The sequence below is a fragment of the Pleurodeles waltl genome, chromosome 5 (genome assembly GCF_031143425.1).
Source record: "Pleurodeles waltl isolate 20211129_DDA chromosome 5, aPleWal1.hap1.20221129, whole genome shotgun sequence".
Lineage (NCBI taxonomy): Eukaryota > Metazoa > Chordata > Amphibia > Caudata > Salamandridae > Pleurodeles > Pleurodeles waltl.
The window spans coordinates 1,092,368,037-1,092,440,125 of record NC_090444.1 but is presented as its reverse complement, the minus strand read 5'-3'; positions in this window follow the sequence as shown (position 1 = coordinate 1,092,440,125).

The window sequence follows — 72,089 nt, the reverse complement described above, 5'->3', positions numbered from 1 at the left end:
CAGTGAGCATATCCCACAGCCTGTTGGCAACCTCGCTGGCCCAACTTTGGTAGGGCATTTGTTCATACCTCTGCCTTATGACACCAGCGATATCGGCCTGGGACTGCTTCAGTCAACGTAGCCAGGAGTGGGTACATATAATGGCAGCAGAGTTGTCCCTATAGGGACTGACGGACCTTGATACTTCAGCTAGGCTGCCCGCATGGTCTCCATCCCCATCCTCACATTATGTGCCTGCTCCTGCTGGACCCCTACCACTAGACTTTGGAAAACAATGTCTGGGTCCTGGGAGTCAAGGGCTCTGTGTGAAGTAGCAGGTGGTGTGTGTGCTCTGGTGGGTGGGTCATCTGGAGACCCCGCAACACTGTGTGTCCTCCCTACAACCAGAGATGGTGACCGGATGGAGCCCAGGATCTGCAGGATGGTGTCTGGATTGATGATTGGTAGTTGGTCATCAAGACTGTCTTGGAAGTCCAGGACAAGCAGTTGGCCAGGAGGTATTTCTTCAGTCTCTGCAGTGAGATGGAAATATGTCACTTTTGTCCTGTACTCTGTCACCTCTGGGATCAGCATTTTATTTTCCTCCTGACTGAACCTACACTTCCTCTTCCTTTTCCTCTTCTCCTATAATTCTGCATGGGATCCTGGCTGGTACCTGGTTCATTGAATTCTGTCTGGGGTCTCTTCTGTCCAGAATTCTCCATTATTTCTATTTTGAGGCTTCTATTTTGCATTTGGCAGGCTTTTCGTGTACACTTTTAGCCGAAAAGTGACGCTATTATGATTAGCGTTGTGTAAAGGGCCACAAATCAGGTTAGCGCCACTTTTCTGGCAATAGCGCCATTTTATTTTGCAACATGTTGCTACGTTTAGCGCCATTTTTTGTGTCGCTAAACTTTTCTTACCACCATGTTGCGCCATATTGTAAATAGGAAATGTCTTAGTGCGGTGTACGTTTTTTGTGGCGCAAAACTGCGCTAGTCATTTATTGAAAATCTGCGTCTTATCCCCTTCCTAGAGGATTTGAGTGTCCCTACCACTGACCATATACAGGAAAGTAACAGTAGCTAGTCTACTGTATCAAAAGCTATGGAGAGACCTAAAAGGACCAACTAGCTTACTTTATCGTTGTTGGCTGTCTTGAGTAAGGCACAACTTATAACTATTAGAGAGAATTCTATTCCTTGCATAGTGCATGATGACCAGCCAGGAGGGGATAGTAGTCAAGATGATAATGTGAGTGCTTTATCACTACCATTTCTTCTATTTTATTCTAGCCAAGTGTAAGAATTTGCATTACTTGTTGGGATGGGGAGTATAGGGGTGGGGGAGGTGGAGAAACCTACTGATGCAGCAACCATAATCCTTGACACAAATCTAAAAATGCCACTTTTAGAAAGTTGGCATTTTTTCTCCCAACCATTTAGTGCCTACAGCCTCTATCTTGGGTCACCTAACTACGTGTAGCACGCAGTTGGCCTTTGTGTATTGCTCCCAGTCAGTGAGACTAAAAGACCAGATTACAGCCAGGGGGAATAGGTGTTAGCAAGATGAAGCATCTCTGATATGAGCTGTCAATTACCACACTTGCATATCACAAAGACTGTGCCTGAGCACACTCACAAAGGGTTTCACACTAGTCTTTTGTGCTATAAGACAAGCTAACACCAGGGCAGAGTGGGAGGGAATTTCAAAGACCTCTGTAGAGGAGGGGCTCTAGAAACTGTTCCCACTTCAATTTGAGTACCAGATATAAATAATGGACCCTCAGACCCAACTCTTCAATATACCTCTGGACCTGTGGAATGCTCAGAAGAAGGCCATTCGTGCTGTTCTGCTGCAAAAAGTACTTTGAGTCTGTTGCCCTACTGCCTGAGTGAGAAGGGCTGGACAGGCATCATGAACCCAGGACCACCAAAGTGACTCACAGTGCTAGTTGGCTGGCCTCCTGATCAGAGCATCAGGGACAGAAAAGGCTCCAACCACCTTGTACCCTGTCCTTGGACTTTGCTTGCTGTGAGTCCTACCCCCTAAGCAGTGCCATCCCAGTCATGCACCCTTGGAAGTGGGCCTAAAAGTGCTTTTCCAGTCCTACTATGGCCCTAGCAGCATGCATGCAGTGCAACACATCACCTCATAGTGCCACATTGGAACTGCTGCTGCATGATGCATCCTTGATGGAGGACCTAGCATCGCAGCCTGTGGCTCCTCAGAACTACTATTGTGCAACACATACTCAACGTGGGATCTCGCAATGCTCCAAACCAGTACTTAAGATACCTAACTTGGGCCCTCATTACAACCCTGGCGGTAAATCCTGCTTACCGCCGTGCAGAAGACCGCCAACATACCGCTGCGGCCGGGGAATTCCGCTACAGGTATTACGACCCACAGCTCGGAATCCGCCACAATACAGACACCCACACAAGTCCGCCACACCAAAGGTCAGTGATAAACTGGCGATGACAAAACCCACACCGTCATGCCAACAAGAATACGCCCACACTATCACGACCCATGAATCAACGCAGCGGTCTTTCAACCGCGGTAATCCATTGGCAGTACACACCGCCGCGCTCAAAATACACACATACATACAAAACACAACCACATTGGACAAATCGAAATACACACACCTGATACACATACACACACCACACCCAGACACATAATCCAATATAAAGCACACACCCACATCACCCACAAACCCTTACTACCAGAAATTTGAAAGCAGGCCAGAGAGAGACACTACCTAAAACAACACCAGCATCCACAGACACACAACACCATCACTTACACAACATCCATGCACCTCAAACAACACACAACAACACATCCCCACACACATCACAACACACACCATCTCACACATCACCCACACCACATCATGGCACCTCAACGACACCCCAGGTTCTCTGAGGAGGAGCTCAGGGTCATGGTGGAGGAAATCGTCCGGGTAGAGACACAGCTATTCGGATCATAGGTGCAGCAGACATCCATTGCAAGGAAGATGGAGCTATGGCGCAGAGTTGTCGACAGGGTCAACGCAGTGGGACAGCATCCAAGAACACGGGATGACGTCAGGAAGAGGTGGAACGACCTACGGGGGAAGGTGCGTTCCGTGGTCTCCAGACACCAGATCGCTGTACAGAGGACTGGCGGTGGACCCCCACCTCCTACCCCACAACTAATAACATGGGAGGAGCAAGTCTTGGCAATACCGCATCCTGAGGGCCTCACAGGAGTAGCAGGAGGACTGGACTCTGGAAAATCTTTACTACTTTATCCCCCACCCTACCTGCATGCCATCACATACCTCCACCCTTACCCTCACACCCATCACCCCAACAACCCAAAGATACCCCACTAACACAACCCACACATCCCAAAAACAAGCCCTGCATGTAACACCAATGCATGGACACCCATCACCAAAGCATGTCCACTAAAGATACCCACACAGACCCCAAACCAACTATCACACAAGGATCAAGCCAAGAATGCAAGCACTGGAGTACAGGGTCACTCACCCATTGCACACGATGACACACACAGATGCAATAATCATGCCTTTACACCCCTACAGGACCCCTACCCAACTTCACCGGACAGGAGGTGCCAGACATATCCAGTCCCCCCACAGAAGAGACCCACAGTGATGACAGCAGCTCTGCACAACTGGATCAAGATGACCAGCCCGGCCCATCAGGGACCTCGGGAAAGTCGGTTCCCCTGACACAGTCACACGCCAGCACAGAGCCTCCCCCTTCAGAAAACAAAACCACAGCACCCACCCAGCGGGCCCATCCCTCTGTCCCTAGGACACGTCAATCAGCAGTGTGTCCACCACTACAGGGAACCCAGGCAACCCCACTAACTCAGGATGATCAGGGACCTGGGGGCAGGGCAGTGGGCACACGGTTCAGGGACCAGAGGCACAGGACAACAGGGAAGCTGGGAGGACTGCTGAGCGACAGGGGGAGGACAGGCCCAGGGAACCCCCTCTCGACGAGGCACTCTCCAACATCATGGGAGCTTACCATCATTCCCAGGAGACAATGGTTCGGTACTGGCCAAGTTTCAGGAGACCCAGCGGCTGCAGGAGGAACACTACCTTGGGATCAGGGAGGACTTGAAGTCTATTAACAACAGCCTGGTCACCATTGTAGGGGTGCTGCAAGACCTTGTCAACACCAGGAGGGACACAGTGGCACAACAAGGGGCGCCTGACACTAGCCTGCACGATGAACAGCCCTCCACCTCCGCCGGCGCTAGTGGACAGGAGGCACCGCCACAGGGACACAACACCAGCACCCCACCCCCTGCAGATGGAGAACCCCCCGCAAATGGTCCCTGAGATCCAGGAACAAGACAGAGAACATTGCCAAGACCCCCACCAGGAAATGAGACCACCCTGAATGTCACCCTTCTGTCCCACGTTGTCACTCTGTCCATCCTTCAACGGCCATTTCTCCACTTCCTATGCCCCTTTGGACAATGCACCTGTGAAACAAATAGACTGGACTCTGCAATGGACATTCCTCCACCATCCCCCCAGCCCATTTACAACCCCCTCCACTTATTAGCACAGAAGTAAACACACGTCAATCACAAAACAATCTGGAGTCAGTCTGTGCTTTCACAAATGTGTAATTGAAATAACCATGGAACATAGCAATGTCAATTTACTCGTGCACATACCGATGTAACACAGCTGTAGGCCTGGAGGGAATATAGCAGAGGGCACAAAGTGGGACCCACATCTGTGAAATGGAAAGTCAAAGTGACAAGTCAGGGTCAATACACTGAGCGAAAATGAGAGACTTATGCTAGCTCCAAAAATTGTATGAGATGTGGGAGGCAGTGATATCTTCTTACCTGTGTCTCACTGGAAGTATTGCATGATTATGTTGTTTTGGTTGTCGATATCCTCTTCTTCTGCCTCCTCTTCTTCACTGTCCACAGGCTCCACAGCTGCCACAAGACCACCAGCTGGCCCATCCTCCTGCAGAAAAGGCACCTGGCATCGCAAAGCCAGGTTGTGCAGCATACAGCAGGCCACGATTATCTGGCACACCTTCTTTGGTGAGTGGTCAGGAGGCCGAAGGTGCGTTCAATCACCCACCTAGTTCGCCCATGTGCCTCATTGTATCGTTCCTCCGCCCTTGTCCTGGGATTCCTCACTGGGGTCAGTAGCTATGACAGTTTGGGGTAACCAGAGTCACCTGCAAATATCAAGGGACAACTGTTAGACACACACTAACCCTTAGGGACAACCCCATACCCAGACACCTATTCACACTGTATTGGGTCCTTGGCCTCACCTATTAGCCACACACAGTGCCTCTGGAGTTGCCCCATCACATAAGGGATGCTGCTATTCCTCAAAATGTAAGCGTCATGCACTGAGCCTGGAAACTTGGCATTCACATGGGAGATGTACTGGTCTGCCAAACACACCATCTGCACATTCATCGAATGGTAGCTTTTTCTATTTCGGTACACCTGTTCACTCCTGTGGGGGGGTACTAATGCCACATGTGTCCCATCAATGGCACCAATGATGTTGGGGATATGTCCCAGGGCATAGAAGTCACCTTTCACTGTGGGCAAATCCTCCACCTGAGGGAACACGATGTAGCTGTGCATGTGTTTCAGCAGGGCAGACAACACTCTAGACAACACGTTAGAGAACATTGGCTGGGACATCCCTGATGCAATGGCCACTGTTGTTTGAAAGGAACCACTTGCCAGGAAATGGAGTACTGACAGGACCTGCACTAGAGGAGGTATTCCTGTGGGATGGCGGATAGCTGACATCAGGTCTGGCTCCAACTGGGCACACAGTTCCTGGATTGTTGCACAATCAAGTCTGTATGTGACTATTATGTGTCTCTCTTCCATTGTCGACAGGTCCACAAGCGTTCTGTACACCAGAGGATGCCGCCATCTCATCACCTGCCCCAGCAGACGTGCCCTATGGAAGAGAACAGCGAGCAGAGAGTCAGCCAACACTGAGGTATCCCAAAATGTAATTTGCACAAATTTATTAATACGCAATGTGCCTGTAACTGTGTGTATTCCAGGCCTACATAGGTGTGACGCAGTTATTATTAATGCCATGTGGCCCCCTGAAATGGCGGCTGCCTGACCTGTAAGGTGGGACAAGGGGATGTGAGGTAACTGCGCTGGCGTTGTACACCGTCGGGGTGGGTGGTCGAAGACCGCGGCGCAATTCTGCATTGGTTAATATTGGGCCCTATGGGTCCGAGGAGCCAATGATGATGTACGCCGGCGTGACCGCCATTTTCTATCTGTTCACTCACTTAATACCTGACCTTCAACAGGAGAGGACCTACACTGCAAGTGCTGCTGTGACCTGTGTCTGGAAGCGACGATGGCTATAGTGTCTGGGGAAAGGGCCCCTGCCTTCACTTCGGAGGAGTTGGAGAAACCAGTGGATGGGGTCCTCCCCCAGTACACGCAACTGTAAGCATGCTGAATGGGCAATGTCTGCTTTGAGTGGTGTGGATGGAAGATACATGGGGGGGCTGAGGCCTACATGTGCGGATGGGGAGTTTGTGTGTGTCCTGGCATTGGTGGGAACTGGTGGGCAATGAATATGACGGTCCGGACGGGGGAGTAATGTCCTTTCCCCTGTACCATTCCTCTAGGTCAGCGCCCACCAGAAGAAGGCTATTTGGCGTGCCATCGCCAAGGACGTCCGGACCCTGGGGGTCTACCACAGACGGAGCACCCACTGCCATAAAAGATGGGAGGACCTGCGCCGCTGGAGCAAGAAGACGGCAGAGGCCAAGCTGGGGATGGCCTCCCAACGTGGAAGGCGTGCCCGTCGCACCATGACCCCCCTCATGTTCCGGATCCTGGCGGTGGCCTATGCGGAGTTGGAAGGGCACTTGAGGGCATCACAGCAGCCACAAGGGGGTGAGTACACTCTCATTCAGCTGACTTTGCGGGCATTACGGGGTGTCTTGGCTGGGGAGGTGGGCAATGGGTTCCCCTAGGCCAGGGCGATCTTGGTAGGCAAGGTACCTTGTGAGGCAGTCTATGTGGCACCCCAAACCCAACTAGTGGTTAGAGCCATCTACACCTACTCAGGCTCCTGTGACTTCCAGGTGTGCAGCAATTGGGCTTAGGCCTCATACCCCATGGGCATGTGATAAATCTAGGATCTATAAGTGCATGGCGTATTGCAGAGGGCTGCTCACTGACTGTTGTGTCCGCTAACGGTAGTGGTGTTGCATGCACTGAACATGTCATTGTTCTGTTCCCCCCCCCTTTTTTGTGGTCTCCCTGTTCTTGTGTGCAATAGCATCATCAGGTGGAGGAGCATTGGCACCAGAGCAGGAGGGAGCTGCATCCCACTTGGCCCTGGAGGGTGAAGCAACGGAGTCTGAAGGCACCAGTGGGACGGAGGCCGAGGGGAGCTCCACGGCAGGGACAGGAGCAGAGACCAGCGACAGCGACTCCTCCTCTGATGGGAGCTCCCTTGCGGTGGCGGGCCCCTCTGTGCCCACCGCATCAACAGGTACAGATGCCACCCCCCTACCAGCACCGCCCTCGCAGCAGCCCCTCAGTTTTTGTCCCGTGCCCGCTCACCCAGGAGGGTGGGCATCTCCTTCGCCCCAGGCACCTCAAGCCCTGCCCCAGTCAGCCCTGCTGCTCTCAGTGAGGAGGCTATTGACCTCCTGAGATCCCTCACTGTTGGGCAGTCTACCATTCTGAATGCCATCCAGGGTGTGGAGAGGCATTTTCAACAAACAAATGCATACCTGGAGGGCAGTCATTCTGGCCAGGCAGCCCAATAGAGATCCTTTCAGGCTCTGGCCTCAGCACTGATGGCAGCCATTGTCCCTGTGCCCAGCCTCCCCCCTCCAACCTCCTCCACCCAGACCCAATCCCCTGTACCTCAGCCTATCCCAAGCACACCATCAGACCAGCATGCACACATCAACACACAAGAGTGGCTCAGACAAACATAATCACCACACATCCCACAGGCACTCACACAAGCACCATACCCATGCACACATACCAACATCCACTGTGTCCCCCTCCTCCACGTCTCCCTCCTCCCTCCCAGTCTCGTCTCCACTCACACCTGCATGCACTACATCCTCAGCCACTACCTCCATCACCAGCACACCCATCACCACACACCGCTCACGTGCACTCACCACCCCCACTACCATTCACACATCCCCAGTGTCCTCTACCAGTGTGTCTGTGAGCCCTCCTCCCAAAGTACACAAACGCAGGCACACACCCACCCAACAGCCATCCACTTCACAACAGCCTCCAGCCCATGCACCTTCAACCAAATTCAGCAGACGTACACCTCCTACAACCACTACCTCTTCCTCCACTCCCAAACCCCCTCCATCTACCCATCTCAGTGTGTCTAAAAAACCTTTCCTGGCAAACCTTGACCTCTTCCCTTGACCTCCCCCCGTCCTTCCCTTAGGGCCAGGCTTTCCAGGTCCCAGCCCAGCACCTCAGCCACCACATCCCCAGGCACAGTGGTGCCAGCAACTGCGGGGTCATGGAGTGCACCAACAATCAGGGCTGCCAGTGTGCCACGTAGCGAGGGCAAGGACATTCCACGACCTGCCAAGGTGAAAAAGGTGCCCACATCCCGGAGGGAGAAGCTGAAAACCAAGGGGTCAACGAAAACGAAAGGAGATAGTGGCAAGACAACTGCGCCACCATCAAAGGTGGGGAAGGGCCAACAACAGATGGGCAGGTCAGGAGAGGGCATGGTGGCACAGACTGAGGGACCAGTGTCACACCTTTTGTCAACATCCACGCCAACCTGTACGGCAGCGAACACCGCCACCTGCACCGCCACCTGTACCGCCTCCAGCACGTCTACAGCCGCTGCAACAGTCCCCAGCCTCTTCCCCGGTGGGCAGCCTTCCGAGGCTGCAGGAGACATCCTGCTTTCTCCCTCAGCAGGTACTGACACATGCCCCGCAGCCACAGACCCCGCCTCCAGAACCACCGCCACAGACCCCGCCGCCAGCACCGCCACCACAGACCCCGCAGCCAGCACCACCACCATAAACCCCGCAGCCAGCACCGCCGCCACAGACCTCGCCGCCAGCACCGCCGCCACAGACCCCTCAGCCAGCACCGCCGCCAACGACCCCGCAGCCAGCACCGCTGCCACAGACCACGCTGCCAGAACCGCCACGACAGACACCGCCGCCAGCGCTGCCACGACAGACACCGCCGCAACCACCGGCAGCGGTCCTGCGACGTCCTCGGACAGTGGCACCACCGCTGACATGCCTACCATCCCCAGTGGTCAGTCGTCCGAGGCTGATGGTGAGTTCCAGGACCCTGGGCAGCTTCCATGAAGCATTACTGTCATCACTGTTGTCACCTGCAGGTGCAATGCGAAGGCGCAGGAGTGTGGGGTATGTCGCTGCCTCCATGGCGTATCATGCTACCTGTACCTCGGCAATCTCGTGGCACACACACTCATGTGAGGTAACAGTACCGGCCACACTGCACGTGGAGCACCCTGGGCACCAGGCCCCCCTAGAACCAGTGGAGATTGACATCCACTACCTCAGTCCCAGTGGAGATTGACATCCACTACCTCAGTCCTTGGCAGAATGAAGCACTCTGGGCACCAGGCCCCCTCCAGAACCAGTGGAGAGATACATCCACTTGAGAGACTGCAGCTTTGCACTCCCCAGGATAAAGCAGTGGGGAAACCACGCACTGGAGAGACTTGAGAGACTTGAGAGACTGTGGCTTTGCACTCCCCATGATAAAGCAATGGGCAAACCACCCGTTGGAGAGATTTGAGAGACTGTGGCTTTGCACTCCCCAGGATACATCAATGGGCATGGAGCCCCCTCGTGCAGCAGTGGCGTCGTGCGTTCATCTGGCTGAGGTGCCCTCCCTCCCCCTGAGGTGCCTGTTTCATTTCGATCTGATGCCCCTCCAGTGTTCTCTCCGTTTCCAGTCAGGTATCATGTGTGGGCTTCGCCCATGCATTTTGGGCCCAGTGGTCCACGGACAATGATTGGTGCACTATCCAGACTTGTGTAGTTGCTGTACATAATTGTGTTTACTGGATTTTGAACTTTGATAATGAGATTTCACATGATTACATTCGTTCAAATCAATTCCCTTTGTCCTTGCGTTCTTCCAGGGGGTGGGGGCTGTATGTGTACTGTTGCTGCATGTATTTGTGTGTATGGTGTTGTGGGTGTGGGTGTGGGTGTTGCGTGTTGCATGTGTGTGTCACTCTCGTTTCCCTCCCCCCTCCCCTGTGTTGTAGGTGCAGTACTCACCGTGGTCGTCGCCGCCGTCGTTGGTGCTCCTGATAGAAGAGAAGGAAGACCAGCATCGGCAGTATCTGCAATTCGGGCTCCATGGGGTCCTGGTTCCTCGTGGGGTGTGGAGAGGTGGGTGTTTTCCCTTCTGTGTACTGTTTCCGCCGTGTTTTTGTTCGCGTTGGTGCCGCCCCGGAAAAGGTGGCAGATAGGCATCTTGTGATAGGGTGGGCGGTACATTATCTTCCGCCTGTCTGTTGACGGTTACCGCTGCGCTGTTTGTTTGTACTGCCGTGGTGGTCGGAGTGTTAAAGTGGCTGTCTATGTTGGCGGTTTCCGACATGGTCATGATTCCATTTTTTTTTCTGCTGGCCTGTTTGCAGTATTACCGCCGCTTTAACACCGACCGCCAGGGTTGTAATGAGGGCCTTGGTCCCTATATCTGGCTACCGCTCCATCGTGGTCACCCATACACTTGTGACTTTTTCCTGGTCCAGGAGACCAGATAACACCAGTTGGCATTTGGTGCTTTTAAGCATTATTTTTACCTACATTTTTATTATTGCATATCTCCATTTCTACCAATTGGATTTTTATCATGGACTGTTCCCATGGGGAGCAGGGTCAAGACAGATTTGCATATGACTGGGTCTAAACTGGAATGGCATGGTGAGCAAATAAACAATGGATTTAGGCCCAGATCTGTGACTGGGGAGTGAATGTGTGACATTGCTCAGCATTCCGTCCATTATCTGTTCTTTTTGCATTTGTGGCCCTAAGTGGGAAGTGGGGATGGTATTCCCAGACATGGGTACCGTGGTCGCTATGCCACTGGATTCAAGATAGCTTGGGTAATGAATGTGATAACCTGAAACCAGTCCCAGTGCCCTTTTTTCTGGTCCAAGGAGGACCTGACCTGCCAGATCAGGCTGGACTGTTCCCATGGGGAGCAGGGTCAAGACTGATCAGCACATGGCTAGGTCCAAACTGGGAAGAATGGTCAGCAGACTAAATGATGGATTTAACCCAGATATGTGACTCTGGTGAATGTTTGACAATGGTCTGTATTCAGTCCACCATCTTTTTGTGTTTCTATAGTCACTCTGAGAGGGAAGTATGTGCCCATATGTGGGTCAGGAATTCACTGTGCCACTGGATTCAAGCTAGATCCCCAAAACCGGTCCCAAGATTCTTAGTTCTGGTCCAGGGAGAACCTGGCCTGGCAGTTTGGGCTGGACTTTTCCCATGGGGAACAGAATCGAGACTCATTTGTATATGGCTGGGTCCAATCTGGGGTGTCATGGTGAGCAAAAAAAAATGGATTTAACCCAGATTTTTGTCTGGGGGTGAATGTTTGACAATATTCAGCATTCTGTCAATTATCTTTTTGTGATTCTATTGCCGCCCTAAGTGGGAAGGTGGGAAGGGTATGCCCAGATGTGATTCATGTGCTCACTGTGACACTGGATTCATGCTAGCATGTGCTGATGAGCGGTGATACTCTGAAATTAGGTACACACAAGTATGAAAAAATGAATAATTTGCAGCCTTAGATGACCTGCATCAGAATAGGAGAAAGGAGTTTGCAACGCGGTCCTGATTTGTGGTAGCTTGATATATGGTTCCCATGATGAATCTAACATGTCAAACAACCCAACTGGAATTGTCATGTGTGTTGCTTGCTTTCATAACATACAATTCAACACAAAATGGCTAGTTTGTATAACATTTTTCCACTTTTTTGGTACATCTATCATTTACTGCCACTTGTAACACCCAACATCCCTTTCTGTTTCCTCCCCTCACCTGTATACATGTGTATAGCACTAGTTTTTTCTGTCCTAGTCGCTTGTCTTCATTTAAAAAACAAATCTTCTTAACCCCTCATGTATGTATGCATGTGTGTATGTGTATGCTATTTCCATAGCACAAACCCAGCCAAAAGAGAGCAGAGCAATGTACATTGTCAAAGACAAGTGTAAAGTCAACAAGTTATAGGAAAGTAAGCTGGCTTCTGGATGGTTAATGCATTGTGATGTACCCTAAATTGGAGCAGTGTTGAGATAGTCCTGATGGATACAAGGATATTATTCAAAATATTATTTGAGATCCTGGGTGCATAGATGGAAAGGGCCTGCTGTCCTGTTTTTTCTTGTATACATTTCTTTGTAATCCTCACTCCAAATCATTTTGTCTCTCCTTATTTTGCTCAGCATTGCCTTGTTCCACGTTCTTCCCTCCCCTGTCCCTGACTGAAGATTACATTGGGGTAGACTCTGAAGGGTAATATAGTGGGCTCTAAATTCTAGTCCTACAAACTTCTTCCATGCTTGCTATATTTTAAAGATGTTGTTATTCCTGCATGTTTTAATGTTTTAGCACAATTTATTTCAGTTATTCTTTATAGCTTTCTCAACCTACAAATTATTTCCAGATCTGTGCAATTGTTTCACTAATTTATTTATTTTTGAATCTATATTTTGACGAAATGTCAAAGTAACCATCCCTGAACATGACCTCTTGTCAAATATTAGTTTAACTACACTCTCACTGTGACTATTACCAGAATGGCTTAGAGACATCTAACCTAAATAAGGCAGAAATAAAAAGAGACTTGCTGTATCAGTTTTACTAGCTTTACTAACATTTTGTGCTGTGTTGCTTCACACATGTGACATAAAATGATGCAAAGTGTTTATTTGTCATAGGAAAGTTGCTTGAAAGTAATAAAAGGCAGTGCTCCATGCTGCTTTGCTATAATGTATGCCAAGTGGACACCCCATGTTTGGTACATGGGTGGTCCTATTCAACTGCCCATGTTTTTGAGGCAAACCCCTATCTACTAACAAGGACTTTTTGCCAAAAACAAAAGGCCGCTTTGAGGCTTGTGTTAAAAACAAGAAATATTTGTATTTCTCCAGACTATTACTACTTTACATTTGTTAAATTGTGCAGCACACATGCAAAGTGGTAAAAGTTTTGAAGCTTGTCTAAGCATAGTATTTTGTACTGGAAGAGTACTTTTTGAGGAGAAATCTTATTCTAGACATGACGCAGACACCTTTGCACTATGGTAGAAAGCAGGGTTTCTCAAACTGTGGGTCACGGCCCACTGGTGGTAAGGCTAAGAAGCAATAAATAAACATGCCTTAAACATTTGTATTTACCTTGTCACATTTGCTGCGCTTCAAAGACAGATGTCAAATGTCAGGCTATGACTTCCAACACATTGCTGCTTATTTTTTTAATATGGGGATTGGTGTTAACAATCTCATTTCAATTTGCAGATGAAGAAAGAAAATTAAACTGAATTCAGTGGCAATCTTAATGGAGTGCAGGGAGTGTGAAAGGGAAGGCTGTAGCATGACATTATTTTAAAACACACAACAAAATGTAAATACCTGTAAATGAACTGTACATGTTCGGCAGTTGGCAAAGCAAAAATTAAGCACAATTTTTTTGTAACTCTGAAGTGTGATGAAATCAAAGATTTTAATACGGTCAAAGCAAATCAAGACACTTTACTTGGTGATGCACAAATGGTAAATGTTATACATGGCATCCTTGGCGTAGTCTCCCCTGTCTTTTTTGGCTCTGCTTCCCATGTTTTGACTATATGCTGGACTCTGTTTTTGTCACTCTGGGCACTGTACCACTGCTGACCAGTGCTAGAGTGCACGCGCTCCCTGTGTAAAATATGTGTGTGATTAGTTTTTCCATGATTGGGATATTTGGTTTACTAGTAAGTCCCTAGTAAAGTGCACTAGAGATGCCCAAGGCCTGTAAACCAAATGCTACTAGTGGGCCTGCAGCACTGGTTGTGCCACTCACATGAATAGCACTGTAAACATGGCTCAGACCTGCCACTGCAGTGTCTGTGAGTGCAGTTTTAAACTGCCAATTCGACTTGGCAAGTGTACCTACTTGCCATGCCCAAACATTCTCTTTTTATACATCTAAAGCACCCTAAGCTAGGCCCTAGGTAGCACCATGGGCAGGGTGCAGTGTATGTTAAAGGTGGGACATGTACTGATGTGTTTTAGATGTCCTAACAGTGAAATACTGCCAAATTTGGTTTTCACAGTTGGAAGGCCTATTTTTCCCATAGGTTAACATGGGGACTGCCTTTAAATATCTTTTAAGTGCAATTTCCCTTTAGGAGCAGATAGAGACCTGGAGTTTGGGGTCTCTCAACTCACAGTTTAAAAATACATCTTTTGGGAAAGTTGGTTTTCTTGCTTAAACCATTCTGTGACTCTCCCCACTCGAGTATTACATGTTTGGGTCATACTGAGAGTTGGGCTGCTTGTGAATCTCCACTAGACAGTGTCGCAAAGGGAGCTGAGGTGTAGCCTGCATATCCTGATGGGCCATCTGGGCTAGAGTGGAGGGAGGAGTGGTCATTTACACTTGAAAGGCCTGTGCCTGCCCTCCCACAATGTAGTCTCCAACCCCCTGGTGTGTGTCTGGGGCCAGACCTAGGCAAGGCAGGATCCTGTAAACAACAGAGACTTTTTTAAGTTGGGCAACTTCAAAGGCAGAAAGGGGTAAACGTATTGGACCTAAAACCCCAGATTTCAGGTCATTTCAAGGATTCAAGAGGAACCTCTGCCAGGAAAAGAGCTGAAGGAGAAGTGCTGCCCCTGTCTGTGCTTTGTTGGGCTACCCTGCAGTTGCTGCTTCTGCCTGAGAAAGTGGACAAAGACTGGACTTAGTGGTATATACCTGCTTGAGAGGAATCTCTAAGGACTTAGACAGAGCTTGCCCCCTGTTCTGAAGTCTCAGGGCCATCAAAGACTTCCTCTGCCAGCACCTGGGCTCACTGCTGAGGCTCCTGCCTTGCCACATGGTGCTCTATCCACTTCCTGGGCCCTTGAAAGGAGAAGCTGGTGAAAAGCCAAGAAAAACCAAGTGCACCGACTTTGGACGACTACGGACTGACGCTGCTGCCGGATTCCGTGATGCTGCCTTCAACTGAAGCCATGATCCTTGCTGGAGAATGATAATCCAGCAGTCCCGATGCTGCCGCAGCCTCACTGAAGTCCACAAGTGAGTCCCAAAGTGGCATGTCACCAACATCTGTGACACCCGACTTCACTGCACCATGTCGTGACTGCCAGATATCGACCCCACCAAAAGTGTGTGGATCCAACGCTTTGCACCAACACTGCCTCACCTCAATAGCTCTGCAGCAAGGACCCAACACCTCACACTGACGCCTCTGCTCCACAGCACCAGAATCGACACTGCACCGGACCCAGCGACGCCTCGATCCCCATCGGATTGTTGGGAACGACTCTGTCACAATGCTGTGATATCACCAAATCGAAACACTTGTGTTTCTAAGCACTATGTTGAAATTTAATCTTTAAAAATTCATAACTTTGGTTGTGTATGTTAGATTTTTGTCATTTTGATCTTGTTTGATTTAGATCAATATTGGCTATGTTTCTAATCTTGTAGTGTTTCACTGTATTACTGTGTGTGTTGGTACAAATACTTTACACATTGCCTCTGGGTTAAGCCTTTCTGCTCGTGCCAAGCTACCAAGGGGATCAGCGGGGGTTAACCGGGTGTGTTTCTTCTTTACCCTGACTAGAGTTAGGGTCCTTGCTTCGACAGGGGGCTACCTGACTCCCAACGAAATACTCAATTTCTAACAGTAAATATTTAATGAAACTCGATATCCACACATTATGATTTGTGTGAAATATTGTTTTATCAGTAAAACTGTGTGTCTGTGCAAGTTTAATGTCGATTTCAATTGAAGGTGTGCTGTCTGTAAATGACAGTGCAGTACTACATATTGCGTTAGATACATTAAAAAATCACCCACATCATGTCAATTAAAGCTAGGTAGGACGCAAAGGATTGTTGTTCTAAAAATTGAACCGTGGTTCTAAAAAGATTGGGAAGCACTGGTGTATAGGTTTATGCATAATGCGAGGCAGCTTGATTTTGTCCCAGTGCAAAGAAGAGAGCAGCAGCACCATTTGCTAGTAGATAGTGTGCTTTCAGATATTGTACTTTCCTGTTCTTGCCATCTCACACCACAGACTGCAGCTATTTTGGTTGCTGAACTGCGCTGCATGGTGAAAACTCACTCTTGTATCTCTAGCATGGGGTTTGGTTGCAGCAGGACCCCTAGATTAGTTGACATTTTTGATTTGTTCTATTCTACTTTAGTTCTCCTGGCTGAAAGGAATTGTGGGCCTCATTTCCTAGTTTTTGCCAAAGGGCAGCGCAGCACATGCTTTTTATTCAAATTCAGCCAACAAAGTACTTCAAAAAGATTAGACTTAGAGTGTTAAACATGGCACGTAAACTATAGTCTCAAGTTTGAAGGATCCTGGGAATCCCATACCAGAGTAACATGGCCTCAATATGGAACTCCCCCGAACACCACCATACTTACAAGATGCTCTGGTTCCCCCAGTATTGAATGCAGGAATATTAAGATGGGATCAGTTGGTAGAGGACGGTAATTTGATCTCAATGGACTAGGCTTATACATATTAGGCTGACTAGGTTCAAGTGTGTTCAAAAGGGATTTGGCTCAGTGGAAAACCCAAGGAGGGTATCAAAACAGAGTGGGAGAAGGAGTTACAAAATATCCAGCCACTAAAGAAGGAGGTTTCTATATGGTACCAGGACTTAATATAGTCGGAGGACAGTCATTCTACACTGAGAAAGGAAGTTTGGAAAGCGGACCGGCCATCGGTTTATTATGTATAGGGTGTTCTGGTCACAAAAATGTTGGAAAAACTGTGACGGCAGAGGTCGGGGTGCTGCCTGAAATGCACCCTGAAGAACGCAGATGATGTCCATTTATTTTGGCAGTGTTCAAACATCCGACTCTTCTGGCAGGATGTGGGTAAGGTTTTAAGAGCACTAACAAGAAGATATATTTATATGGTTATATTTAGCGCACAAGAAGGTGAAGTTTTGAGAGGGGAAGCAGGGAAATCTAAGTCTCATCTAATTTTGAATTGATCTTAATTGCACGCAGGGAAATCTGCATTAAATGGCTATCTAACTCCCCTTCTACCTGTAGGGTATGGATTAATACAGCAAAGAGTAACAGTAGGTTAGACTGTATCAATGGCTTGGAGAAATGGGTGAAGACGTGGGAGTTTTTTCTATCTCTTTTACAAGTTAGTCTCTGTGAGAAGCTGGACTGGCTTGTAGTGGGTACCAGAGGTACTTACACCTTATTTCAGGTCCAGTGATCCACCTTAGTGAAATGAAGGCAGTGTCAAGCAGCCTAGGCTGTCTAGTGGTAGCTGTAGCAGAGCACACAAGGCTGAACTAAGAGACATGCACAAGTCTTGCAATACCACTGTAGTCACACAGTACTTATACAAAATAAAAGACAAAGCTCAGTGTTACCAAAAATAAAGGTACTTTATTTTAGTGACACAAGGCCAAAAATGTCTTAGAGGCAATATTCATTCTGGAGGTAAATATTATACACAATATATACACTAGTAATCAAAATCAAGTAAGTAAACAGTTGTAGAATAGTTCAAACAGTGAAAAACACAATAGACTGCAATGGTCCAAGGGGCAACACAAACCATATACTAAAATAGTGGAATGTGAAAGTCGGATTCCCCTCTAGGCAGGTGTAGTGTGTAGAGAGGCGCTGGGAGTGTAAGAAAACACCAAAGGTAAGTAAAGTACACTACCCCGGAGCCCAGGAAAACAGGAGTAAAGTACAGCAAGTTTCCTCAGAACACACTAGAAGTCGTGATAAAGGATTATGCAAGAACCAAGCAAGACTGCAAGAAACCAGCAATGGATTCCTGGACCTGAAGACCTGTGGAGAGGGGAGACCAAGTCCATAAGTCGATGAAGAGTCCAGGAAGAACAGGAGTCCCTGCCAACCTGGATGAAGGTGCAAAAGTAGATTCTCCGGTTGGAAGAAAAGTACAGAAATGCAACAAAGAAGATAGTTGCAGGTTCCTGCTTGGTGCAAGAGATGTCCCACATTGAGTCGTTAGATACAGGCTGTTTGTGTTGCTGGATTCCACCAACAAGCCTTGATTCATGCAAGAACGCTTTTTGTGTCAAAGAGGAGCTGCCCAGACCCAGGAGGGACCTGGGGGTCTCAACTCAGGCTGAGGAAACAGAGGGGGCTCTTAGCACTTTAGAGAGCCCTCAGCAGACCAGGCAGTACCCGCAGGTGTCCCAGGACACGGGGACAAAGGAGTTGCAAAGTGTGGTCATCACAGAACTACACAGAGGGATCCCACGCCACCGGAGAACAACTCAGGGAGCTGAGCGTCGCAGGATAGAGTGCTGGTAACCGGAGCTACGCTGTGCATGAAGAACCTTTGGAAGAAGTGCATAGAAGCCAGAGGAGCTGTAGAATACATGATGCACAGAGGTACTGTCTGGCATGGGGTGGCAAGCCCTTACCTCCACCAAATTTTGACAGTTGGGCCTTCGGACAGTCAGGATCATTTTGGCCCACCACCTGTATTCCAGGGATCACGCTTGTCGACAGGAGAGGAGTCCCAGAGTACCGTTCATCATTACAGAGAGGTGCTGTCACTCCACTGGAGATTCCTTTGGTTCATCTGGTGCAGGGTGAAGACAGGCAGTCCTCAGAGCATGCACAACCTGGAAACTTTTGCAGTTGCTGGCTGGAGCTGAAGTTGCAGGTCACAGTAGCCTTCCCAGATACTTTTTTGCAGTTACAGCGGTTCCTGAAGCAATCTGCGGTTGATCCAACAATCAAAAGCTGAAGCAGAGGATGCAGAGGAGTCCTGGTAGAGTCTTGCAAACTGAATCTGAGGAAACACCCAGAGGAGAGACCCTAAATAGCCCTGAGACTGGGATTGGCTCCCTACCCAAGTATGCACCTATCAGGAGGGGTCTCTGACATCACCTGCTGGCACTTTTCACTCAGATGCTCCGAGAGGGTAACACACCTTGGACTCCAAGATGGCTAACGCCAGGGACACTCTGGAGGAGCTTTTGGCACCACCCCTGGGGTGGTGATGGACAGGGGATTAGTCACTCCCTTTTCCTTTGTCCAGTTTTGTGGCAGAGCAGGGACCGGGGGTCCCTGAACTGGTGTAGACTGGGTTATGCAAGGAGGGCATAGTTTGTGCTCTTCAAAGCATTTTCAGAGGATCTGGGAGGAGACCCCACCCATGCCTGAAACACCTATTTCCAAGAGTGTAACAACCCTCTCCTAAAGGAAATGTATTGTTCTGCCTTCCTGGGATTGAGCTGCTCAATCCCCAGGAGGGCACAAACCTGTCTGTGAGGTGTCAGCAGCTGGGGCTGCAGTGGAAACCTCAGAGAGCTGGTTTGGCAGTGCTGAGGGCCTATGGTGGAGCCCCCAGGATGCATGGAATTGCCCCCCCCAATATAATATATAGGTTCAATTTCACAATCTTAGACGCCTCACATGGCCATATTCGGAGTTACCATTGTGAAGCTACATACATGTATTGACCTATATGTAGGGCACACTTTGCTAGTGCAAGGCTGCCCTCACACTTAGTAACTTTGCACCTAGCCTTCAGTAACTGAAGGTTAGACATATAGGTGACTTATAAAGTACCTGGTGCAGTGAAAATGGCTGTGAAATAGTGTATGCACTATTTCACTCAGGCTGCAGTCCTGCAGGAGTGTTTGTGTGAGCTCCTTATGGGTGGCAAAAGAAATGCAAGCCCATAAGGATCTCCTGGAACCCCAAGTCCCTAGGTACCTCGTTACCATATACTAGGGACTTGTAATGGGGGGTCCAGTGTGGCAACATGAATTGGAATATAGAGTCACTAAACTATAGTGACAAATTTTGTAAACAGAGAGAGCATAGGCACTGGAGTTCTGGTTAGCAGAACTCCAGTGACACAGTCAAGCATACTGACAACACATATAGGCCGCACTATGAGCACTGGAGTCTTGACTAGCAGGATCCCGGTGAAACAGTAAAAAGACGCTGACAAACAGGTTAAAAAATGGGGGTAACCATGCTAGAAAAAAGTCACCTTCCGACAGTCTCTCACTTTAATAAATGGTTGTAATCTTTTCGAGGTGGGCAACAATTTTTAGGACTCCTATGATTAACGACAAGCCACAGCAAAGAAAGATGTGTGGGTAAACCCCGCTCTTTTTCCTTCAACTTGTTGAGGGAGGTCAGCCTTAAAAGGCTACTACTCTTAGTGGAATGGGGCTGCGTCTCCCATATGTGTGGTAACTCTTGCCTCTTGTCACCGATGAGGATTAAAAAAAAAAAAAGGAAAGGGCAGGAATGCAGCATATTAATGAAATATGGTGCATTCCTGTCCCTTCTGCGTGTGCCAGCGCACAAATGGGTGCCTAACGCCAAAGGAGACACCCTTGCACCAAGATGAAAGCATGTCTGTGTTACTGGTGCGATTGTTTTTGGGCAGCAAGGGACACCTTTCTGCACAAAAACAATCAAATGAGGCATTTTCCTCTTTCTGTGTGTGATGCAGCACACATAGAAAGAGAGAAAAACAAGGAAAAATAAAGTTATTTCTCCTTGTTACGCTTCCTCTGGAAAGGCGCACAGTTTTGACGCATTCCCAGGTCTATAGATCCTTGTAAATCTGGAAGTGTCTAAACCAGTTGCGTAACAAAGGCCCCCACAGCCGCCACAATGCGGGGGAGCCCCGAGCTCCAGGGGGCCCCCTCAGCACAGCACCTTGCCTGAGAGAGTTTAAAGGGGGCCCCCTTCCATGTTCTTTGCAGGGGGGCCTCCTCCAGTTTCATTACGCTACTAGTCAAAATCCATGGGTGTTGTGTGAAAAACCCATCACAATTCCAATGAAATGCATGCTTGACGTAGAGTAAGGCAAGGCAGCACAAAGCACTGCCTTGCCTTACTCTATATCTCTGAGGCCATGCAAAGCCACGCAGGTTGGCTTTGCGTCGCCTCATTGCGAGTGGTGTGCCACCAGAGCATCATAAAAAATTATTGTAATTGTATTTATATAGTGCGTACTACCCCTGACGGGGTGTAGAAGCGCTTTTCGGCGAGTAGCATGCTACTCTGGAACCCAAGATGAATTAGTGGTGGGTTAGTATAGGGAAATATGAGTATAGTATTACTATTATTATGAGTTAATTTGAGCAGAGGATATGTGAGTTAGTTAGTTGGATTGACTAGAGTAATGGAAGGATAGAGTAGGGAAGAATCCAGAAGTGTTAATTGTAAGGTTATAATAATACAATGAGGATTGGGATGAGTAAAGAAGAGATGGAGTAGGAGGAGTCTGTGGAAAGGGTTAGGAAGATCAAAGTAGCACGAGAGGTTTTGGATGAGTCAAAGGTGAGATAAATGAGGGAGAATTTAGTAGGGTTGCTTGGGAGATCATGGTAGTAAAGTGAGGTTTGGGGTGAGCTAGATGCGGTAGAGGAGGGAAGAGCTTAGGCAGGTTTATTTTGGAGAAGAATGGGTTTGGGATGAGCAGAGTCGGGATGGAGGATAGATTGATAGAGACATCGGGTGATGGGGAAACAGAGTAAAGCTTACAGGAGAGTAAAATTATTATTATTTTTATTTATTTAATATATATATATATATATATATTTCATTTTTCATTTATTTATTTATTTATAATTATTATTATTTTTAACTTAATTAGTTATAATTTGTATTTTATTTATAGATTTTATTTTATTTATTTGTATTTAATTTATCTCTCGAAAAGTAGGAGTAGAGTAATAAACAGATATGTAAATACATAGTAAGGGAATATATGTGCAAGGAATATAATAATGAGTATAATAATATGAGAAGAAAAGTAGTATTGTGTAAACACAGACTTTCAAGATTTTAATATTTGAAGTTACTTAATAAGTTTACTTTTCTAAAATTCATTTAGCTTTCCTCAATTTTTCAATAGGGAAATGCTTATGATAATAAAACATTTGATCACTGTGATATAAAAATGAAAGCAGGGATTCATAAGTATCTAATATAACAACTTATCTAGGAGCTATGCAATGACCTATGAACATGTTTAGCATAGAATAATATACTCATATATATGTATATGTATAACTGCACTGACCTCCTGGTCAGCGTTTTTTGCCCTCCCCAGCTCCTCTGTCTGCTGCTGCCTCTGCCTTCTGCAGGGACGAACTGAGAGTCTCCTGACTCTGAGTTTGAGGTCGTCCTCCCCCGCTGGCTTGTCCATGCGCTTCATCCCTGGTGGTCTAGTGGCCCTCACAAGTAATCATCTCTTTCTCTCTGCCACTCTTTCACTCTTGCTTTTTCTGCCTTATCCTCTTTTTCCTTTATTCCTTTTTCCTTTCTCCCCTCTTTCCTCTGCCCTCTCCCCCTGTGAATCACCTTTCCTGCCCTTCCGCCTCCCAGCTGACCACTCACGCCACCCCCTCCCCTTCTTAATGGCAGCCGCAGTGCATGGACAGCACCCAGTGCCAGGAACCCTGCATCTCCGTTAAACTGCCTCCGTTACGACTCCAAGACCCTTCTCCGCCTTAACACCGGACATCTTAGCAACTGCTGCACCATCTCCCCTAGGGACACCCATGGACCTTTCACCTGCAGGAACTGCAACTTCAGCGCCAGCCTCAACAAGCTGAAAGTACTCTCCGCATACAAAGATACCAACAACCTCCACAACTCCATCAAATGCCTGCTCCTGAACATCCGCTCCCTCCACAAACACCCCACTGAACTCCGGGACTTGATCGACACTTCCCGACCGGACATCGCCTTCTTTACTGAGACCAGGACAAACTCCACCTCGGGTCCAGACATCGCTATCGCCATTCCCAATGGTTACAGCATCCTAAGGAGGGACCGGCCCTCCCGTTGGGCAGAGGACTCGCCATCATACAAGTCCTCACTATGTGTCAAGGCCATCCCAGAATAACACTGTACCACCATGGAACAACTTAATTTCCTGGTCCACTCCAAACACAACTCCTCTATCCGTGGCACCCTGGTGTACAAGCCACCCACCCCCACCCAGCTTTCACAGACAACGTCGTAGACATCGCTATCCCCCAGGCTCTGGTGTCAGTCGACTACCTCCTTCTCGGTGACCTGAATTTCCACCTCGAGGACTGCACCTACCCAAAAACCACTGCTCTACTCGACAACCTCGTCACCCTTGGCCTCAGACAACTGGTCTCCGCACCCACACACATCGCCAGACACACACTGGACCCGATCTTCACCTCAAACAACTGGATCACCATCAAGACCATCTCCACCCCAGACTGGACCGACCACTGCTGCATACACTTCACAATCACTGCACCTAGCAACTGCACCCACACCTCCAGGACCCCCCAGAAGAAGTGGAACAAAATCACCAACGAGTAACTCACCTCATCACTCGCCAAATCCCTCCTCCCTCTGGCGACGCCAACACAGCATAATGAAATCTCAGTGCATGGATCACCGAATGTGCCAAGACTATAGCCCCTCTCTGGCTGACATCGGCCAAACTCGTACTAAGAAAGCCAGCTGTTTCACCATTGAACTCCAAGAATCAAAGCTTACCTGCAGACTTTTAGAGAAAAATGGAGGAACAGTCAAACCAGTTTTAGAGCCTCAACTGCCACCCACTGATGAAAAATCAAGAACGCAAGGAAGGACCCACTCCGGGAGTGCATCAACACCCCAAACACACAGCTCTAAGGAACTCTTCTCAGTCATCAATGAGTTCCCAGATTCCTCCTCTGAAGCCACCAGCATCCCCGGTCACAGGACCTCTGCGACAAACTTTCCTCCTTTCTCCACCACAAGATCCAGGACATCTACAACAGCTTCCTCCCGGAAAATTCTGGCACAAGAACCTGTGACTGATCCACCCCGACCCATATCCCATCCAGACCACCCACAGCTGGTCCATGCTCACCACAGAGAAAGAGTCAACATCATGAACAGCACTCACTCCAGAGCCCCCTCGAACCTCTGCCCGCACCACATATACATCAGAGCCAGCACATCCATCGTCCCTGAGCTCTGGGACACAATCAACTGCTCCATCAACATGGACACCTTCCCTGAGGACTGGAAACATGCCGGAATACAACCTCTCATGCAGAAACCTTTGGCCAACCCATCAGAACTAAAGAATTGCCGGCCCATCTCGCTGCTACCCTACCCTGCCAAAGTACTGGAGAAAGCAATCAACGCACAACTACGAAATTTCATCAAGGCCAGCCAACAACTCCTTGGACGGCTCCCAGTCTGGCTTTTGCAGCAACCACGGCATGAACACAGCCCTTTGACAGCCACCAATGACTTCCGATTACTCCTAGACCACGGCCACACCGCAACGCTCATATTCCTCAACCTCTCAGCAGCATTCGACACGGTCTCCCACAGCACTCTGTGCACCAGACTCCACCACATAGGAATCTGCGGAAGAGCCCTGAGTGGATCCACTCCTTCCTCTATGGGAGGACACAGAGAGTAATACTCCCACCCTTCACTTCCAGACCCACAGGAGTCAACTGCGGAGTCCCCCAAGGATCCTCACTGAGTCCCACACTGTGGCCTCTCTTGCTGCCATCGTCAGAAGTCACGGTATGAACATTGTGTCATATGCTGATGACACACAACTCATCATTTCCCTCTCTGAAGACCCGGACACGGCCAAAAGGAACTTCCATTCAGGAATGGAAGCCGTTGCTGCCTGGATGAGAGAAAGCTGCCTCAAACTCAACTCCAACAAAACTGAGCTCATCATCTTCAGAAACGCCACCTCAGCTTGGGACAACTCCTGGTAGCCCACATCCCTCAGTGTCCCCCGCGTACTGACTGAGCATGCCGCAACTTAGGAATCATCCTCAAGTCCTCCAGGTAAACTCTGTTGACTCCTCCTGCTTGCACACACTCTGCAATCTTTGGAAGATCTTCAGATGGATCCCAGCAGACTGTCACAGGACAGTCACCCATGCCTTAGTCACTAGCAAGCTTGAAATCGGCAACGCCCTCTACACTGGCACCTCAACTAGGAACATCAAAAAACTACAACTCATCCAGAATGCCACCACCAGACTCATTCAGGACCTCCCTCGGCGAGAACACATCTCCCAACACCTGAGGACCCTTCACTGGCTACCAGTCGAGAAGCGAATCACCTTCAAGCTTCTCCCCCACACGTACAGGGCCATACACAATTCAGGACAAGCCTACCTGAACCACCGCGTCTCCTTCCAAAACCACCTGATCCCACTGCTCCACCCAGATGACCCTGGCCCTACTATCCCTTGCATCCGCAAAACCACTGGGGGAGGACGATCCTTCACCTACACTGCAGCAAAGAGCTGGAACAATCTCCCCCTGCACCTGAGACAAAGCCTGTCGCTCACCATCTTCAGGAAGAACCTCAAGACATGGCTCTACGGATGAGGCCCCTCCCCCAGCACCTTGAGACGCACTCGGGTGAGTAGTCGTGCTTTACAAATATTGCAAATATTGATTGATTGATTGATATAGACACACATATATACATACACACACACACATAAACACACACATATATATATATATATATATATATATATATATATATATATATATATATATATATATATATATATATATATATATATAATTGTGAGTAAATATACATTTGTTAAACAGGATTAAAGAGTATGTGTATAATTTAATATCATGAAATAGTAACAATACAAATTTCTTAAACTGTACATATCTAGAATATACACATAATCAAATTAGAAATATGCAGTCCATTGCTGTTTGAATATGGTAGTTATGAAGGAAAGAGCCAAATCTTGAGTAGTCTCCAAAAGGCAAGATAGTTATCCGTGGATCTTATATGTGAGGGTAATGAATTCCATAGTTTGGCTGCTTGAACGGAGAAGGATGTACTACCTATTGTCTTTTTCTTGTATGGTGATGCTCTAAGGCGGAGTGCCAATCTTGAGTGAAGCTTTCTTTGTTGAATGTATTTGGTTATTTTGTTTCTAATGTATAGCTTTGTGGGTGATACAATGGAAAACCAGTGTAGTGCTCTCAAGGCAAGGGAGATGTGGGCTTGTGGCTTTACTTGTAATAGTAGCCTGGTAGCCGAGTTCTGAATATGTTGTAGTTTTTTCATAATAGATAGAGATGATCCATGGTAGAGGCCATTGGCATAATCCAGTTTGGATGGTATGAAAGAGATAGTAGCCTGCACCTTGTATGGAAATCCGAGGTGGGGGAAGATGCGTTGCAGAGTCTTCAAGGCGATGATGCTTGATTGTGGTAATTTGTCCACTTGGGCATTCATTGTTAACTAGGAGTCCATGGTAATTCCAAGGTTTTTAACTTCCTTCGATAGATGAGGAGGTGGTCCGAGATCGTCAGGCCAGGTGCACAGTGGGTCCTCCTTTTTTCCAGTCGCATTTGAGTATTTCTGTTTTGGAAGCATTCAGTTTGAGATGGCTCCAATTCATCCACTGATCAATGGCTCTGAGGCAACTGAATATTTGTGAGTTTTCAATGTCTTTGGGGCATTCCAATTTAAGTAGTATTTGTGTGTCATCTGCATAGTTGTAGCATGTGAGTTGAAAATCATTGATCAATTCTGGTAATTACATAATTTAGATGTTGAAAAGCATAGGTGAGATGATTGATCCTTGGGAGGGCCCTGCTTTTGTGAGGTAGGGTTTGGATGAGAAAGGGTGAGAATAGATAATATTAGTTTTATTTTGAAGGTATGATGTAATCCAGTCGAGAGCAGTCCCTTCTATGCTGGTTTCGTAGAGTTTTTGAATTAGGGTGTCATGGTCAACAGTATCAAAGGCAGCCGAGAGGTCCAAGAGAAGTAGTGCAGCAACTCCATTGCGATCAACTGTGTTTTTAAGATCATCTCAGATTGCTATGAGTGCCGATTCAGTGCCTCTTCCTGGGCGAAATCCAGTTTGGTAGTCTGAAAGTATGGACTTGTCTTCAATGAATTGTGACATCTGGGCGTATGCTGCTCTTTCTATCGGTTTGCCCAGGAACGGTCCATTTGTGATTGCTCTGTAGTTGTTAGGGTCCTGCGGGTCTAGGTTTGTTTTCTTTAATAATGGACGTATGTAAGCCTTTTTTCAGGTCTTCAGCAAAAGTTCCTGTAGTTAAAGAGTTATTGATGACACTTCTTACAGGTGTGGCAGCAGAAGTAGATAAAAGAATGTTCTTGGAAATATGTTGGGGACAAGGGTCAGAAGGGCAACCAGAAGGCCTGCTTGCTTTGACCAAATCCATAAATTCACCTAGTGATATTTGTTTGAAGGAGTGCAGAGGCTGTGTTGGTTTATTCTTGGAGGGGATTCTAGGAAAGGGGTTGGTGCTGATGGTTTTCTTCTGTTTTAAATAGGAGTCCAATGTGTCTGCCTTGGTTGTATAATGAGTTGCTAGTTTGTTTGTGAAATCTCGAGTAGTGGGATGATTTCCTTCCATGTATTCAGGTTTTCGAAATTCTGTGAGAATTTTATAAAATACTTTGGTTGCAGATGATGCTCTGGCAGTGCAGACCTCTTGTAAATGAAGCCCAGTGTTGTTAATGCTTAATTAAAGGTTTCCAACCCATAGAGCGAAATCCCAGAGCATAATAAGAACCTTTAATCTAGCAAGATTCATCATCTGCAGGAGGTTCTTAATGAACAATACAACAATGAACAGTGACCTGACAGCAATTTAACTTGTACGTTCATTTCTGACAGTCTCAGAGATTAATTAGAGAAGCATTAGGTTAACTTTCAATGTACAAGTTCATATTGAATGCACACAAGGTTGCATCAGCCCTCTATATACATAGCCAAAGCTACCTCAATGTTCTACCTGGTTCAGAATTATTTAAAGAAGCCAGCACCACCTACTGTAGAAGAACTGCCCCAGTTAAGTTTGGTAGGTATGAAGTGAGATATCTCGCAGTTAATGTTTTATAATTCAAAATGCATGCTGTATGCTACAGCGACTAATTATATGCAACCCTGGTCTAAGTCCTTATCACACTCAGGATATGCAGAAATGTACAACCTGGGGCTGCGATTGCTCTCCTATTTAGATTTGCAAGTTTGCAGTAGAACACTTTTGCACAGTTTTTGAACCTCATTTTGCATTCAGAAGAAAATGTCAGATACGCTGGGTATTTAATGACTGTCTAAATTAGCTGCCGAGCCTGAAGCAACACTGAGATGGTTAATATGTCTGGCCAGTCGCTAAAACGGCACTTGCTGGAAAAATAAAACGTTCAATCAAAATAGTACTGTGCTTACAGAGGCAGGTGTACGTGACCTCAATCAAAAGGCCAAATGCAATTTTAAACCCTAAGGTAATCCTTAAAAGAAAATCTGACTTTCGTTTTAATACCGAGTTCCTATCTACTGACACCAGTCACGTACCGTATTAGAAATGCCACTGGCAGAGATTTGACTTCATGCAATTTAAATGCTCAGAAAAGTATTTGACAGCTGAACTTTGAAAACCTCACCTGGATGAATGGTAGAGTAGAGAATCTACTCATTCGTGCATTCATTTCTTTCAATCATTATATGTACACAAAAGGCTAAGCGGTCGGTTCACAAGAACATGTTTTATCCATTTTTAGTCAGAAGTACCCATTAAAAAGTTGAATTTTAAGAACATTTGTATAATATAAAGTCACAAAACTAAAAAACATGTTGCTACTAAGTAAAGCCAAAACACGTTATATGCCCGATGGGGACACATTTGCTCTTTATCACATAACGAGAGCAGCAAAGCAACTTGCTGCACTGTGTTCTATAAAAGAGAGAGAGCATAAATGCTTCATATTTACAAAGATAAGGAGCATTTCTGCTCCCTCCTTGCACTGGCGCAATGTGTGCTGCTTAAGGCCAACACAGGCACCATGGACGTCATTTAGGGGTCGTCAGGGGTCGCAGCTGCGACCTCCAGCTTGCCCTCTGCGACCCCTGGCACTGCCTCTGCGACCACTGACCTGAGAGGTGGCAAAATCAGTGCCAGGAACACAGGGGCACCTGGGGCTCTACTTCCTTATTTTCAATCGTTTTTTTGGTATACTGATACTGAATAATATATAGTGCTAGCTACTAGTGTAATGAAACATAGAGTGGAGTTAACTGGAATATGATTCTCCTTGGTAGTTGAGGTAAGTATAAAACACTTTTAAATGTATGTTGTGTGCATGCTTGTAGGTGTGTGTGTGCTTATGTAAAAAATAGTGTGCATATGAGTGAACGTGTTGTTGTGTAAGCATGTGTGTGAGAGAGTGAAAGTAAAGATGAAATGTGTGTGATATCATTTCTGCTAGCCCTGGCATTTTGGTAAATTGAGGTCATGGCAGGTATTCTTGAATCACAGTGAAAGGGTGCTTGTGTTATGGGCAGGGTTGTTTTTATGCAGGAACGGACACTTTATTGAATAAAAAAGTTGGTAGAGGCATGTGTCTTTTTCTGTGTGTGATGCAGATTGTAATACTGATGGAAAGAGTAAGTTATGAGGAGAAATAAAGGTATTTTTCCTCGTCACGTCTCTGTTGGATATGTGCACCATTTTAGAGCAAACCCAGCTTTACAATTCTTTGTAAATTTGGATTGGTATCAAAATATGTGAGTCAATGCATGGGAATGCCTAGACATGTAACACGTACAAAACACAAAGTAACGCAATCTGACTTGTATTGAACTATATCCTTTTGCAATAAATATCAAGCAGTTTTTTATGTGTTTAATTTTGCACTAGAGGTTCTAGTTTTGTTCTTCATGTTTGCACACATGCTCTCTCCTTAGTATGGAAGAGCTAGGCATCAAGAATTTAAGCTGTTTTTGGGAAAGGTGATAGTGTGACCATATATTATGTGGGATAAATTACCCCCTGTCCAACATGATAAGGATTTTGCAGGTCACTTCAGAGTTTCATAAACTTATACAAGAACTCAGCCTTCTGCCTTGTTCCTGTATATGGCTAGGGAACTCCTCGATAACTTGCAATATCCTTGCAATGTACAGCAGGAGGTACTTTATCCGTTATATAAATACCGACGTATCAATCCAATCGGTAAGTGTAAAATAGGAAAACATTACACACAAAATATATTTTCTTAACATATGTTATGTGTTTTAAAATAAAGGCCCTCATTCTGACCCTGGCGGTGTCTCACCGCCAGGGCAGAGGGCAGAGGAAGCACCGCCAACAGGCTGGCGGTGCTTCCGGGGCATTCTGACTGTCGGTTTCCCGCTGGTTTCCCGCTGCCCTGGGGAATCCTCCACGGCGGCGCTGCTTGCAGCGCCGCCATGGGGATTCTGACCCCCTTACCGCCATCCTGTTCCTGCCGGTGTTCGCCGCCAGGAACCGGATGGCGGTAACGGCCAATGGCATGGGCACTGCAGGGGCCCCCTAACAGGGCCCCACTATGATTTTCAGTGTCTGACAAGCAGACACTGAAAATCGCGACGGGTGCAACTGCACCCGTCGCACCCCGTCCACTCCGCCGGCTCCATTCGGAGCCGGCATCCTCATGGAAGGGGGTTTCCCGCTGGGCTGGCGGGCGGCCTTCTGGCGGTCGCCCGCCAGCCCAGCGGGAAACTCACAATAACCGCGGCGGTCTTTTGACCGCGCAGCGGTATTCTGACGGTGGGAAAGTCAGAATGAGGCCCAAAATGTCATATATATATATATATATATATATATATAGAATGACATAGTATAATTTCAAATATGTTCTAGAAATGTGGGGAATTTAATGGTAAAAGATACAGCACATACTAAACATATAACTAAACATAGCACCCTAACCATTTCTCTATCCAAAGGTTAACCCCTACCCTAACCCTAGCCCTAACCCAAATATTAACCCAATTCTATTCCTAACCCTTGTCCAGATCGTAATTCTAGGTTTGAACGTAACACTGGCCTTGAAAATAAATCTAGCCTTAACTATACTTATCTGACAATATCAGTGAATAATCTAGCCCTAACTAAACTTCCCTGACAATATTATTGTATAACCTAGTGCTAACTATACGGACCTGACAATATTATTGTTTAACCTAGTGCTAACTATACTGACCTGACAATATTATTGAATACAATATAGTAGCTCCAAATATATGTGTCCTCTCATTATTGTCATTTTATTTGTAGTAGCACACTGGGCAGGGAGGCAGACAGTAAAATAGTTTGGCAGGTCCTATAACTGGTCCATGTAGCTTGTATACCACAGGAACTCTACTTTCATTAAACAAAGAGTCCCCCTGAAGGCATTAACAATACAAATTCAGGTACCGAAGGTTCTTATATAATAATGAGTAAAAGAAAACAGAAACACCTCAACTGTATTTCAGAAATACATTTTTCCCTAAGGTCTAATTCGCTAACTGTACTCTCAAAGTTCTGTAATGACTATTTTTCAGAGCATAATTATAGAGCTGTATCATAAAGCCCTACAAATAATAGAATACCACCAGAACGTCTATATTATTCATGGTCTAAGGACCTCCTCAGCAACCACACTAATAAATTGAGTTTGTGATGTGTTCACATTTCAATTCAATTAAATTGAATTCATTTCAAAACAATTTTACTTCCATACCATTAGTAATTTCTCTCGAAAATAGTTATGTAAATATTTGATATAGAGTACTGAATGCCTCTTATGATAGTGCAAGCTTGGTCGCAGGGAACGGGAAGCACTTGCTACATGTACAACCATGACCGTTCCAGAGAGTGATCTTTCCTGTTGTATTTAACTCACTACAACCATTACTACGAATACCAGACATTTCTCTGGCTATTTTTGCAGCTCATCAATATTACAACGATTCTCTTCATATGGGGATGGCGCCCGGGCCAACAGAACTACACTCACATTGGCAAAATGAGCAAGACTTCAATCAGTCAATTTCCTTATATTGCTGAAATGTACCAAACTTGATTAAATGTATTTATTCAGGTGACTTATAGGGCACCACCTTTCATATGAGGTTATTTCATCATGGTGGTATGTCAAAATATCTACAATAAAAATGTCGACCTGCATCAAAACCGCCTGCAAAATATCAACTTGCACAATTCCTTCAAGGTAAGCATATTCATGAAAATACTGACATACTATTCTAACACCACATCTATATACCTTGACATTATTGTCCAAGTTATTATCTTGCAGTCTAGTAGGTTACAAGCGAAAGCTGTTGTGAAAGAGTTCATTCTAATAAGGTTTAGCACCATAATCTGCTTCTTACAACTGGTCTAATATGTGACAAAAAATTTCAGGGATGTCGTTGCCTTTGACTACAAATGATAACAAAAAGCGAATTTATTGATGTAGATTTCATGTCTATATGTATAGGCCGTAGTGGCAGTCCAAAACTGTCAGCAATAGCATTTTAATGTTACATAAATGCCAAAGCAAGTGGTGGAATACTAGGCTTTCTTCTGTTATGTGCAGGCATAATGTGTATAATGAATTGTGTGTTTTTGAATTGCTTAAATGGGTTGCTCACATTAACAGAAGACAGCTTAGTTTTGAATAAGGTCTATGTCAGTAGGAATTATGCAGTTATTTTGATTCAGTACTATATGCTTTTATAATGTGAAAAGTGACATACAGAAAATTAACCCTGATTGATATGCACATGATGTGTCATAGGAGAGTATTAGGGCTACATCTTAGAGGAGTGATGGGCAAGGTAAGAACTAGGCTATATTCCACCATGGAGCACTGAGTGAGGAGAGTCACACAAAAAATGATCTAGGTGCCCATGAGGGCACTGACTGCGTTGCTTGAGGTGAAAACTGGATGTTGTCCATCAGAGGAGTGCTGGATGATGAGCAGCTCATTCAGTCTGAATTTCAATTTGCTTCTGGAGCTTGCGGTAATTTTTCCTTTTATAAAAAAAATAAGCTACTCATGTCTTTCAAAATAAGGACATTTACAGCCATTATTTCTGATCCATAAATTGAATTTATTCCCAAGACCTGTTTGTGGTAAGATAGTGCTAGAGCGTGCTTGGAAGTGGAGGTCAAGCTTCTTATGGATCTTTTTCGGAGTGTTGGGGACACAGGAGTTAACATCAAATTCACATTTACATTTCTGTGAAGCCCATTTGACTACAAAAAAGGACCAGGAATTGATATTGAAGTTTAGTAGATGTATTAAAAAGTAGTAATCACTCAAATATATCAGTATATCAAAATCACATTATTATAGAAATATAAAATCAGAATCGGCAAGCTGAAACACCAAAATAAATTCAGTCTTCTCAATATAAAGCATTAACATGTTACAGTCAAAGCAATGCAAAAAGTAAGATTGCCATGCTGTAGAAGGATTCAGATTTCTTCTTCTCAGGAAAAATAGAAATAGTAACATCTAGTTAAGGCTCTTAATAGGATTACATTTAGGCGTTTCAGGGGAGAGCAAGGTAGGTGTCAGCACTGATGGACTTCAGTAGAAGTCATCAGAAAAATAAAGGGTCTAGTGTTAGCATGAAGACATAAACTGTAAGGACAAGAGGGCTAAGATGCCTGCACCTCTCGGAGTCCAAAATGTTGTGCAATTTCTGTAACACTAGGAACACTAAATTAATGTGGAATGTTCCAGGGGCATCCGTATCTTCTAAACATGATATCCAATTCCCAATTACTTCTCCTTCTCATGCCATGTACTTGCAACATGGAGAAATTCTCCCATCCCACGGTACACTAATGACCAAATTGACCTTGAGCTCCTTCTTTGCTGATGGACAAATAACAGGAGGCACACCAGTTATCCAGTTTGGGCCAAGGCCTTCTCGCTCAGTCATTCTATCTCTATTATACAATGCTCCTTTCAATAGTTAAACAATGAAGAATGTGCACCTGCAAGAGAAAATTGTGCAAAATGAAGAGAATACATTCTGCAAATTAAAATGTAGGCCTGCTTATGATAACTTAACAGGCCACAACTAATATGCACTTCAAACATTTGGTTATAATTATATGCACAACACGTGGATAAATGCAGACATAAGCAGTAATACAAAAAACATGAGCTAAGTGCTTTTGATAAATGCAAAACTTCGAAATACAAGTGTGAGTATGAATGAGACCTGCAATTTCATGTTAAGTCTCAACATTAGAATTCACACGCATAAATGAAAACACTAATTTCTATAGTGAATGCACCTTCAACAGTACGTATTGGTGCTTCACATTACATTAATAAGGTTAAGGCACACCGTACATATGATGTTGATTATATTGTTAGGTTACTTTTGTAACACATGAGGGTGCAGCCAGGACTAACCTGTTCCAAACCCTCCTCTGATGACGAATCAAGTCATCACAATTAATATAACACCTTTATCAGATAGACCAATCAAAACTTCATGGTTTTCAGAAATGTTCACCTACTCTCTTCCCACTATTTCATTTAATCATAGTATCTATCATGACTCTTCTCCAGTTCAACTTCTTCTCTCTTCCTCTTCACTAGTTTTCTTGCCTTTACTCTCCTGTACACCATGAACGCCACAACTAAAAATATTGCACGCAAGGTAATTACTACAAGTGGTCTCAAGACAGAACCTATTATTCAACTTCCCAAGTTAGCAAACCATTGCCAACGGGAGCAAATCTATTTCCAATCACTTCCCAGGGACCTGTTGCTTCTGGTTCCTACAAATCATCTTTCAACTATGAAATGTCCTTAATATAACCCTTCAAATCCTCACTCTTGCCAGGAATATAGTTACAACACTTTAGAAACTTTATCATACTGCAGACCCCACCTTCTTTGGCATGCAGAATGTCTAATGAAGACGATTCTGCAAAACCATATAGCTTACCACAACCATTTCAGTATCTACATCCAAGAAAACTCCTGCTGTACTAGTGGTCAGTTATCAACTATAATAGATAGTTTCCTAATCTTCAGATCATTCACAATTGCAGATGGAATCATTGCACCAAAGATATCTCCTACTACCTCTCCAGCAGTAACACCTTGTTTAGGCCTAGAACTCATTTCCCATACAGTATTATTAAATGTTCCACATGATATATCTTTGGAAAAACTACAGCTAGATAACATGCAGCATACCATCCCTTGGGCAATTTAAAATAGGCATTTGTCCACAAATAAAATAAACTCCAGGTATAATAGTGTCTTCTCCATCTAAGAACAGTCCCTAATGTCCTCTAATTTTAAAGTATGATCACAATCACTCTTTCCCACAAACAGTGTCCATAGTAGATCTCTCTGTAAGTATGCAGAGCTTCCCTTTATGTTTTCAATCCAACACCAAAGCAGCTGGATTTCCTGCTACTTTATTCAATTCCCTTCTCAGCCTATCTGTGCCGGCTCTTAAGATATTTATCTGCTTTGTACTTAGGGGCATATTTATACTCTGTTTGCGCCGGATTTGCGTAATTTTTTCAACACAAATCCGGCACAAACTTAACTCCATATTTATATTTTGACATTAGACCCATCTAGCGTCAAAATAATGGTGTTAATGTCATTTTTCGGATGTGTGAAATCTCCTTGCGTCAATGAGATGCAGGGGAGGCATTCCCGTCCAAAAAATGACTCACACGCCCTAGCACCATATTTATCCACCTGGGCTAAAAAGACACACGGGTTGGAGGCGGACCCAAAAAATGACGTTAATACCGATTTGTGTCACAATTTAATCCCTGGGTCAGGGCAGGGGTTAAAATAAGGCAAACACACCACTACTTAAGGAAAACACACAGAAGCAACATTACAACCCATAGGAGAAGATGGAGGTGATACTGATACAGCTTGCTAGACAGCGCAGAGGACAGCAACAACTCCAGTAATCACCACCACGACAACGCGGCCCACAAAGGAAACACAGAAGGCAGGAGAGGCTTGATTCTTCAGAACCAGGACAACCCTCCTTGGCCTCAGGGACCTGGACATCATTAGGACTTATAGACTAAACCGGCAAGCCATACGACACCTGCTGCACCACATCGAGCCACAAATTGCAGCCAGCCTGCAGACCCCACACAACATACCACCTATAACAAAGCTGCTCGCTGTCCTGCACATGCTGGCAAGTGGCTCATTCCAAACAACGGGTGCAGTGGTTACCGGTGTCTCACAGCCGTCACTCTCTGCATTCCTGCCAAAGGTCTTAGATGCCATCATCTCCCTGACACCCTGCCACATCATATTCCCAGACACTCAGCAAAAGCAGCAGGAGAACAAATAGGGGTTCTATCAAATCCATGGCTTCCCGCATGTGCTAGGTGCAATTGACTGCACACCTGTCCGGCTCGTACCACCTGCAGCAACAGAGCACTTATACTGAAATCACAAGCACATGCATTCCATAAATGTGCAGGGCATTATGGACATCTGCGGATTATTCATAAACATTTTAGCCAAGTATCCTCAGAGTGTCCATGGCGCCTACATATTCCGGCACAGTACGATCAATGAACAGTTCCAGGATGGACAATTTGGAAATGGCCTGCTTGTGGGTAAGTCTACAAATCTAGTAATATACACACAACACCCCAACCCTGTCGGACACACAATACATATACTACTACAGTACCATATGACCAGGGTTGCACACATGTGCAGGTGGAAACACATATGCAACATGCTGCAGTACAGCACAATCAGTGCACAACACCAATACATACACCCATGTGTAAGTAACACACCCACAACTTGACAGGCAGGGAGGGACAGGTGCAGACGTGTACCCTTTGAAATTACACCGACCACTGCAAGTGGCCTCAGGTTGCCCATACACACTACACCAAACAAACAATAGCACAGACACGTCAAACGCATACACCATTCCCATGTCATGTAACTTCCAAATAGACACAGATGTCTCAAGTCATGTCATGCTAATCACTGCCAGATCAAATATCAAACACCACATAACTTGCGCCAATATCTACTGCATCTCATCAACACATACCTAACTTACCTGTAGTGTGCAGAGATATCTGCCTGACGCAGTGGCTCACACACATAGATATCCAAGATTAATCACCAACACATACCATGTGCCAGATGTGTTAGAAGTGGAACCACAGTCACTGTAGTGCAACCTCAAAGGCAACACTCAGTGACTCACAACACCATCATGTCTGTACCAGATACAAGAAATGGCCTAACGGGGCAGAGACACAGTGAGACAGTGCAGATCATGGATGTCATAGTGGGACCCAGTAGGAGACAACAGGACATCACCGACCTCACAAGCACTGTGCCGAGGGAAACATTTGCTAAGTAACTGAGCTACATCCCATAGCCTGCACTGTGCATGCGTCGATAGTAGAAATGCACATTAATGTTTTGGAAGATAAGAGAGACACTGCTAGTTATGTTGATCATCCAGTGACAATGGGATACACACCATTGGACACCTCATGGCTGACACAAACATTAGCTGCCACTCTGGAACACCAAGGGAACAATGTAATAGCCCACAGCTCCATAGTCATGGCCTGCACTAATAGTACAACTTGGCAGATGACCAACTCTACATTACTTGAAGTCACATTCTAAATTGGCCACCCTGTCATTCTGCATGTAGAGAAGAAGGGATGTGCAATGTTTCTCGCTGAAGGTCTGTCACTACAAGATATGTAGCATGAAGGTGCAGACTCACATGTGGCCATCCCCTAAGACCTTAGGAAGTGCCACCAAAAAAATACCTCCCCAGGGGTGCAGTATGGAGTTTGCAAATAGGAGGTAGCCGGTGCTGTGAACTCAGATGAATGTGGCACAAATGCATACGGCACACCTCTGCACACACAGAAAGAGCCAATTGGCCATTCAAAAGAGTATATGTCCAGGGCGGTGTACCGTACAGCACAGATACATCCACCTCCACATGGCAGATAGCCAAGCACCCTGGTGCAGGGTAGGTAGCGTTGGTGCACGACTACACGTGTGCAACTGGCGCTGGGGACAACCAAGGGTTGCCAAGTAACATGTCACACATGGAGCATCCTTGCATTGTTGAAATGTTGTAGGACACAGCAGCCAATTTAGGAGACATTTTGTGCATTCAAATTAACCAATTTCCTAGGCCCTTAGTTTCACACCTCATCTGCAATGACACATGTCAAAAGGGATGGGATGTCCAGGCACTGTAGTGCTACTATGTTGCCACCACATCTGACCCCATTGTGTTGTCAGGATGTGTCATGTGCCCGCTACTGATAGCCCACTGATACAAAAGTGCACTACAAAACGCATGGTACATACATAATGACTATCAGTGTGGAATCCAAATCAAGTGTTCTAGGTCCTTGAAGGTTAGGAACTGACACCAAAAAACAAATATAGATGAGCCACAACCAGATCCTAATATCAATTGCCATGCTACATGACTTACCTCTTGCAAGCCCTCACAATGATTTACTACTGTAATCTTTTGCAGCGGATATGGGGTATGGCATACTACCATGGATAATGACCCCATTTCACAACTCAAGCACAGCAGCAGAGCGTGCATATAATGAGGGACATCGGAGGACACAGACCATTGTGGAGAGGACATTTGGCATCCTGAAGTCCAGATTCAGGTGCCTGGACATCACAGGAGTCAGCCTCTTATATGCCCCAGAAATGGTCTGCAAGATCATATTGACTTGTGCCGTCCTGCACAACATATGTGTACGGATGAATGTAGCATTATATGAGCAGGTTGATGACCTGCCTGAGGAGGAGGAGGACGATGGTGGAGAAGTAAATGAGGGGGAAGACCACAACACAGCTGCGGTTAAACGGTGCAGATGGCAAATTGTACTGAACTTCTTCACATAATCATCACATAACTCACCTTGTAAATTTTGTCAATAAACATCTCACTCATCCACAAAATCTTCCTTTTGTGTCTTCACTCTCTCCAACATATAATTTAGGATTATGAGTCTAACCTCGGGGAGCATGTCACAAATACAAATCTGAAGAGTACTGTAGCAATACCACATGTGAAGCATAAGAGTGAACTGCTACTATCACACACATCACAATTAGCTCCATCACTTTAATGTGACAACTGAAGGACACAGTTAATGGACCACAACATATAAGTTACATCCACATTGCCAAATTGTATAACAATAGCACATCACACACAACAACAAAATGTCTAAAAATGCCCCAAATAAAGGGTCCACACATGAGGCAGTGGATGTCAAAATATTGTGAGACAGTAATGTTTGAACAGACCACTAACACAACTCAGTGTGAGGTTTGCAATGGTTACATGGGGCATGTGTGACAAGGTGGGGACATCTTTGGTGACAATGCCCAACATGATTAGCCCAGGTATGACAAGCAATAGGAGACATGGAGCATGTGCAGTACCTTCATGGAAATCACTTCTGCCACTGCCCATACCGTCACAGGGTACACATGACCTCACACTTTGTACAGGCATGTTTATGTAATGCACTTCAGAATGGATGAGAACATATGCAGCTATGGCTGCAGGTCCACCAAAAAGTAATTGTAATTACAAAGCAAAATGTTCTGATTTTCAACTATCGATTGTGTTCAATACATGATATGGTTGGAATGTAGGCAGAGTGTGTCAATCACATCATGTAGCAAAGATGTACACATGTCCAACATATGTGTAGTCCACGCACAAGTCAACCATATACCCAAGATCAACATATGGAGTCATTTGTCACAGAATATTTGCCAATTTGCAAGCATCAGCCATCTTCAACAGTCCCTGAGCTGTGAATGTCATATGAAATGTGATGCTCTGTAAGACAACTACACACAACACATAAGTGAACACAAATCACAATCACATACCATGACTCTAGCATAGTACTGACTGCCATACATATGTGGATACACTGTTGTCACACCTACAGACAGATGCATGATGTGTATACATTTGCATGCTGTTGATTCTGTTACACACACATCGGTGTAACACAGCAATCACAAACAAATCACATTGTACAATGGGCTACCACATGTGGCCATACACAAAATACCATACTGCAGCCCAGCACATACAATTATTATGTTGATACAGGGCACATACATTCAGAAATCTCAAAATCACGATTAAAGTAAAAAAGAAAATTACGCAAATGCGTCGGAAAGATCCGCAAACTACATGAACCTTGGGTTTTTAGCGTATTTTCCATCTTCGCACTCCTTGCAATGCTGATTTACTGTGAAATTGACACATAAGGGTCATGCATCTATGTAAATAGACGCATGTAAGCAAAGCGTCAGAAATACTCACAAATATGCATAAAAAAATACACACGTAACAGAAATCGTGTTGCAAGGGCACAGGAAGTGATGTAATAGGATATCCTGTTTACAGGCATGGTACAGTGGGTGTACTTTCACTTTCTCTTTACAGTCTGTGCCTCTTTTGACTGTCTGGTTGTGTTTTGGAGTTGGTGGTGTCTTCTTGCGATTTAGTCTATCTTGTGCTGTTCCTCCCATCATGTTTTCTGTTGTATTTAATTGTCATTTGTCCCAGTGTCTGTGAATTTGTGTGTTTTGTGTAGTTTACCTTGTACTTGTGCTGTCGGGTGTCTGTCTGGGTTAGGTCTATAGGTGGGTTAGTTGGGTTAGTGAATTTTTGGGTGTTAAGTTTCCTTTCATTATTTCTGTTTCTCCATTGTACTTTATAACATTTTTTTCTACCTGTACCCCAGTGCAATGTCTGGCAGGGGGAGGCAGACCAGAATGGGGGAGGAGGAGCTGGGAGGATTTATTTGGCTGGTAGCCCAATACTTCACATAGATGCTAGAGATAGGTGGCAGTGTGATCCAGTGCTACTGTACAGAGGAAAGGCGGCCGCGTTGGGGAAAGGTGCTCCAACACCTGAAGAGGGTGTACCACAGCAGTCGCAATGACCATCAGCTAAAGCCTCGCTTGACTGATCTTGTGGGCAGGGAGCATGGTCTTCTGGACCATCTTGGTGATTTGTGGGCCTGTTGATGAGTACCCCATTGGCTAACTAATTACTGTTCACTGCACTTGATTGACAGTACCAGATGTGTTGGCGTGCTGCATGCAATGCTCGTCGACAGGTTGCATGCAACCAGAATGAAGTGTCATTGTGCCAGTATAGACATGGGCTTCACATATCCTACCATTTAACCAATACAAGTCAGAAGTTAAGGTAGTCATGCACATCCATCACTAAGTCACACATTTCATGGGCCATGGCAACATCTGTGCCCCAGCACTGTATCATGTATGATAAGGTTAAACAATGCCAGCATACCATTTAGAAGTGGATTGTGATAACTAAGTACGACAATCCATGTATGGTACAATAATATCAGGGCCTAGTGTAAGAGTGCAGATGTATGGCTCTTATACACCAGAGTGACAGTCTCATTGTGAGTATGCAATGGTGTGTCTGTTGCACTGTCCACATCCTGAATGAAAACCTCACTCTTCTGAAATAGTACATACTGCCATATGTTGTCCACTAGTAGTGACAGTGATGTGATAATAACCATAGTTTCCATCCATATATTTCAGGTGGACCTCCCCACTACACCATAGGTGAAGTGGCAAGGACTCAGATGCATCCAGTAAGTGTGATTTCATCTGTCCTGTGTAGTGTTGAAGTGTTTAGTGTGAGTGAGTCATGAGTTCAGCACTCAATGCTATGAGTGATGAGCTGTAAAATGATCAGAAAGCAGAGTAGGATGGATGGTGACAATGTGTCACATTTAAGTGGTTCCCCATGCACAAGCATAGAGTCATATCTTGAGAGGCTTTTGGCGCTCAATGGCCAGCATTGTGTAAACAAGGTGATGACAAGCCACATGTAGCTCCTTATGTGACTTAGATTTGCACCGTTGAGTATGTAATGGCACTAAAACACACCATCATTCACACAACACAGTGATGAACCATTTTGTTGACAAATTGGGGCATCCCTGTATTGTGATGTACATGTAGGAATGTGTGAGCATTTGTCCACCAGCATGGTGCCAATAATCTCATAGTCCACCTAGGTGACAACTAAATGGAATGTGATAGGCGTGCGTGCAGGTCAAGTACAATTGTGTGCTGGCATGGTTATGGATCTGTGAGGAATGGCATTGGCTGATCAGGTATTGATGGGTGTCTAGACCTGGACATATGTATGTCAAGTGATAGACATATGGATATCAGGTTCATATTTTGACATCACCTAAATTATGGTCCATAACCTTACTCCATGTATGAGTGGACATGCATGGGGGATGACCTGGACAGTTGAGATGTTGATCTGCATGGCCATACCCTCTGGGGCACAGGGGGTGGGATCAACAAATGTGTAGGTAGATGTGATGCTCACTGTGTAGGTGACAGTCCTTTTGATCAGGCTTGCATGTGTACCTATCAACACTGAACCCTTATGGTAAACAACATCATTCTATGCTCACAATACCAGCATCAAGTTTCAGGTGATGTATGTTTGAACATTTGAGGAATAGTAGCCCTGGTCAATATGTATTTGACACTGCCTTAGCATTGTCACACATGGTGCAAAGTCTAAGCACATCTAAATTTGTTTGTTACCTAATCTGTTGTGGATGGCTATGGTGTAAGGGAAATAGTGCTAAGCCAGCACTGTCGTTTCATCCATTAGGCCATTGTATCATTTGGATTTTGAGTAGGAGTGCGTGTGCTATTCGATGTTGACAGTAAGCTGATTTACTATACATACTCCACACAATGCTGACACTGATGGTTGCCTGTCTCATTTTTACTGCTGAAAACCTGCACGAGAACCAACTCCATGTGATTCAGAAGAGGGCAGTGTGCAATAGGCACATTATGGCAGTGAAATCTGGGTTCAGGAGGTTGGCACGCTGCTATCGCTCGGAGTGATCCACTGGTGAGTGGCGGGCATTCAGCCAAGGGGGACCCACACTACCCACACATGATGGACCAAGCACACCTGCTGAGCAGGGGCCCACAGCTTCCAACGTCACTATTGCTCCAGCTGCTGCATCCACAAGTAGCATGAAACAGCCAACCACATCAGCTGCCATCGACATGAGTGCCATAAAAGATCTTCAGAGGGATGTTCGACTAGTTCTCCAAATGTTGGACTCCATGGAGCAGGAGGTGGCCAAACATAGCAAGGACCTCAAGAATATTAAAAAAAGGCTCAAAAGGACCAACCTCTGAATGACATTATAGGGGTCATTCCAACCCTGGCGGTCGGTGTTAAAGTGGCGGCCAACCCGCCAACAGGCAGGTGGTCAAAAAAATGGAATTCTGACCCTGGTGGAAACCGCCAACACAGACCGCCACTTTAACACTCCGACCGCCACGGCGGGACAAACAAACAGCGCGGTGGTGACCGCCAACAGACAGGCGGGAGACAATGTACCGCCCACCCTATCACAACTCACCAATCTGCCACCTTTTCCGGGGCGGGAGCCCCGCCGATAAAAACACGGCGGAAACAGACTACGAACGGGAAAACGCTCACCTCTACACACTCCACGAGGAATCTGGACAGCATGGAATTAGAACTACACATCCTACCAGCTATTGTCTACCTGCTCCTCTACCAGGAGCACGAACGCCGGCTCAGAAGACAATAGTGAGTACTGCACCTACGACACAGGGGAGGGGGGAGGAAAAAAGATTACGGGCACACACATACGCGACACACCCACCCTCACCCACAACTACCTACACATCAATGCAGGGCAACAACTCAGAGTGACACCCCCCAAACCCCCCGGAAGAATGCCAAGACAAAATAAAATGATCATGAAATTCAAATATATTGTAAGGCTAAGTAAAAAATCATTTCCAACATCTATAACTATATACACATATGTAAATTGTCCTGTCCAAATTGGGTTTCAGTCATTGTACGTGGGCCAATGGGCCTCAACACATGGGCAAAGCCCACACAGGAGACCCTAATCCATTGGAGAGAACACTGCAGGGGCATCAGATAGAAAAACTACAGGCACCTCAGGGGGAAGGGAAGGGGAGGCACCTCAGCCACATGAGTCCACGACGCCAGATCCACGAGGGGCCTCCATGGCCACTGTCCCATCCTGGGGAGTGCAAAGCCACAGTCTCACAAGTCTCTACAGTGGGTGGCTTGCCCACTGTTACATCCTGGGGAGTGCAAAGCCACAGTCTCACAAGTCTCTACAGTGGGTGGGCTGGCCACTGTGCAATCCTGGGGAGTGCAAGGCCACAGTCTCACAAGTCTCTACAGTGGGTGGGTTGCCCACTGTGCAATCCTGGGGAGTGCAAAGCCACAGTCTCACAAGTCTCTACAGTGGGTGGCTTGCCCACTGTGCCATCCTGGGGAGTGCCAAGACACAGTCTCACAAGTCTCTACAGTGGGTGGGTTGCCCACTGTGCAATCCTGGGGAGTGCAAAGCCACAGTCTCACAAGTCTCTACAGTGGGTGGCTTGCCCACTGTTACATCCTGGGGAGTGCAAAGCCACAGTCTCTCAAGTGGATTACAGACTCCACTGGTACTGGAGGAGGCATGGTGCCCAGAGTGCATCGTGCAGCCCTGCCCGACACAGATCCGGGCCTGCCCCTTCTGCCAATGGGCCAGCGGTGCTTGACTTGAAGGGCCCAGCGGAGTGGTGCTTGAGATGAAGGGCCCAGCGCAGCGGTGCTTGAGACGGCGGTGCCCAGCGGAGCGGTGCTTGAGATGAAGGGCCCAGCGGAGCGGTGCTTGAGATGAAGGGCCCAGCAGAGCGGTGCTTGAGATGAAGGGCCCAGCGGAGCGGTGCTTGAGATGAAGGGCCCAGCGGAGTGGTGCTTGAGACGGCGGTGCCCAGCGGAGCGGTGCTTCAGATGAAGGGCCCAGCGGAGCGGTGCTTGAGACGGCGGTGCCCAGCGGAGCGGTGCTTGAGATGAAGGGCCCAGTGGAGCGGTGCTTGAGATGAAGGGCCCAGCGGAGCGGTGCTTGAGATGGCGGTGCCCAGCGGAGCGGTGCTTGAGATGAAGGGCCCAGCGGAGCGGTGCTTGAGATGAAGGGCCCAGAGGAGCGGTGCAGAGATGAAGGGCCCAGCGGAGCTGGGAGGATTTATTTGGCTGGTAGCCCAATACTTCACATAGATGCTAGAGATAGGTGGCAGTGTGATCCAGTGCTACTGTACAGAGGAAAGGCGGCCGCGTTGGGGAAAGGTGCTCCAACACCTGAAGAGGGTGTACCACAGCAGTCGCAATGACCATCAGCTAAAGCCTCGCTTGACTGATCTTGTGGGCAGGGAGCATGGTCTTCTGGACCATCTTGGTGATTTGTGGGCCTGTTGATGAGTACCCTATTGGCTAACTAATTACTGTTCACTGCACTTGATTGACAGTACCAGATGTGTTGGCGTGCTGCATGCAATGCTCGTCGACAGGTTGCATGCAACCAGAATGAAGTGTCATTGTGCCAGTATAGACATGGGCTTCACATATCCTACCATTTAACCAATACAAGTCAGAAGTTAAGGTAGTCATGCACATCCATCACTAAGTCACACATTTCATGGGCCATGGCAACATCTGTGCCCCAGCACTGTATCATGTATGATAAGGTTAAACAATGCCAGCATACCATTTAGAAGTGGATTGTGATAACTAAGTACGACAATCCATGTATGGTACAATAATATCAGAGTTTCACATACATCAGCTCTGCCATCATGTTTACAAAGGGGGAATACCCGCCTTAGGGGGCACTGGCAATGGGCCATTTGATGCTATCAGCCAACTGTGACACATCAGTCATGGATTACTCAATGCATGTAAATTGCAGACTAACTATTCAGCTGCTTGTCCTCCACAAAGTGCCTCTGTGTGCCTTTCAGGACAAGCCAGAATACCTGAATCAGTTGTCTTGCAAAGCATAAGGGTTGTTGTGTCATTTATCTGTCACCCAACTGCCCCTCATACCATGGAGTTCCATCTTCTACAGATTGGCCACACCTGGTTGTTGCAGGGTGTAGCACTACATGAGTCCCATGCCTAGTGTAAGAGTGCAGATGTATGGCTCTTATACACCAGAGTGACAGTCTCATTGTGAGTATGCAATGGTGTGTCTGTTGCACTGTCCACATCCTGGATGAAAACCTCACTCTTCTGAAATAGTACATACTGCCATATGTTGTCCACTAGTAGTGACAGTGATGTGATAATAACCATAGTTTCCATCCATATATTTCAGGTGGACCTCCCCACTACACCATAGGTGAAGTGGCAAAGACTCAGATGCATCCAGTAAGTGTGATTTCATCTGTCCTGTGTAGTGTTGAAGTGTTTAGTGTGAGTGAGTCATGAGTTCAGCACTCAATGCTATGAGTGATGAGCTGTAAAATGATCAGAAAGCAGAGTAGGATGGATGGTGACAATGTGTCACATTTAAGTGGTTCCCCATGCACAAGCATAGAGTCATATCTTGAGAGGCTTTTGGCGCTCAATGGCCAGCATTGTGTAAACAAGGTGATGATAAGCCACATGTAGCTCCTTATGTGACTTAGATTTGTACCGTTGAGTATGTAATGGCACTAAAACACACCATCATTCACACAACACAGTGATGAACCATTTTGTTGACAAATTGGGGCATCCCTGTATTGTGATGTACATGTAGGAATGTGTGAGCATTTGTCCACCAGCATGGTGCCAATAATCTCATAGTCCACCTAGGTGACAACTAAATGGAATGTGATAGGCGTGCGTGCAGGTCAAGTACAATTGTGTGCTGGCATGGTTATGGATCTGTGGATCCATAACCGCGGAGCGGTGCTTGTCTTGAAGGGCCCTGTTCAGCGGTGCTTGTCTTGAAGGGCCCTGTTCAGCGGTGCTTGTCTTGAAGGGCCCTGTTCAGCGGTTCTTGAGACGGCGGTGCCCTGTTCAGCGGTGCTCGTCTTGAAGGGCCCTGTTCAGCGGGGCTTGTCTTGAAGGGCCCTGTTCAGCGGTGCTTGACATGTCTCTCCAGGGCACCATATCCGGCCAATATATGGAGTTCACTCGCCATCCGACTTCTCGCTTGCGGGGCCCTCCTGTGCTGGAGTCCTGGGCCCGTGGGTGTCCTCCTTCACACCCGGAATGGGGCTGGTGGGGCCCTCCTGGGCAGCTCGCCTGCTGCCGGACTTGTCGGCTGTGCTGCCCTTGCCATCCTTCCGTGATTCTCTGTGGCCCTTGCCTCCCTTTGTAGATGTGCCAGGTGGCACCCCACTTCCTGACGGTGCCAGGGTAGTGCCTTTGGAGGCTGCCGTCTCTGGCCTCTTGCGCCGGGCCTTGCCTTTCTTGGTTTTTTTCCCAGGGGGTGGGCTGGCTGTCCCTTTACTGCTGGCCGATGTAGCTGCCCTTGAAGGTGGTGGACTCCAATATCCTTGTACTATGGTCCTTGTAGGTCCAGGGTTTGTGGTGGCTGAGGTGCTGATTGGACTCTTACGAGATGGAGGGGGTGGGTCAGGTGATGGAAAGAGGTTAATTTTGGACAGGAAAAACTTTTTAGGAGCAGTGGGAAGGGTAGGTGCAGTGGGTATGGGAGTGGAGGAAGAGGATGTGGTTGTAGGAGAGTCAAGTGTGGTGTCTTTGGGTGCAAGTGCTTGTGACGAAGGCTGTCGTGAGGTGGATGGCTGTTGGGTGGGTGGCTGCCTGCGTTTGTGTGGTTTGGAAGAGGGGGTGACAGACACACTGGGAGAGGACACAGGGGACGTGTAAATGGCAGTGGGGGTGGTGACCGCACGTGTGCGGAGTGTTCTGGTGGGTGTGCTGGTGATGGACGTAGTGGCTGATGATGTTGTGCATGCAATTGTGAGTGGAGACGTCACAGGGAGGGAGGAGGGAGACGAGGAGGACGGGGACACAGAGGAGGCAGTGGCTGTTGGTATGTCTGCATGTGGCTGTTGCTTGTGTGAATGCTTGTGTGATTTGTGGTGCTTATGTCTGGATGAGCTGCCCTTGGGTGTTGAGGTGTGTGCAGGCTGGTCTGTAGGTGTGTCTGGGATAGGCAGAGGAACAGGGGAGTGGGACTGGGTGGAGGAAGTTGGAGGAGGGAGGCAGGAGACAGGGACAATGGCTGCCGTCAGTGCTGAGGCCAGAGCGTTGAACGATCGCTGATGGGCAGCCTGACCCGAATGAATGCCCTCCAGGTATGCATTGCTCCGGTGCACCTCCCTTTCTACCCCCTGGATGGCATTCAAAAGGGTAGACTGCCCAACAATGAGTGTCCTGAGGAGGTCAATGACCTCCTCAATGAGGGCAGCAGGGGTAACTGGGGCAGGGCCTGAGGTGCCTGGGGCGAAGGAGATGCCCGCCTTCGTGTGCGATCGGGCACGGGGCGAACGCTGAGGGGCTGCTTGGAGGGCGGAGCTGGTGCGCTGGGTGGCGGCTGTACCTGTTGTTGCGGTGGGCACGGATGTTGCCGCCACCACAAGGGAGCTCCCTTCCGAGGACGTGTCTGTGTCGCTGATGTCTCCATGTGTCCCCGTTGTGGAGCTCCCCTTGCCCTCCGTCTCACTGGTGAACTCTGAGTCGTTGCATGGCCCTCCAGGGCCATGTGAGATGCAGCTCCCTCGTTCTCCGATGCAACTTCTCCTCCGCCTGATGATGCTAATGCACACATGAACAGGAAGAGCAGCAAAAAGGGGGGGGGTGGAAATAAAGACATGTTGAGTGCATGCATTGGCAACACAGTTGGCGGAGAGGACAGACACAGAAGCCCCCTGCACTACGCCGCGCACTTGGGGTACACTACTCAATCATTGGGACTTGGCCTACAAGCCTATGGACGACAACTGCACACAAATGTGACACAGGGCCATGGATAGCTGTACTTGGCACCCTACAGAGGTGGGGGGCGGGGCACAGGGCCATGCCTTACGGAGGGGCCTAGCCTACAGAAATCGCCCTGGCCTAGGGATACCCACAGCCCTCCTCCCCCACCCAGACACCTCCACTGCGCGCTAAGATAGCAGAATGTGCTGGTACTCGCCCCCTTGTGTCTGCTGTGATGTCCTCACGCGCCCATCCAAATCTGGGTAGGCCACCGCCAGGATCCGAGACATCAGGGGGGTCAATTGACGAGTGGCACCCCTCCTACGTTGGGAGGCCATCCCCAGCAGAGCCTCCGCGGTCTTCCTGCTCCCGCGGCGGATGTCCCCCCACCTCTTGCGGCAGTGGGTGCCCCGTCTGTTGTGGACCCCCAGGGTCCGGACGTCCTTGGCGATGGCACGCCATATGTCGATTTTGTGATGGGCGCTGACCTATGTCACATGTACAGGGGGAGAAATAACATTGTCATAATTTTCTGCATGCTCGATGTGAGTGGCCCCCCCATCCCCACCCTTGCCATGTGGCACATGCTCTCATCCGTTGTTTGATGCATGCCTCAATCGCTCCCCTCCCCACCATCTTTCATCCACCCGACTCAATACAGGCATTGCCCCCAAAGCATGCTCCCAGTGTACTTACCTGTTGGTCTGGAGGACCGTAGAGTAGCGCATACTGGGGGAGGTTCCCATCCACGAGTTTCTCCAATTCTTCAGAATTGAAGGCAGGGGCCCTTTCCCCAGTCGCAGCAGCCATTGTATCTTCCAGACCGAGGTCACAGCAGCACTTGCAGTATAGGTCCTCTCCTGTGGATGATCAGGTCTCGAGTGATTAAGCAGATAGAAAATGGCCGTCACGTCCGCGGCGGTGCGTACCGCGGCGGTGCGTAGCGCGACCGCAGGCGCACTTCGTCATTGGCTCCTGAAACCCATAGGGTTCAATGTTAACCAATGCGGCTTTGCGCCGCGGTCTTCGACCGCCTACCGCCACGGTGTGCCACGCCAGCGCATTGACCTCACATCCCATTGTCGCACTTCACAGGTCAGGCAGCCGCCATTTCAATGGCCCACATGGCTTAATTTCTACTGCGTCACACATGCCTAGGCCTTGCATCGACACTCATACAAGCCATTCAATGCATATAGAATCGTGTACTGTGCAAGCTGTGGGAACGTACCTGTGGGTTGATTGACTCTGTGTTCGCTGTTGTCCTTCCTAGGCACCGTCCGCTGGGACTTGCGAGGAGATGGAGGAATGTTCCCATGTACAGACCGCTGGTGGACCTGTCGACAATGGAGGAACGACATGTCATTCTGACATACAGGCTTGACCGAGCCACTATACAGGAACTGTGTGCCCAGCTGGAGGCAGACCTGATGTCACCCATCCGCCAACCCACAGGGATCCCCCAACTAGTGCAGGTGCTGCCAGTACTCCATTTTTTGGCAAGTGGGTCATTTCAAACAACAGTGGCCATTTCATCAGGGATGTCTCAGCCTATGTTTTCAAAGGTGTTGTCCAGAGTGTTGTCTGCCCTGCTCAAACACATGCGGAGATACATCGTTTTCCCTGAGGTGGGGGATTTGCCTACAGTGAAGGGTGATTTCTATGCCCTTGGACATATTCCCAACATCATTGGTGCCATTGATGGGACACATGTGGCTTTGGTACCCCCCAGAGAAAGTGAACTGGTGTACAGGAACAGAAAAAGTTATCATTCCATGAATGTCCAGGTGGTCTGTTTGGCTGACCAGTACATCTCCCATGTAAATGCCAAGTTCCCTGGGTCAGTGCATGACGCGTACATCATGCGAAATAGCAGCATCCCTTATGTGATGGAACTACTTCAGAGACACCGTGTGTGGCTAATTGGTGACTCTGGTTACCCCAACCTGCCCTGGCTACTGACCCCAGTGAGGAATCCCAGGACAAGGGCAGAGGAACGGTACAATGAGGCACATGGGCATACTAGGAGGGTGATCGAGCGGACCTTCGGCCTCCTGAAAGCCAGGTTTAGGTGCCTGCATATGACAGGTGGATCCCTAATGTACTCACCAAAGAAGGTGTGCCAGATCATCGTGGCCTGCTGTATGCTTCACAACCTGGCTTTGCGACGCCAGGTGCCTTTTCTGCAGGAGGATGGTCCAGATGGTGGTGTTGTAGCAGCTGTGGAGCCTGCAGAGAGTGAAGAGGAGGAAGACGAAGAGGACGACACAGACAACAGGGACACAGTGATACAGCAGTATTTTCAATAACACACAGGTAAGAATCAACACCGACATTTTACATTTACTTACAGTCTCCTGCCTCTCTACTGTCTGTCCTTTTCACCCAGTGTATGCTAACAGAGTTGTGACTTTCCCTTCCAATTTCAGAGATGTTGGCCCCACTGCGTGACCTCTGCTTTGTTTGCCCATGGACTACAGCTGTGTGACAGTGGTATGTTGTCATCACAATGTAACTGGTCATTTTGGCACGTTTATGTCTAATACATATTTTAAAAAATACAGGCAGACTCCAGATTATTTGTGTGCAATAAGTGTGTTTATTAAAGTGCTCAATTTTGGGACATGTATGAAAATCGGTGATGGGTGATGGTGGAGGAATGTCCATGGCAGAGTCCAGATTCTCAGTCTCACAGGTGCATTGTCCATATGCCTGTGGAAGGTGGAGCAGGGGCAGTTTAAGGTTGGACAGGGTGACAATGTGGGACACTGGGATGACATCAGGGGGTATCCTTTCCTGGCGGGGCTCTTGGCATCCTACTCTGTCTTCTTCCTAGATCTCAGGCCCTGCTTGCGGGGTGGTTCTTCTTCTGCAGGAGGTGGGGTTCTGGTGGCCGGTTGTTCTTGTGTCGGGCCTCCTGTCCACTAGCGCCGGCGGAGGTGGTAGCCTGTTCCTGGTCCATGCTAGTGACAGGGGCCCTTTGTGGTGCCACATGGTCCCGCAATGTGGTGACAATCTGGTTGAGAGCTACAACGATGGTGCCCATTGCGGAACTAATGTTTCTCAGTTCTTCCCTGAACCCCATAAACTGTTCCTCCTGCAGTACCTGGATCTCCTGGAACCTGGCCAGGACCGTCGCCATCGTCTCCTGGGAGTGGTGGTATGCTCCCATGATGGAGGTGAGGGCCTCGTGGAGAGTGGGTTCCCTGGGCCTGTCCCCCCCCTGTCGCACAGCAGCCCTCCCAGTTCCCCTGTTTCCCTGGGCCTCTGTCCCCTGGACCGTGTGCCCACTACCACTGCCCCCAGGTCCCTGTTGTTGTTGGGGTGGTGGGTTAACCTGGGTGCCCTGTAGTGGTGGACACACCGCTGATTGACGTGTCCTGGAGACAGAGGCATGGGCCCGCTGGGTGGGTGCTGTGCTGGTGTTCCCAGAGGGGGGTAGGTCTGCTGTGGCCTGTGGCTGTCTGAGGGGAACCGACTGTCCCGAGGTCCCCGATGGGCCGTGCTGGTCATCTGGGTCCAGGGAGACAGAGCTGCTGTCATCACTGGGGGCCTCTTCTGGGGGTGGGATGGACATTTCTGGACCCTCCTGGGCGGTGTGGTGGCGTTCGGGTCCTGCAGGGGTATAAGAGTATGGTTATTGCTTCTGTGTGTGCCATAGCGTGCAATGGGTGGGTGCCCGTGTACCCCAGTGCTGGCATTCCTTTGTGGGGGCTGTTGTGACGGCGGTTTGTGGGGGGAGATGGGTATGTGCAATGGGCATGCTTAGGTGATGGGTGTCGATGGTTTGTGGTGGCATGCAGGGTTTGGTGTTGGGATGGGTGGGTTGTGATGGTGAGACATTAGCAGGGAGGATGTGTGATGGGGGTGGGGGGAGGGTGGGGGTATGAGTTGGCATGCTGGTGGGTGTGGGGGTGCTATTGAAGTAGTTGAGATTAGACTTACCAGAGTCCATTCCTCCGCCTACTCCTGCGAGGCCCTCAGGATGCAGGATGTTCAAGACCTGTTCCTCCCATGTTGTAAATTCTGGGGGTTGAGGTGGGGGTCCGCCGCTAGTCTTCTGCACCGCGATGTTGTGCCTGGATACCATGGAACACACCTTCCCCCGTAGGTCGTTCCACCACTTCCTGATGTCGTCCCGATTTTGTGGATGCTGTCCCACAGCGTTGACCCTGTCCACTATTCTTTGCCATAGCTCCATCTTCCTGGCAATGGTGGTGTGCTGCACCTGTGTCCCGAAGAGCTGGGGCTCTACCCGAACTATTTCCTCCACCATGACCCTGAGTTCTGCGTCTGAGAACCTGGGGTGTCTTGGGGGTGCCATGGGGTGGTGTGGATGAGGTGTGGGGTGGTGTTTGCGGTGATGAGTGTGGTGAGTGTAGTGGTGTGTGGTGTTTTGTGCGTGGTTGTTGTGTGGGTGATGGTGTAGTGTGCCTCTGTGTGATGGTGTTCTCTATTCTGTGCTGTCTCTCTCTGGGCTTTGTCTTTGATTTGTGGTCGTAGGGGTTTGTGGGTGATGTGGGTGTGTGTTTTATATTTAATTGGGTGTGTGGGAGTGTTGTGTGTATGTGTCTCAGGTGTGTGTATTTCAAATTGTCCAATGTGGCTGTGTTTTGGAGCTGTATGTGTATTTTGAGCGCGGCGGTGTGTACAGCCAATGGAATACCGCGGTTGAAAGACCGCCGCGTGGATTCGTGGGTCGTAATGGCATGGGCATTTTTCTGTTGGCGTGACGGTGGAGGTTTGGTCTTCGCCAGTTTAACGCTGGCCGCTGGTGTGGCGGACTTTTGTGGATGTCAGGTTTTTGGCGATTTGCCTCTTGAGGGTCAGAATGACCGTGGCGGTTTACCGCAACCGCGGCGGTGTTGTGGCGGCCTTCTGACCGGCGGTAAGCGCCTTTTACCGCCGAGGTCAGAATGACCCCCTATGTCACTTCTCCCAACTTGACTCCCCTCCCTCCTCTTTTTCTACTATTTTTTGTGGGTATTAGGGAGTTAGTTGTAGGTTAGAATAGGTTAGTGGGTTAGTTAGGATTAGTAGTTTTGGGGGGTGGGTTTACTCCTTTTGATATTTTACTATGTAGGTGGGTAGGGGTGATGTTGGGGCTTTTATGTTTATAAAAATATATATATATATTTATATTTGGTTAGTCATAGTTAGTAAATGTGTAGTTTAGTGTATGTTGTCCTGCATGTGTCCTGTGATATACGAGGGGTGGGGGTGGGGTGAATGTTTAGACTGTGTAGTTAAATGTATAAGGTAAGTGTAGCATAGAGTGGTTAGGGTCTGTTGTGGGTTATGTATAGTTACGATAGGTCAGATTAGGATAGGTGTTAATTACTATTGTTTAATTGATTTATTCATCAGAATAAATGTTATTGGGTACTCCCTTTCTTAATGTGTCATTTGCTTGGGTCTCAGGGTCTTCTCATGGGTGTACAGTACAAATTTTGTGTTGTCCTGGGGACTCCGTCCTGCATCCAAATCCCTCTTGTGACATTTCCAACACCTCCTTATGACTGAGCTGTCACATTGGCAGCTACAACATATCTACTTACCTGTGCACCTGCCATCCAGTGTTCCCACCACTCAAGCTGACTATGCTGACCATGTATAGGATAGGATAGGTGTGGGAATTCAGCTAACATTGTATGTGTTTTGGGATGTTGGGCACTGTGGGACATGTTACTTCTCCCTACATATCATTCCTATCCTGCTAAACTGACCAGTGGCAATAATGGATGAGTTTGGGTCCCTCTGTTTCACACCAATGTGTTCTAGTGGTACTCCCAGCTGACAAAATTGCCCGATGACTGTTTCACACCCATTCTTGCAATATGTAGTGGGTGTAGCATACATGTTTTCAAAATTTATCACATATTCAGTGATTTGATTGCAGGGGATGAAGCTAACATCAACGTATAACATGTAGGTACCATGTGCATAGATATGTCCCCCCATAAACATGCATTCTTGTACTGACACTCTGTGACTTAAGACATGTTACACACATCACAATCACTAGGCATAGTAGAAGTGTCACAACACACAGAAACATGCTGGTTTTGTAGGTGGTGTTTATTTACAAGTGTAACAGTGCAAAGTATATACAATGTCCAGGTTGTGACCCCATTTGTGGAATCCATCCAATTGGGACACAACACAAGTCCAGGGTTGAGGGACATGTCCTGGGACTGTCAGTGCAGGAGTACATACATTGCCAAATGAAAAGTTAGGGACAATAGCAGTCCATAGCAGAGAGGTCAACAGTGTGTTGAGGTGGAGTGCATATCTGTAAGAGTGCCAACACTTGCATAATGTCAAGCACAGGACTAAGGAAAACACTGTCCATGTGACATGAAGTGTGGCTACCAGGAACTCCTAAGGGTGAAGATGATCTGTTCCACATCTTCATCCTCCGATGTGTGTGGTGCCTCATCTATCCTTGATGGTGCTAGTGGGCAGTTAGAGGGGGACACAAACACCTCAGTGGTTGCAGATGTAGAGTCCCAATTCCCGGCAGCTGCCATCTGTGGCACTTTATATGGCATCACTGCAGCAAGGAGGAGCTGCTGGTTTTTAAGTATAACTGCAAGATCCGTGTGGTAGGCAGCCATGTCTGCCCTGAGGGAGACCCGTTACAGGGGCATGGAGTCCCTATTGTCCTCAGGCACACTGCTGACAGTTTGGGAGGGCAGTTGTTGTGGACTCTCCCTCATGGCAGCAGCTATGTCCCTCAGACACTCCTGGACTCCACGCATTGGGGACTGTGTGCGTCTGTTGGCCTCAGTCTGTCCTGTTGCCGTGACCATGCCCGTCCGCATCCCCTCAAGGGTGGCTGCCTTTGTTTGCATCCCCACCCACACCTCCTTGGTCAGCTCACGCTGGACTCCCACCACTATCCTCTCGAAGCTGGTGCCTGTGCCCTCAGAGTCCTCTGTTTTGTCGGTGCTGGCAGGTTATACTCTTGGGGTGCTAACTGGGGCCTGTGGGATGTCTGCTAATTCAATACTCCTCCTTGCGACTGTAGGTGGTATCTGCATGTTCACAAGGACTTCTTGGAGGGTCACTTGGCTAATAGTTGCCAGCTGGTCATCCAGGTCATCAGGGTACTCCAGGACAGGCAGATCCGCTGAAGAGCCATCACCCACTGCAATGAGATGGTGTAAAATCAGTCTATCTGTGTTGTGGCAGTTGACAAGTCATGTCACTGACTTGATATTTGAGGCTTATTGTCATAATAGGACCATGTTGATGTAAAAGTGGTGCAGCATGGTGCTGTGGAATAATAATCTGTGCCACTCTACTGGTGCAAGATTCAGCTGCCAGCATAATTGCAGGCATCCTCGCACCATTGTGCAAGGATGTATGCGTTGAGGGGTGTGACTGCTAATGTGCGTCAAAGTGATCCCTTCATGTGCATTAACAATCACCAATGGCACTTTGGCCTTCTGTGTGAGCTGTAGAATGCAATTGTCATTTACATATGATTGTTAATGTGAATAGAGGAACACCTTAACGGTCTTAAATAATCATTTCTGGTACTGGTACAAATGTATTCCTCCTTGTTCACCCTGCTAATGCCACCCCTGGGGCTGGCGTAATAGGTTTGGCCCTACTTCAAGTTTACAATATTCCATTTATCTGAGGCAGCATTGAAATATATTGTGCGTTGCAGTTGCACACCCACAGCAACACATATTGCACCACCTTCCACACAATGTCATGATCAGGTGGCTAGGTATTTACAAGGTGACATAATGCAATAAAAAGTGTCTTAACGCTACCTTGTAATACAGTGCAGTGCCTAGGCCACTGGAGCATCACTACAAGTGATGCTCCAGTGGCACTACGGGAATATGATGCGCCCATTAGTACCAATTGATTGTTCCAGTACATCATAGCCGCAGTCTACAGCCCTATACCCAACCTGCATGTCACATGAATGGAAGCCCAGTTGCCACAATTGTTTGCGTCATATCTTCTAAATGTGTTGTCTATCCTTATTGTGTCTTGACGGCTTCTTATCTTGTTCTATCCTCACTTTGCAGCCATTTGCATGGTGTTGCCGTGCAACGTGTGTTGCTGTTCTTATGCCACAGCCCCACACATGGCAAGTTTCACCTGTCCCAGTCTTGCATGTTTCACATACACTCATGCTGTGCTGAGACCTTGCACCACCCCAGGTGGTCGCAACACTATGCTCTTGTTGCCATTGATGTCTCATCATGTTGTGATTTATGTTTGTGTGCTACTTTGCCTAGCACTCATGGACCTGGCAGAGTACTTTTTCTACTCCTGACGGAGTAGGTTGTTTAGCTTACTGAACACCTATGTCCTCCCCCTCAATGCAGGCCTCCTTGCACTATAATACATGAGAGCAGCATGGTAACAGTACAGCTCATGTGACAAAAAAACAGGTTCTGTATGTAAAAGTGTCTGGTGGTAAATGTGTCTATGGACATTGTCAATTCTGAGGAGTTGTACTCAAGTCAGGGCCTGATGTAGGTTCATAATACATGTGCAACAGTCCAAGGGGCACCTGACTGCCACTGTGTAATTGTTCACCACCTACAGCACAGGTGATGGTAACAACTGTTGTCAATGTGTAATGCCCCATGGGCCAATGGCCTGGACATGGCAGGTTAGCAGCAGCTGACAGACTGGCTATGGCATCAGTCCTGTGCCACCAAACCAGTGATATGTTCAACACTATCCTCCAGGTATATTTCCAATTTTCCTCCAGCCTTTGTAAGGCGGTGCAACCCTCCATGAAATGGCTGTTTGTGAAGTGGTGTGGTGTGCCCCTGGGTGGCCTGCACAGCCCATGTACTTGGCACGGGCAGTGCAGGGTGTCCCATACCTTGTCCCTTTGCCCTTTCCACTGCCTGATAGTAAGTGCCCTACAGAGCTACCATATGCAGACATATTACCAGCTGCCATCCCAACGTGTGACTCATACTGCCAAGTGTATTGGGTAAACTGCACTGGCAGTCTTACCAAAACCGGGCTTGCCCATGTACCATCCCCCATCTGTTGATGTGGAATTAACTGTCATTATGTGAAAGTCATACCCATGTGTTGTATGAGTGTGTTTATTTCCCAGTTCCCATGTGTCTAACATGGTTGTGTCCAAATACTTGTGGGCTCAGCCTGTGACTGTTGTGACCTACTGTTTGCTATCTGTGGTATTTTGTGTATTGGTACATTAATTTCAGTTCAGCATCAATATGTGTGGTTGAGCACAACTTCAGTTTAGTTGATCTGGGTAGTGGCATGTTACCAATGATTCCAGCCCAGCCTGCTATTCCGCCAGCACCTGTTGAGTTAATTATTCCATGCACCCAGGGGACACCCTAAGTGCATGATGTAGTGGTGGCTGCCTCATGTGGATGTGTTGTCTAAGTGTGGTGGTCCTACCGGCACATGCCTGGGTACTGTTGGGACAGTTGCAATGACTGGTGTACTGTGAGATGCAGCACACATGCGTTTGGGCAATGAGGCAAGGCTGTTACAAAATGTTACAGCAAGGGATACCACAACGTACTTGCCCCAGGAATTGTGTTGACTGACTACCTGGTCTCTGAGGTCTTGGCCGTGTTAGTGGTGTTGATGTGACTACATACAAGGGATCTCCTTCTCCAATGAACCCAACAAAGCCAGACACAACTTCCACGAAGGGAGCGACCTCTGACCCTGTCACCAGGTAGGTCGCTCCCCCCATTTGCCACGCAGCCCCCTGTGGGTTGAACCTCTGTTGCCGCTTTGCCGCCTGACTACTCGCTCCCTTTTTTATTCTGTACCCCTGCGCTTGGCTTCTGTGGCACTTTGTTTTTTCATTCTGTGCCCCTGTGTTTTGCTTTCTGTACCCCTGTGCTCTGTCGTCCCTCTCCCGCCGTCTTTTCCCGCCGTTTTTTCCCCGGGTTTTTCCCTCGCCGCTGAGCCCCTGCTGCCCCGCCCCCTTCACTCCCATTGGCCGCCCCGCTCCCACCTCCTAGCTGCTCCTCCCTCCCTCTGCCCTCATATGGAGGCCGCGAACCGGTGGTAGAGAGCGACCTTTGACCCTGTCACCAGGCAGGTCGGTCCCCCCATCTGCCACGCAGCCCCCTGTGGGTTGAACCTCCGTTGCCGCTTTGCCGCCTGACTACTCGCTCCCTTTTTTATTCTGTACCCCTGCGCTTGGCTTCTGTGCCACTTTGTTTTTTCATTCTGTGCCCCTGTGTTTTGATTTCTTTACCCCTGTGCTCTGTTGTCCCTCTCCCACCGTCTTTTCCTGCTGTTTTTTCCCCGGATTTTCCCCGGGTTTTTCCCTTGCCGCTGAGCCCCTGCTGCCCCGCCCCCTTCACTCCCATTGGCCGCCTCTCTCCCACCCCCCAGCTGCTCCTCCCTCCCTCTGCCCACATATGGAGGCCGCGAAGCAGGCGCGCCGCTGGCGCGCCAAAGGCGCGCCTAAGGCAAGCCCGTCTGCGCCCCTCCGCACCTGGACCGCACTCAGCACCAGAACCCCTGGAACCCGCACACCCCACAACGCCAGACTGCACTACGACGCAAGCACCCTCCACGCACTCAACACCAGACGAGACCACCCCTGCTACCTGGCCACCCCAAAACGCACCCAGGGGCCTTTCACCTGCCGGAACTGCAGATTCACCAGCATCCAACCCTCCACACCACCAGCCAGAGAACCCAACCACATCCGCTGCATCCTCCTCAACACCCGCTCCGCTCGCAAGCACGCCATCGAACTCTGGGACCTCCTAGACTCCACCGCCCCGACGTCGCCTTCCTGACGGAGACCTAGCTGAACGCCACCTCAGCACCAGACATCGCCATAGCCATACCACAGGGCTACAAGATCTCCCGCAGAGACCGCACCAACGGAGTGGGAGGAGGAATTGCCATCATCCACAAAGACTCCATCAAAATCTCAACGAACACCGATGACACCCCACCACCGCCGAGCACATGCACTTCCAGATCCACACTGACCCCAACACCACCCTCAGAGGAACTCTCTACAGACCTCCCGGACCCCGCCCACAGTTCAGTGACACCATCGCCGACCTCATCAGCACCCACGCCCTCGCTTCCATCCTCCTCGGGGACCTGAACTTCCACCTCGAGAACAACAACAACGCCAACTCCACCGCCCTGATCGACAACCTCGCCAACCTCGGACTCAAACAGCTCGTAATGACACCCTGAACACCGCTGAACACACGCTCGACCCCATCTTCTCCGCAAGCCCCTACGTCTCCTTCAACCACACCACTGAACCACACTGGACCGACCACAGATGCGTCCACTTCACCTTCAGAAAACCCACCACACACCACCGCACCCAACAGCTACCACGCCGCTGCTGGGGCAAGGTCACCGAGGACCAACTGACTACCGCCCTTGCCCTGAGACCACCCACCGGCCCCACCGACCCAGACACCGCCGCGACCAACCTCACGCAGTGGATCAACGACTGCGCCAACACCTTCGCCCCTCTCAAGACCTCTACAACCAACCACACCAACAAGAAAGCCGCCTGGTTCACCGAGGACCTCCGGATCTCCAAGCACACCTGTCGGAAGCTGGAGAAGAAATGTCTCCACGACCGAACACCAGACAACCACACAGCCCTCAAGAGCGCCACCCGCAGACACCACCAACTCATCAGGACAGTCAAGAAGACCGCCTTCAAGGACCGCCTAGACAACAACGCACACAACACCAAAGAGCTCTTCAGCATCGTGAAAGAACTCTCCAACCCCAGCTCCAACACCAATGACATCCCGCCATCTCAAGACCTGTGCGACTCCCTAGCCACCTTCTTCCACCGCAAGATCACCGACATCCACGACAGCTTCAACTCCGACCCCCCCGCACCCACCACCGAGTCCACCACCCCTGCGACTACCATTCGCACCAGTCGCCTGACCGTCTGGTCCAGCGTCAGCGATGAAGACACCATCAAAACCATGAACTCCATCCACTCCGGATCCCCATCGGACCCCTGCCCTCACCATGTCTTCAACAAAGTCAGCGCAACCATTGTGCCCCACCTCCAGAAAACAATCAACTGTTGCTTCGAGACAGCAACCTTCCCAGAAAGCTGGAAGCACGCCGAGATCAATGCCCTTCTGAAGAAGCCCAAGGCGGACCCCAAGGAACTCCCGGCCCATCTCCCTGCTCCCTTTCCCGGCAAAAGTGACCGAGAAGATTGTCAACAAACAGCTGACCCGCTACCTCGAAGTTAACAACATCCTGGACCCTTCCCAATCCGTTTTTCGCAGTAACCACAGCACCGAGACCGCCCTCATCGCCGCCACTGGCGACATCTGGACCCTGATGGACAAAGGAGAAACAGCCGCCCTCATCCTCCTGGACCTATCAGCAGCCTTTGACACGGTCTGCCACCGCACCCTATCAGCACGCCTCCATGACGCCAGTATCCAAGAGAAGGCCCTGGCCTGGACCACATCCTTCCTCTCCGGCAGAACCCAGAGCGTCCGCCTCCCACCCTTCCGCTCCAAAACCACCAAGATCATCTGCGGTGTCCCACAGGGATCCTCCCTCAGCCCGACACTGTTCAATATCTACATGGCCCCCCTCGCCCACGTCGCACGACAACACAACCTCAACATCATCTCCTACGCTGACGACACCAAGCTGATCATATCCCTCACCGAAGATCCCCACACCTCCAAAGCTAACCTCCACTGAGGAATGAAGGCCGTAGCCAACTGGATGAAGGACAGCAGACTGAAGCTGAACTCAGACAAGACGGAGGTCCTCATTCTTGGACCCACCCCATCAGCCTGGGACGACTCATGGTGGCCCACGTCACTAGGCACAGCCTCGGAACCCACGGACCACGCACGCAACCTGGGGGTCATCCTCGACTCCACTCTCTCCATGATCAGGCAAATCAACGCCGTCTCCGCGTCCTGCTTCAACACCCTCCGTATGCTCTGCAGGATCTTCAAATGGATCTCCCTCGACATGAGAAAAACCGTTACCCAGGCCCTCATCACCAACAGACTCGACTACGGGAACGCCCTCTACTCAGGAACTACAAACAAGCTCCTGAGACGACTCCAACGCATCCAGAACGCCTCGGCCCGACTCATCCTCGATGTCCCCCGCCGCAGCCACATCACACTTCACCTGAGAGGCCTGCACTGGCTCCCCGTCAACAAAAGGATCACCTTAAAGCTCCTGATCCACGCACACAAAGCACTGCACAACACCAGACCCACCTACCTCAACAACCGACTCAGCTTCCACACCCCCACCCGAAGCCTCCGCTCAGCCAACCTCGCCCTCGCCACAGTCCCCCGCATCCGAAAAACCACCGCCGGCGGCAGATCCTTCTCCTACCTCACCGCCAAGACCTGGAACACTCTCCCCACCATCCTACGACAGACCCAGAACCTGCTGGCCTTCAGAAGACTCCTCAAGACCAGGCTCTTCGACCAGTAGCACCCCCACTTCCCCAGCGCCTTGAGACCCTCGCGGGTATGTAGAGCGCTTTACAAATGCAGTGATTGATTGAAGGCATGGAAGCAGTCGCCAACTGGATGAGAAACAGCTGCCTTCAACTCACCGCAAACAAGACAGAAGTACTCATCATGGGCCCTCAACCTAACACGTGGAATGACTCCTGGTGGCCACCCACCTTGGGAAACCCACCCACTCCCACCAGCCAAGCCAGCAACCTCGGAATCACCTGGACTCCAACCTCAGCATGAACCATCAAATCAACTCAGTCACCTCACCTGCTTCCGCACCCTCTGCCTCCTACGCAAGTCCTTCAAGTGGATTCCCCTCGAGCATAGAAAGACCGTCTCACACGCCCTCATCACCAGCAGACTGGACTATGGCATCGCATTCTACACCAGAATCAACAAGAAACTCACCCGCAAACTACAAAATATCCAGAACGCCGCCGCCAGGCTGGTCCTTGACCTACCTCAACACTGACGAATCTTGCAACACCTGCGTACACTGCACTGGCTTCCCATAGAGAAAAGAATCACCTTGAAGATCCTCACCCACGCATACAAAGCCCTCCACAACACCGGACCAGCCTACCTGAACCAGTGACTCAACCTCCACGTACCCCACAGGACCCTATGCTTAGCACAGCTCTCTCTCGCAGAAGTACACCGCATCAGGAAAACCAGTGGAGGAAGACGCTCCTTTTCCTACCTCGCAGCCACTGCCTGGAACGCCCTCCCTCTCCACATCAGACAAACCACCTCCCTCCTCTTCTTCATGAAGGAACTGAAGACATGGCTTTTTTTTATTAAGAACCACCTCACTCGTAAATGCTACACTTCCCCCCCCAGCGCCTTGACTGATTGATTTATTTATTTATTTAATGATATCACAACCAGTGGCACAGTGATTATACATGCCATCCATCCCATGGGCTGCATTTGTACATGTGGGTATTTAGGCCTGGTGTTCTTAGTATGCCCAGGTTGTGTATGTTTCAATAGTGCATGGCATTCCCAAGGGGCAGGCAGATGGGTAAGCTTACGTTGGCATGGTGGAAGTTGCTTAATGTGATTGTATCCCTCTGCGCTCCTTTGACATACATTGTGTGAGTCCTAGGTGCCTCCCCCTTCTTGCACCTGACATTTAGGCATATATTTACCCCATGCAACATACCCTGCATTTCTGGTGTTTTATGGTATTCTGCACTGTCCTGTCCTTGTATCCCTGTGATGATTTATTCCGGGATAACTGCTGCAACCATCTCCTCCATCTCATCCATGTCCTCTTGCGGTGCTGGACTCCCACCTCCAGTTTGCAGTGCTGCCTTCCTGTTCCGTGCCATTTTTATCTTGGTCCTTCTCTTGCAGTCATGCCAGTGTTTCTTGCACTGAGTCACAGTTCTCCTAACCTCTGCCACACTGTTGATCTTATTCACAATCTGCTGCCAGATTGCCTCTCGCCTTCTAATTGGCAATTTGGAGGTGAAAAAGAGTTGATTTTGATGCTCTCTCACCTCTCTCACCAGTATTTCATGCTCCTGTGCACTGAAACAACACTCCCTATTTTTCTTCTCCCTCCCCTGGGTCTTGTCTGTGTCCTCCTGGCTGGTTCCTGGTTGATTGGGGTCTCCCTGGGGTCTCTCCTGGCTTCTGGGATCCATTCTGGGGCTACTTTGCACTGTTTGCTCCATTAGCGTCTGTTTTTGACACCATTGCATGCAAAAATGGTGCATTTCTTCTTTGCGATGTGTTTCCATGTCGTAAACCAGATTAGAGTAATTTTTCCTCCATTAAAATCATTTTGCCTTACGACAAGGCGCAATGGTTAACGTGGGAAAAAACAACTCTAAACATTTGTTAGCGCCACCCAGCATCAAAGTATAAATTTGATGCCCAAGTGGCGTTAAAAAATGGTGCTAGTCAGCGCTAACCTTTTTGACGCAAAACTGCATTAGCGCAGTTTTGAGTCAAAAAGTATAAATCAGGGTCTTAGTCTCTAAGTCTCTTTTTCTGTCCTCAACTGAGTACAAAAAAATCTTTTTAAAATGGGTTAAAATGCAAGTGAAGTTATTTTTATGTGTATAGACAGTATCTAATGTCATGATGTATTTAAAGAAACTCTATCGCCTTTGGAGCTGGTTGACGGTTCAAATGCTCTGAGGTAGTAATCTCTGAAATAACTAAGTCATAATTTGAAAAGTGATATTGAAAATATCCTGTTCCATAAAACAAGCTTAGCTAAAGGATACATTAAACTACATATGTCAAGGGAATATTCTGGAAATGGCCCTTTCTGCAAGGTTTTACCCAAACATTTTGCCTCTCTCCTCCTATTTTTCTGACCCTCTTTTTGTTGGCTTTAGGACTCTGGACACTTTACCAGTTTTAATCAGTGCTAAAGTTCATGAACTCTCACTACTAGTGGGCCTGCAGCGCAGATTGCGCCAGCCACAGAAGTAGCCTTCCAAACATGTCTCAGGCCTGCCACTGCAGTGCCTGCATGCGCAGTTTACTGTCACATTGACTTGGCAAGTCAAACTACTTGCCAAGGCCTAAAGTCCTTTTTACTATACCTATGTCACCCCCAAGGTAGGCCCTAGATACTCTTATGTGTTACATGTCCCAGTAGTGACAAACAGCCTATTTTGTTTTTCACTACTGTTTGTTCTACTCCTCTCATAGGTTTGCATTGGTATCTCACATATGTATGTCTAAGTGGTAATTTCTGATCTGGGAGGAATAGTATGGGCATGTTTGAAATAGTAGTGAAAAATCATGCTTACTGGTGTAGGTAGAATTTTACATTGCTATTTTAGAAATGCCACTTTTAGAAAGTAGGCATTTCTCTGGGTTTATAACTCTATTACTTTGCAGCCTGACTCCAATCCACGTCTGGGTCAGAGTGACAGCTGGGCTTTGTGCATACTTTCCAGACAGCCATCACACAGGGATGGTGGAGGTGTAACAAGATTACATATGCATACTGAATGGTCTTCCTGGGCTGGGAGAGAGGGAGGTGGAGTGCACTTACATTTGTATAGACTGTGTCCTGTACACAAGGGACTCGTTTACGCCGTACTGATGTCTGGAGCCAGGACTGTGGTTGAAAGCGGGGTTGTGCACTTCTAAGGTTCTTTTGAAGTTCCCTCTAGATCAAAGGCATTTTGAGTAAAAGTACAGTGGTTGTGACCCAATGATTTTAGCCACTGCGTGGGACTTGTAACCAGATGCTGCTTGCTCTAAATGCTACACCTGAGGACTGTTGTGCTGCCAGAAGAGATCACCACTGGAACTATTCTGCTCTGCTGTGCTGCCCTGCTTGCCCTGCTTGGCTGCTGGAGTCTCAGCCACTTTGCTCACCACAGTGTGCTGGTCTGCTGCCTGATTGTGCCTTGTGCTCCCCAGGGTTCTGAAGGGGTTGGTGTATGTCCCTTCCTGCTCTTTGGGGAGATCTAGAAGGATTCCAGTGTAAGCCCCAAACTGGCCATAGGACTGGAGTCTGGCTGCCTAAACCTTCAGGGTCAGCACACTGCATGAGGCTCTGTGTGCCCCTCAGAGCAATTGAAGCCCTAGCTGGATCACCCCCCCTTCAGAAAGGGAGCAGCGACGTACGCTACCTGAGATAGAAGTGCCGTCCAGTAGCACCATCCCTCTATCTGCGGATCCCACTGTGGGTCATCTGAGGCTCCCCACTGGAGCCCCTGCTGCTGGGAAGCCTTCATATTGTAACAGACACCATTGTTGGCCTGAGGTAAGAGGAGTGACCAAGATCCTTGTTGGAGGCTTTCCCAGTGGCACTGACAGCTCTGTTCGGCAGAAGGAAGGTGAGAAGCTGTGCAAGTACTACCCCCACATCCTAAAGTGTGTCGGTGTGAGAAAACAGGGCTGATTGCAGAGTCCCCCTAACTGTTTGCCCCCATTTTTCACTTTTTGCTGGTGTTTTTCTGACTCTGATAGTGCCCTGGGTACTGCTAACCAGTCCCAGGGCCTGTGCTCTGTGTAAAATGAGTATACAAATTAGGCTAGTTATAATTGGCTATGTGAACCTACCTATAAGTCCCTAGTACATGGTAGGGCATGTAGGGTTAGGGACTCCAGTATAGTTAGTGCACCCATAGGTGCACTGCTGAGGTGCCCAGTGTCATTTTAAAGGCAGGCCTGCCTTGCTGGCTGCTTTTAAACTAACGTTATATGCAAATTCGACTTTGGAATTAAAAGTACTTCCAAAATCTTAAACTACCTTATTTTTACATATGTCACCCCTAAGGTGTGCCTTATGTGCCCCTAGGGTTGGGCATAAGCAGGGAGTTTATAAAAATAGTTTTATAAGCTCTGGTGAGGTACAATAGCCAAATTTGTTTTTCTCTCACTGTAGTGAATGGCCTCCATAGGCTAAAATAGGGAGACTTTATTTTAATTAATAAAGTCCCCTTAAGTGTCAGATGCCTCAGGTTTGTATCAAATTAATTGCTATAATAAATCCCACAACTTACAATTGTTGTAAGTTTTAAACTCTACCTGAAAAGTTGTTAACTTCCGCTCTGTAGTGCCCTTCTTTGATTGGTCAGCCTTTGGAAGCCTGAGACAGGCTGCCTTGATGAGGTGTGAAGTGTTTTGGGTTGAAACAAAGGATGCATCAGGTGGGAGGAGATCTGCCTCAGCAGATGGTGGAACAGGATGGGGGCAGAGCAGACAAACTGGTCTTCAAAAGGGAGAATGACATTTAAGAGAGCCATTGTACTTCTCCCATTTCCTGCAAACCCAGACAGCCAGGTTTCCCCTGATTAGATTAAGAGAGGGCTGGAAAGGGTGTGCCATGGGAAACTTAGCCACACCAGTGGGTGGGCTCAGTCAGACCTAACCTTCGAGATTAATTGTTTGCCATCTTGGATTTTTGGGGAATGTTGCTCCCTGGGATTGATTTTTGCCACACTTCCCAGGAAGTGGTTACTCAAAAGGGTTGTAGTCTGCATGTGATTGGACAGAGCCCCCCACTTGTCATCCTAGCAGCAAGGATAAATATAACAGAGCTGCACATAACCTCAGATCCCTACAGGAACAAGACAAGAAGAAGAAGGACTGCCCTGCTGGACCCCTGGCCTGCACCGGACACTGCACTCAGAAGGACTACACCAGCTGCAAACTTGGACTTTACCAGTAAAAGGTATTTGCCTGTCCTTTACTGCTTCAACAAGAGACTCCCTGTTTGGTACAGGTAGAAAATAGCTGACCAGAGTCCCTGCATAAAGCCTTGAAGAAACTGACTAGCTGACCAGTGACCAGTGGTCATTTTTGGATTAGAGTCCCGTGCATTCTGGGAGTTGGAGTCCTACCCCTCAAGGAGCAACTCAGAGCTTCTAGAATCTTGGGGTGAGTTGTGAACTCCTAAAGGACCTTAGAGGAACCCAACGTCGTGAGTCAAGCCAGCTTACGTAGACAGCGACCCTACCTGACTTGCAGTTTCATCCCGCTGAAAAGCTCCAGAGCCCCAGACTTCCAGGATTTCACCAGGGGCTTGTGGAAAAACAATCCAACAACGTTGAGTTGAAACTGGCCTGCTGTTGAGGGTCGTCCGATGTAGGAGAGAAAAAGTCCCAAAAGAGTCTCTAAGTCTGAATGTAAAAAGTTGATCTGAGGAGGGCTCCAGGGATGTCGGCATCAGATTCAAGTTGGCTCCCCGCGAAGATTTCTGTCCCAAAAAATTGTTTAAGTCATAACATAGACTCCTTGACCGAGGTCTCCTGTGATGCGTATCTGAAGAGGGAGGTCGGATTTGACTTGTGACTTTGTGCTGGTCCAGAAAATCTTCAAGAAAAAGACTAAGCCCAAAGGTAAAACTTTGAATGAGGCCTCTGGCTCCCTGTAGCCAAGCAGGGCTCTCTTGCTGTCAGCCGCAAATTTTGACTTTGCCCTGGTTGAGTGTGACCAGATGTCCAGATTGGCGCTTTTAGGGTCATATTTGAGAAATCAGTGCTGCGCCACTTTTCTTGCAACCATGTATGTCCCATATTTAAAATACGGTGCACCATGGCGGCAGTTAGGGGACTAGCATCTGATTTTTGGGACGCTAGTCCGGCATTTCGCAGGATTAGTATAAAAAAATTCTGACGCTAATCCTGCAAAGCACCCAGAGGCCCATTGTAACCAGTGGAAGCCTCCTTGTAAAGCCTACTCTGAACAGGCATTAAGGGGGTCATTATGACCCTGGAGGAAGGCGGAGAAGCGGCGGTAAGACGGCCAAAAGGCTGGCGGTCTTTTTCTTTGTATTGTGACCATGGCGGTTACCGCCATGGTCATCCGCCGGTTCTCCGTTCCGCCCACCAGGGCGGAGACGACCGCCGGGCTGGAGACCTGGGTCTCCAGCCCGGCGGCCGTCACTATACCGCCGGCGGTATTTTGACCCGGCTTACCGCCGTGGATTTCCTGCGGTTGGAACCTCCATGAAATCCATGGTGGTAAGCACTATCAGTGCCAGGGAATTCCTTCCCTGGCACTGATAGGGGTCTCCCCCACCCCCATACCGACTCCCTCCCCTACACCCCCCACCACCCCTGCCACCCCCCAAAGGTGGCAGGGCCCCCCTCCCCACCCGACCCCCAACATCACAGAAGTCACACACACACACGACACGCACGCAGGCACCACCAACACATACATGCCTACATCCACACACACAGTCAGACATGCACACCCACATACAAACATACACGCACACATCCATACAGACATACCCACAGACATACACGCACTCATTCCCAAAACATGCAACACCCACGCAAGAATACATGCACTCACACACCCCCTCTACATACACAGACGCACACCGCCATGCACCCACTCAACACACAACACCCCCTGCCCCCTCCTCTAACGGACGATCGACTTACCAGTTCCGTTGATCCTCCAGGAGGGGATGGGAGCCATGGGGGCTGCTCCGCCGACACCACACCGCCAATAGTACACCGCCACGCCGAATCACAGGATGTGATTCGGGGGCGGTGTTCTGTTGGCGTGGCGGTGAAGGTGGAGCAACCTCCACTTCCCCGCCGCCCGCCAGTATGGCTGTTGGCTGCTCTCCGTCGGAAAAAGGACGGAGAGCAGCCAACAGTCATAATACGCCGAGCGGCAAACCGCCACTATTGGCGGTCTTCCGCACTGCGGTCCCTCAGCGGTCTTGTAAAAAGACCGCTGAGGTTGTAATGACCAACTAAATGTGCTGAAAACAATGACACAAGGAAATCTCTTAGCTTTAATTGCATCATTTTTTTGACCCCCTAATGGAGGAACGTCCCCGTGCATACATTAAGCCTGTCGCAGGCTTATTGTAGCTCAACTGGTTACAATGCTTGCATTGCGTCACTTTGTAAATATGGCACGGCATTTTTGGCCTTCTAACACCACATTAGCGTAAAAAAAGTGACCGTAATGTGAGGCTGGAATGGGGCTAGGGCCTTTTAAATAAGCCCCTTAGTTTTTATACCCTTAGGTTTAATGAGCTAAACAACATTTAGGGCCTGATTACGACCTTGACGGAGGGGATTACTCCGTCCCAAATGTGACGGATATCCCATCCGCCATTTTACAAATTCCGTAAAATATAATGGAACTTGTATTACGGCGGGAGGGGTATCCGACGCATTTGGGACGGAGTAATCCCCTCCGCCAAGGCCATAATGATGCCCTCAATTTTTACAAATGTATATCTCTGGTTCCCTTCCTTGGATATTTGTTGTCTTAGGGTAATTTTAAAGGTAAAAATATCTCTTTTTATAAGTTGGTGTTGGATTTGTATTGTGTTTTGTGTTTTACTTATTTACTGTTCTGTGATTTTGAAATGCTTTACTCACCTGTCTACTAAGTAAAGCCTAACTGCTTATTGCCAAGCTACTAAGGGTTGAGCTAGGAATAATTTATTGTGACCCTGACTAGACCGAGTGGAGGGGTTTGTGGCCTATTGCTAAGTGTAGATACTTACCTGCCCTTACCAATAATCCACTTTCCAGCACACAAAACCTCATTGTGACAACAACTGTCCAAATCATGGGCCACACCAAAGCCATATTGACTATCAGTGAAAATCGTTACTCTCTGCTGCTCAGAAATGCAGCATGCTCTAGTAAGAGCAGCTTGTTCAGCCACTTGTCTTTGAGAGAACTCCATGAGCCAGGAAGCTTCAGTTGTGCTTGAGATAATACAAAATGCATTGGCATCTCTCAAATGTCCTCCATGATCTCTCAGACAAGACCCATCCTCAAACAGTACAAAATCAGGCTCAGGTAGTGGCTCATCTTGAATAGCTAGTCTTGGCTTGGTACATAGTTCAGTAACATTTAGACAGCCATGCTCAACAACATCCTCTTCTTCCTCTGCTTCAGGAAGGGGTAACAATGTAGCATGATTAAAAGTGGAACAATGCTTGACCATTACATTTTCTGCAGCTAATACCAACTGCTCGTAATGTGTTAACCTGCTATTTGTCAAACGTTTGGTATGAGTCAAAAACAACTCAACTAAATGGGGCACAAATACTGTGAGGGGATGACCCATCACAATGTTCTCACACTTTTCAATGCTGAGACCCGTTGCTGAAACAGATTTAAGACTTCTAGGCAACACTGCTGCTACTGGGTCAAGTGTAGCAGAAAAATAGGACACAGGCCTTCTGATGTTACCACGCAATTGTGTAGACACTGAGAGAGCACATCCCTCCCTCTCACTACAAAGGATAGCAAAAGACTTGTTGTAATCAGGCAGTCCCACTGCCAGGATACAACAGAGACTTTCTCCCAGCTCTAAGAAGGCAATTAAGCAGTCGTTATCCCAGGGTACTAGATTAGACACATCTTTGTGTGTCAGTCTCTGTAAAGGCTTAGCCACTAGAGAAAGTTGGGTGCTCACTGACAACAGTAGCCCACCATTCCCTAAAACATCTTGAGTTTTTTCTGGGTAGTTGGCCATTTCATCTGTAGGATTGCTGAAATCATCTCTTGTGACACATTCCTTGCTTCTTTCTCGATGTGATGTCCAAGGAACTTGACTTCTTTCTGGCAGTACTGCAACTCGCTCAGGGATACTTTGTGTCCATTCTCAGGTAGGTGGTTCAACAAAGCAATGGTGTCTTGCTTACAAGGTTCCTGTGTATTTGACACCTCCAGTAGGTCATTGATATATTGCACCTGGACTGAGTTACAAGACATGACTAGGGACTGAAGATTCTTTTTGAGAATCTGATTGAAATTTGAGGGACTCTCAGTATAGCCTTGTTGGACTTGGCACAGTGCCAGAACACAACTGCTGAACCAAACTATGAAGACGAACTGACTGTCCTCCTGCAACGGTATAGAAAAGAAGGTCTGACACAAACTATCACAGTGAACAACTCAGTCTCACATGGAATCTGGAATACTACCACAGCTGGAGTCGGTACTATAGGAATAATGACGGTGTTTCTCAGATCCTAAGCATTGCTGTACTTGCCGGTAGGCTTTTGTAGGCCTATAATGGGTGAAGTACATGGACTTCCCACAATCTCATTCAGGATACCTTGCTGTATCATGGATTCACTCAATGCGGTAAT